Genomic DNA, 72,089 nt, shown 5'->3' with positions numbered 1-72,089 from the left:
TCTTGAGAGATAATATGACCTAAGTATTGAATCTCTTGAAAGAAAAATTTACTTTTCTTTTGGTTGAGAAAAAGCTTATTCTCCCTTAATGCTTGAAATATCACTTGGAGATGTTGCTTATGTTCCTCCAAAGACTTTGAGTAGATGATGATATCATCAAAGAACACTCCAGTGAATTTACAATAAGGTCTAAAAAATTTCTCCATTAGACGATTGAACGTAGCTAGTGCATTAGTCAAGCCAAAAGGCATGACTAGATATTCAAAAAGACCAAACGTTGTGCGAAACACGGTCTTTAGGGTATCTTCATCCACTATCCTTATTTCATGATAGCCACTCTTAAGGTCAATCCTACTAAAGTAGGAAGTGTTGGGATTAAATACAAAGTGGCCTCTTATACGGATATGACCGCCCGCCCGCCTAACTCTCTTATCACTAACTCTTTGTATATACTCACTTATGCTTGTGTGAATAATAAGATTTGGGTGATAACCCTTCAACGAATTCTCTGTGTACTGTGTAAGCTCTCTGTCTGTGTATCTATGTGTGTGAGTCGATCTAAGCTCCGCTCTGACTTCAATTGGTATCAGAGCAAGGTTCAATGCGTTTTCGCGTAATCGCGCGCGCGTGCACTTTTCAGGCAGATTCTGGATCTGGAGCTTGGAAATTTACACTCGGTGTTCTAGGTGTATTTCCATTAGGTGACCTGGAGTTTTACCCCCCTTTCGAAGATGTTTATGCCCTCAAAATTTTGTTCTGAGCACTACATCAAAATATAGGTTTCAGCCGCCGCAAAGAAACCCGTCTTGTGTAGATTGGCAAGCAGAAGGTGGTCGGCATCAATATCGGCATCAACATACATTACTCATTAGTCTTCAAAGCATCATCTACAGCCCAGGTACACATATATATCATCAGATATATATATTGCAGTCTGCATTGCTACTTCTTGTGCTTGCCAGGTTTTAGGGGAGGTGTGGCCATACGACGGCTTGACACCACTGGCATGTAATGCAGATTGATGTACTTTGATTGTGGGTCTGCTAGTTGTGAGTCATGCTAGCAGACAGACCTCTGTAGTGGTCATAGGATAGTGATTGGTCTATTGTAGGATGTATGCTAGTTCTGGGTAGTTTGTTGAGCCGTCTGAGAGGGTCATGTGTGAGGTTTTTTGAAGCCAAGCACTAGGGGCTGGGTTACCCAGTGTGAGGTGGATTAGGTTGTTGGAGTTCCCCTCTACACGCATCCTCTTCAGCGACTTTTATCCCATAGGATGTATGACTTTGTGTAGACATTAGATTACATCTTATGCGTCAGGCCGTTGAGGCATTGTTCAGGGTTCAGTCTTGAGACAGATACAGGTTCTGTGATCGCCTAGACAGAAGACAGTGTATGCTTACAGGATAGCATATTACAGAGATTTTTAGATCTGTCACTGGTCAGCTATTTATGGTTGTTTTTGAGCTATCTTTTGGTTTTCAGAACTCGGTTTACAGGAGAGACTCTGTCAAAAAATTTCAAAATACTGACAGTTCTTAAGGAGAGGTGTTCAGCTTGTTGTTTACAGCTTGTTTATTGTGTACAAAAGCCAGTTTATAGGGGAAACTCTACTGGAATTTTCCCAGGAGTAAACAATTTGGCAGACATGGCATCTTCTCAAAGTGAGACTCTTTACAACATAAAGAAGTTGGATGGCACAAACTTTCCATTTTGGAAGAAGCGGCCATTGAATCTCAAAGGGGAGTGACCAAAAAGTATGGTTGAAGATGAATGGGAAGAGCTTGACGAGTTAGCTTGTTCCACAATCATGTTGACACTGGCAAAAAATGTTTACTTCAACATAACAAAAGAGACTACAGCGTATGGCGTATGGCAAAAGGTATGTGGTATGTACGAGAAACAAAGTGTTGCTTCTCAGATTTATTGGCTCAAAAAATTGGTGGATTTGAAGATGAAGGAAGGGACATCCATGTCAAATCATCTCAATGAATTTCCAGATTCAGTGAAGGCTATGTTTCTCTTAATCACTTTGCCAGATAGTTGGGATACTTTTTGCACGGCATTAAGTTATTCTGTCATGCCAGAGGGTCTTACAAGTGCCAATGTAGAAGGTGGCTTGCTTACAGAGGAAGTGAACATGAAGAACATTGACAATGGCAAAGGCAATAGTGCTTTGCTTGTTCAATGGAGACAGCAGTTCAAAGAGAAGAAGAGTAAGAAGGCACAAAACAGAAGTAAGTCTCGTGACTCTAAGTCAAATGATGACATAGAGTGCTATCATTGTGGCAAGAAGGGTCACATGAGAAAAGACTGTACAAAATGGAAACAAGAAAAAGGCAAAGCTAAGAGTTCTGAGCAAGATGATAAGAAGAAGAGTTCAGTGAAGATTGAAGAAGTGAATGTCACAGAATCTGGTTCAGACAGTGATTTCGGAATTGCAGGTGGTGACATCTTTCTCACAAGTAGCTATGATTCTGCTTTCTTGACTGCAGAGGATGGTTATGCCATGAGTGATTGGATTATCGACTCTGGGGCATCTCTACATGTCTCTCCTTACAAAGATTGGTTTACATCATATGTGGCTACTAAGGATTATGTCAGACTTGGCAATGAGCAGGTTTGCGACATACTTGGAGTGGGAGATGTGCAGTTAAAATTTCAGAATGGTTCTTCTTTATTGCTCAAGAATATCAAACATGTTCCAACAATTCGAAAGAGCTTGATCACTACGGGGAAGTTGGATGATGCGGGTTATGTGACAGTCTTTGGAAACAGCGCTTGGAAGATCTCCAAAGGTTCAATGATTGTAGCACATGGCAGCAAGTTAGGAACTCTGTACACTTTATATGTTTCAGAGGTCAAAAACCATGTAATTAATGTGATTGAGCAGCCAAATGTATCACTCTGGCATCGTAGGCTGGGACATATGTCAAAGAAGGGAATGGACATATTGTCTCGTTCTGGTTATTTGCCTGGTTTCTCATTTCAAAATTTTGAGTTTTGTGAGCATTGTGTTTATGGTAAGAAAATACAGGAACCGCATAGATCAAACGGAAATCGTAAGGATGAACGGTTAGCTCTTGTACACAGTGACTTATGCGGAACAATGCCTAGTTTGTCGCTAGGGGGAGCAGTGTACTTTTGTACCTTTCTAGACGACTATTCTCGCAGAGTATGGGTTTACTTCTTGAAGCACAAGGATGATGTGCTCAAGGTCTTTAAGACATTCTTGCAACTTGTGGAGAATCCGAGTGGTCAGAAGCTGAGATGCTTAAGGACAGACAATGGTGGAGAGTACGTTTCCAAGACTTTAATGAAGCAAAAGGGATAAAGCAAGAACTTACTGCACCATACAATCCTTCACAAAATGGAGTTGCAGAACGTATGAATTTGACCATACAAGAGAAGGTCAGAAGCATGTTGTCAAATGCTGAGTTGCCTGAGGGATTTTGGACAGAAGCAGTGGCTACAGCAGTCCATTTGATCAACAGATCTCCTAGTAGAGTTCTGGAGAGGGAAGCAGTGGCCGAGATGCTATGGACAGGAAAGGCACCTTTGTATAAGCATCTCAGAGTCTTTGGTTGTGAAGCTTATAGCCATATTTCTAAGGATTTGAGGAATAAGTTAGAACCAAAGAGCAGGAAGTGTATATTTCTTGGCTACGGAGAATCGGGTGAGATGGGTTACCGGCTTTGGGATCCCGAGTCTAGAAAAGTTATTCGTAGCAATGATGTGCATTTCAATGAAGCCAAGTTTCATGCTAAGCCAAAGAAGACAGAGGAGATCAGAAGAGTTGTCTTCAGGGAAGATGGACCTAGTGATAGCACATCAAGACAGCATGGTCAGGCTCAAGAACAGCCTATAGTGGCTAGAGAGGTAGAATCAGTTGTGATAAGACGTTTTGAGCGTGTCTTCAAACCACCTGATTGTTATGTGCCACCTCTAAATTATGTCATGCTCACAGATTGCAGAGAACCATCTTGTTATAAGGAGACATTACAAGTGGTTGACTAAAAAAAATGGCAGTTGGCCATGCAATCAGAGATGATGGCTCTACATAAGAATGAAATGTGGAATTTGGTTCAACTGCGAGAGGGCAAGAAAGCTCTACCTTGTAAGTGGGTTTACAGGTATAAGCTTACTCCTCATGATGAATAGCCAGATGTGTGCGTATGTCGCACGTGTCAATGCAAGGAACTTGCCGATACACTGCGTGCGAGCCACAATTGGCTCCAAGCACACAACAAGCCTAAACTAGTAAGCTCAAAGATGGCGTTGGTGTGTCAGTCACCGCTCTACGCTTCCTGTCGTGGAGGATTCCTCGCCGCGAAGAAGAGGGAGATGCCGCTACACCGCGCTCAACCGCCTCACCGCCATCATGCCGCCGCAATGCTCGATCACTCTCTCTCTCTCTCTCTCTCTCTCTCTCTCTCTCTCTCTCTCTCTCTCTCTCTCTCTCGCATACACACACACAAGGAGATGAAGAAGAAGAAGAAGATAGAGATGGAGCAAGAGCACTCTTCAATTGCACAAATGAGAGAATGAGTGAATTTTAGGTTTAGTTGACTTTTATATGAGCTTGCCCCATTCACACTTGGGCACCCATGCTTAGCCAACTAATCCCTTGAATGTTCTAGTTAGAGTGCGCCTCTCATCGGCGATCACTCTTACCCTTTTCCTATTGGACCGACAAGCCCGGTACCTGACTCTACCAAGTAAATAATACAACATCCGTCGTAGGTGATAGGGTGTCCGTGAGCCGTGAGGGTTAACACCGATGACAACATTGAGAAGTGTACTTGCTTTGGTTACCAAACATGATCTGCATTTACATCAGATGGATGTGAAAATGACATTTCTTCATGGAGATTTGCATGAGGAGGTTTACATCCAGCAGCCAGAAGATTATGTTGAGAAAGGCAAAGAGAAATTGGTATGTCGTTTGAGAAAGAGTCTCTATGGCTTGAAACACAAGAGAATGGTACAAGAAGTTTCACCAATTTATGCTTTCTCAAGGATACAAGAGAAGTGAGACAGATCATTGCCTGTATACTTGACAAGCTAAGGATGGTAGCTTGATAATCCTCATCTTGTATAAGGATGACATGTTACTTGCTGTTAGACAAATGGCAGAAATTTCAGCTCTTAAGTCAAAAATGGCAAAGGTTTTTGACATGAAAGACATGGGTGAGGCAAGTCATATACTGGGTATGCGTATCCAGCGAGATAGATCAAAGAAGATGCTTTACTTATCTCAGGAAGAGTATATTGACAAGGTGTTGCAACATTTCCATATGGACAGGGGAAAGGTAGTTGATGACACCATTGCCTTCATATGTGAAACTAAGCAACCAAGATTGCCCACAGTCTGAGGTGGAAAAGGTTGAACTAGATACGATGTCGTATGCGTCTGCATGTGGGAGTTTGATGTATGCAATGATTGCTACACATCCAAATATTGCATTTGCAGTGGGAGTGGTTAGCATATATATGTCAAATCCCGGAAAGAAACATTGGGAGGTAGTGAAAGGTATCATGAGATACTTAAAACATACAAAGAGTATGTGCATATGCTATGGTAGTCAGGATTTGAGTGTCAAAGGATACACTGACTCAGATTATGCAGGAGACTTGGATAAGACGAGATCTACATCAGGCTATGTCTTTACATTGGCTGGAGGTGCCATATCATGGCGATCTCAATTACAAGATTGTATTACGCAGTCTACCAGAAGCTGAGTATGTTGCAACAAATGAGGCATGCAAATAAGCTATTTGGCTTGGTAGATTGGTAGCAGACTTGGGAATCAAAGTAGATATGCTAGAGTTATATTGTGATAGTCAAAGTGCTATACAATTGGCAAAGAATCTAGTGTTCCATTCGAAGACTAGGCATATTGATGTAAAATATCACTTCATTAGGGAGTACTTGAAGACAAGCAGATACAACTGATGAAGATCCACACCAAGGACCATCCTATTGATCTACTCACAAAGGGACTTCCAAGAGAGGGCTTTGTGCATTGTCGTGAGTTATTGGGCATTGGATAGATGGCAGCCATGTAAATCTTTGTACATTTATGTTCATAGATTTACAGTTACTTAAAGTGCCACATTGGATTTTAAGTGGGAGGTTGTTGGGATTAAAGCCCAAGTGGCCTCTTATACGGATATGGCCGCCCGCCCGCCTAACTCACTTATCACTAACTCTTTGTATATACTCACTTATGTTTGTGTGAATAATAAGATTTGGGTGATAACCCTTCAACAAATTCTCTGCGTACTGTGTAAGCTCTGTGTGTGTGTGTGTGTGTGTGTGTGTGTGTGTGTGTGTGGATCTAAGCTCCGCTCCGCGACTTCAGGTAGAGCCTTGTAGCCTATCAAACAGATTTCTACCCGGGGCACGGGAAATCTGTTTTTGATAGTGGTATGGTTTAGTGCTCGATAGTCCACACACATACGGTATGTACCATCTTTCTTTTGCACTAAAAGGACTGGAGAACAAAAGGGAGAGGAACTAGGCCTCACCATCCCTTTGTCTACCAATTCCTATACTTGCCTCATGATCTCCTCTTGTTGAGCTTGTGAGACTCAATAAGGAGGCTTGTTAGGCAATGAGCTTCTTGGAAGGAGCTCAATGCGATGGTCATCATCCCCTCGTGTTGGAGGTAAGTCCATAGGGATACCATCGATGAACACATCTTGGAATCCTTTTAGAAAATTAGACAAGTCTAACTCTTCTTGATTCCTACCATTTACATTTGATGAAACATTAGGATCTTTTATAGACTCTTTGACAAAAATCATGTACGTAGAAACTGAGCTCTTCATTGACTTATCAAAAGCAAGAGGATTTACAAGTGGAATAGTGCGACCATGCTCACTAGCATCTATATACATGTTCTTTCCCATGTAGGTGAAGTAGATTCTCCTTTCAGGGAACTTCATGTTGGCAGCCATGCGATCAAACCACGACGCCCCTAGGATAGCATCCTCATGTTGGAGAGGAGAGATGAAGAAGTCTTCTTTGTCAACATAGCTTTGGACATGAAGCCTCAACTTCCCAATCAAGGGAGTAATGGAGGCTTGCTGTCCCTTGAAATCTGCGTCAGCCATTACCATATCTCCCATCTCAAAATATTGAATGCCCAACTTGGTGGCCAACTCCTTTGATATGAAGTTGTGAGTAGAGCCACGGTCAAACAAGATGAAGGCATCATGCTCTCTTACCTTTCCCCAAGCATAGGAAAGTGATGATCCTTTGCAATGAGCATCCTCTTGTGGAGCTTCAATGGTGGAAGCCCTAGGAGTCTCATTGCGAGTATTCTTCTTGGGGCAAGAACGATAGCCATGTCCTTGCTCCCCACACTTGAAACACTTATGGTCCTTGCAAAAAGCTTCAAGCTCTTCAGGAGAGAGTTTGTTTTTACCTTTGTAAACTCCCTTCTCCTTGGACCGACTGTGGTTGTTGTTGTTGGAAGTGCCTTGGGAAGAATTTTGAACATTGGTTTTCCCCTTTGCATCATTTTTGTCTTTGTTTTCCATGGGCTTCACATTACGTCTAGCCCTTGATGGAAATTGATGAACGAAGCAACCATGGTGTGATGGATTACTTTGCTAATAGTACCAGGCCATTGAGAGTTGATATATTCGGCCATCTCTTCAGGTAATCCCACACAGAATTGCTGCCTTTGCTTGGCAAAGTCTATCTTTTGAAAGACAGTAGCCTTGAGATGTAAATCCCAAAACTTGTCTACATACTTGTGGTGGATACACTCATGAGAGAGAAGCTTCAAGCTGCACCATGCGGTAAGCACTTTGTCCTTTGCATCGCTTGCAAGGAATTGCTTCATGATGGAAACTCGTAGAGTTTTCCATGTCTTTGGGGCTTCACCATTGCCACGAAGGCTAGCCCACCATTGACAAGCTGATTTTTTGAAGTGCATAGCTAGGTGGTGTAGCTTGGTGGACTTTGTGAAGCCCTTATCTCCAAAGGCCGCATCAAATTGCTGGATGAAGGCCAACACTTTGTTGGTAGCACCAAAGGTGCCATCATAGGTGAGAAAAGAGATACTGTTTCCTCCCTCCTTGAACTTCTTTAGCTTTTGCGACCTTCGCCATGCAGGAAATGAGTGCAATGTCCTCCCCTCTTGTATTCTCTAGGAGAATAGCCATAGCTTTCGTCGGAAGAGGAGGAAGGTGAAGAGGAAGAAGAAGAGGGCGATCTCTTCCTAGCCCTTTTCTTCCTTTGTTTCCTCTCTTCCCTTTTGGAGTGACAAGAAGAAGGACTATGTGTTGATCTTTTCCTCTTGGGAGGAGTGGGCGATCGTCTAAACCGTCGTCTTTGTGGAGCCACATCTTTAGAGGAACTTAAAGTTTCATTGCTTTCTTGCTCTTTGGATTCCTCCTCTCGAATGGGAGAGAGTCTTCTTTTGGGGGTCTCTTCGAGAGGCCTCCTAAGCTCTCTCTCCTCTTGGAGAGGAAGGGAAATTCCATAAGCACGAAGTTGTTGAGTAACTTCGGCTTGCAAAGCAGGGTTGCCCATAGCTTGCTGCAACCTAGTGACGAGAGAATTCACAAACATGGGAGCCTCATCATTAGCACCTTCATGTGAAAAATCAAAGCTATCAATGTTCATTCTACTCTCTTGATTATTGTCAGCCATGTTAACAAGATTTATGTATGCATTTAGTGTATACTTTGGCAATTCAAAACCTTAGTTGCCACTCCTCTTTGAAAATCGGCTCTTAAGTATCTACACCCACGGCTCGAAGTGGTTAATTATATAGAGTAGAGGAGTAGGTCTAACATAGCAAAGTTGCCGAGGGCTAGCCTCTTTTGGACTTCTTATGGCTCAATAATGGTAAAGCCGTAGACAAGTTTAAAAAGACTCTATTATTAAGTCCACAGCTCCCGATGTGTGCACCATATCCCACATAGTGGGCTCAACAAAACCGATAATAGATCCAGCTCCACTTACCCTAATGTAATTAACAACATCAACCATTTATAGGCTACTTAAGGACCTCTCTTCTTAAGCAAGAAAAGAGAAACCAAATGCTATGATACCAATGTAATGGAATTGGCCTATTTAATTTGAGAGTAGCAAAAATTAATGAGAGTACTTTTGAGAAATGACTTTGTGAGCATAGCGGGTGAAAATAAATAAAGATATCAACATAATCATAGCAATTAGTTAACTTGGCATGAACAATACTATTGCAAGAGAGAGGATTAAAAGAACATGACAACAATTGAGGACCGGATTTAAGTGGAACCGGTCCCCCCTCCAATAGGCATTTGTATTATGATTTCTCCCATTAAGAGAGACTTGTTACAATACAATCTTTGTGTTTCTTGTGACCTAGGTGATGCAATGAAGATGGAAAACTTCATGCATCACAAGCATAACATAAAGTTGAAGAAACTTTAACTATCCCAAACCTCAGTCCCAAGATCTCAAACACCTTTGAAAGTGGAGAGAGCTAGCAGGGAATGAGGGTTGGGAAGAGGAAGAAGAAACATTTCATAGGAGAAAGAATTATTTCCTCACTTATCATAACTCTTCTTGCTAGCATACATAATAGCATAGTAATGAAGAAGAAGGAGATGACAAGCTTAAGCATTGAAGCATGGCTCTTGGTTGGATTTGCACTGAGGGAGCTCTTGCACTTTGCATAGCACACAATGAGAGTGTTTGTGAGTGTGTGTGGGTGAGTATACCCCCTAAGAAACCCCATAGCTTTCTTGGGTCGACCCCCTCCTTGTAGCTCATGCTTGAAGCTCATTGGACCCCTCCAGGCCTATCCAATCACAAGCAGGAGGCATTACAAGCAGCAAGGGTGGCCTTGGGATAAGTGTCCCCCTTTCCCCTTTGAGAGAGGGGACTTGATAAATGAAAAATCAGTTAATTAAATCTCCTAAATTATCATTGGACCCCTTGGGTGGCCAACCAATAGGCTTCAGGCACACCATGAGGGCAACATGAGGAGGAACTTGACAAGTGTCCCTTTTGCTTTCTTTGTACCATGCATGCCTTGTGCATGAGTGTGTGGGTATTCTCTCTCATCCCCCCTCATGTAGGGCTCGCCCCCTCCTTGTAGGGATTGAATATTTGACTTTTTGACACCTCAAGCCCCTCATGCATAGGCCTAGTTCCAACCACAAGCTTGGCCCTTAAGCACTTTAAGCTTGGGCTGGGTTCTCACCTCAAGTACAACCCTAGCATCTCAAGCATGTCAAGAACCTCAAGCACCTCAAGCATCTCAAGCACCTCAAGCACATTAGTCATCAAGCATGACAAGCAGGACAAGCACCTCAAGCTGGGTCGGGTTCCCGCCTCAAGCTCAGCCCTATCTTACCTAAGGTCAAAGGACTTTTACACACATTATTGGAGGTCTTCAATGAAGCTAACCCTAAGGTCTTATACTCTATTGGTTAGCCTTGCTCTTTGATAGACCATCTCTCATTTGGGCCCCTTTACCACTGGCCCCGTGTTGAGATAGACCTATAAGCATATGTCTATATCTTAACCCTTGTTCCCGTTTATTCTCCCACATTAAGTGATCAGTTTAATATGAGAAAATCATTTAGGTTGGTTATATATTAAATATTAGATTTTATGACATGAGGCTTAGCTACTCTCCCTTTTGTTCTCCAGTCCTTTTAGTGAAAAAGAAGAATGGTACATACCGCATGTGTGTGGACTATCGTGCACTAAACCATAGTCTATCAAAAACAGATTTTCCATACCTCGGGTAGAAGATCTGTTTGATAAGCTATAAGGCTCTACCTACTTCAGTAGGATTGGCCTTAAAAGTGGCTATCATCAAATAAGGATAGTGGAGGAAGATATCCTAAAGACCGCGTTTCGTACAACGTTTGGTCTTTATGAATATCTAGTCATGCCTTTGGCTTGACCAATGCACCTGCCACATTCAATTGTTTGATGGAGAACATATTTATACCCTACCGTAAGTTCATTGGAGTGTTCTTTGATGATATCATCATCTACTCCAAGTCCTTGGAGAAACACAAGCAACATCTCGAAGTGATTTTTCAAGCATTGAGGGAGAACAAGCTTTTTCTCAACCAAAAGAAAAGCGAAGTTTTCCTTCAAGAGATTCAATACTCAAAAGGTCATATTATCTCTCAAGATGGTATCCGTATGGATCCGTCAAAGTTAGAGGTAATAAAAGCATGGCCTAATCCAAGGAATCTACATGAGCCAAGAAGCTTTATTGGTATGTGTGCATACTATAGACGCTTCATAGCAAAATTTTCTCAAATAGCAGGACCTATTACATGACTTAACTAAGAAGGACGTTAAGTATTCATGGACTGCTAAGGAGCAAAAAGCTTTTGACAAGCTCAAAGAGAGGCTTATCTCTCAACTAGTCCTCATGCTTTCGGATCTCTCAAAGCCATTTGAGGTCCAATGTGATGCTTGTGGTGATTGCCTTGGAGCAGTCTTGCTTCAAAGAAGGGCACCGCATGCTTGGGCTCTCGGAGTATGACCAAGATGGCAGAGAAAGCATTAACTTTTTGCATAAATCCTTTTATAGGATATTTTAGCATATTGTTGCATGTCATTATGATGCATGGAATAAAGCCTGTTTGCACAACAAAAAGGGGGACAGAATCACTCATTCGAGGGGAGGATACGAAGTCAAAGACCCTGAAGCAGTTAGAAGTAGCAGCAGAAGTCACGAAGGGAAGAGACCTATTAAAGGATCAGCTCACATGGTAGAAGACAAAAAGGATGAAGACGAGAGCAACATTGTCTTTTATGAAGACCCATTTTGAAGATGCGGCCTCTCTACTTGTAGGGGAGGACTTTTTCCTGTGTGGATTTTATGATCCTGTGTGAATATCACCATCCTTTGTGGATTTTATCATCTTGTGTGGATATCACCATCCTATGTGGATTTTGTTAGCCTATGTGGATATTACCATCCTGTGTGGATAGCAACTTATCATCCTGTGTGGATCACGCATCTTCAATACCTTGTCATAGTCCAAACCTCAAGAGGAGGATTGTAAAGTGTGAGCTTTGTCCTAAAGTGTGAGTCAAGGAGAGGAGAGTGGATTTATCCCACATATTGTGGAGCAAGGCTATAGAGGTACGTAAAGCTCATTTCATGAATGAATAAACACAACTCTATTTTGCACCACATGCTTGTCTATGGTGAGCTTGTGCTAAGTTAAGTCAATACTCAAGATTGTGTTTATGAGTCCAAGCTAATTCTATCTTGGAACCTAATTCACTTGAGTGATAACTTTGCTTACACACACAACTCATACATTGATGCTATGTTTCTCTTTCATCCACCATAGTTAGCTCGATCCCATTCCCAACAAATGGCAATCTGCAAACAAGTATCAAAGTAGGTTAACGAGTAGGGTTTAAGCAGAATGATTAAGGTACAACCCTTTTCCCGATTCAATTAGCCCCTTTAGTAGCCCTCTGTTGTATAGAGGTTGTATAGTGAGCGCTATGGAACACAACTTACTTCTTCCTAATACTCATCAAGTCCGAAGCTGAGCGATTGTTGTTGCCTATCAATTAGTTCTACTCATCCGCTCGTGTTCTACAACAAAAGCTGATACAACAACAATCACAACCAACTAACCAACGACACTTCAAAATCTATCAAAACACGTACGAGAAGGAGCCACACCTTGGTCTCACAACCAACTGACCAACTGCACTTCAAAATCTATCAGAACACGTACGAGAAAGAGCAACACCTTGGTCTCACTACTCAAATAGTTGTAGAGAAAGGCGTGAAATTGGACCATTTTACAGACAACTATAGAGGTAATCAATCATCATCTGATATATGTAATAAATATCTAAAAAATCACCAATGCTCTTTGTACATGTTTATCGCAACGCCCCGTTGCCGTAAAATGTCCGTCAAATAATCAACCCTGCCAACCTCCTATGAATAAGAGAGTATAAAAACGTTACTCCGACACAGTGCTGCAGGTACTATGGCAATGGCTGCTGCTGTTGCGAGCCCACCCGGGACCAACCTCTCATCGCGCCACTACCAAGCTCTGCTGCCTTTACGCGGGCGGTCTGCTTCAGCATTCCCGGTAACCTATTTCCTCTCGCCTAGGGTTCTCACCTATTGTCAGCTGTTTTAACTTTGATCACCGTGTCCGTGTGTGTGTGTGTGTGTGTGTGTGTGTGTGTGTGTGTGTGTGTGTGTGTGCATGCGCTCATCGAGTCATACTTCCGCTTCTGGCGTGAATGGAAAAAGCTGTACGTTATATCCATCCATGTAATTTGAAAGTCTTAAAGCATAGAGCATGTGAGAATAAGGCAGGGTTCAGACTGCTCGCCCAAGGGGCGACTTTGTCCCGTGGAGAAAAATTCCATTGGTCCATCTTGCGGGCTGTACCAACCCCTCGGACGCTCACGCTCCTCTCAATGGTGAGGCGGGAAACTCATCTGTGAATATCATCCTCAGGCCCAATGCTATGCAGCCATGAGATTGGACCACTGCCTGAAACTCATTGGACATTGAAATAGGTGTCAGCTTTCGCAGCTACCAAGCCTTGCGCAGTATGAACTTCGAAAGCAGAGACTCTTCATGCACCATGTCCACCTATTGTGCAGTCTAAACAAGGCTAATTTGTTTATAGCATTAATTTCTTGTGGTTTTAGCTAGTAGAGCAATTTCATAGTCTTAGTTTCTTGTCTTGTAGATAGCTGGTCTCATCACTAATTCATTTGTAGCAGTAGTTTCTTGACTTTTTGGCCAGTGCTGGTTCTCAACCACAAGACAATAAATGCCGCGGGACAAAGGGATTGACAACAGGTGGAAAAACGTGGATTATGAGACGCCAAGAAGCCAAAAAGTCAATTTGTCTAGTCCTTCACTTGCTTGCTCATGTTGTGTCCATAGGGGAGAAGTGAATGCGTTAGGTTGACGCTACTTATTTTTAGAGGTTGTCTGGGTTTACCTGTCAGGTGTAGCGGAAAGTGTTTAAGGATTTAGCTTGGATCTAGTACTCCGCACAAACACAAGGGACACTTTACTTCACTTGATAGAACTAAACTGAACTGAAAAAAGAGAGAGAGAGAGAGAGAGAGAGAGAGAGAGAGAGAGAGAGAGAGACGGTATGTCGGGTCCCAAACCCTCAAGGGCCCCCTTGCTCTGTTGCCAAAGCAAGTACTTTCTTTATTTTTGCACAAATGCTCATACGACAATGCTAACTGCTGAGGTGCTGAAGCTAATGGAAATTGATGCTACTGATGCTGGGTTCTAGGTACTGATGGTAGCGATGCTGGGTACTACTGGGTCTATGTCGATGATGGTAATGCTGACGACGATGGCTCTATGGCTGAATGCAAGATCTGCTATTTGTGTCGATGGTAAGGGGATTGCAACCGTGACGAAGCTAGTGCTGGAATCTGCAATGCTTCAAAGTTGAAACGCTAGCTGTCCAAAATAAAAAACGCTGGTCATGCTCTGCTGAAAACGCTGGCCATGCTCTGCTGAAAACGCTGGCCATGCATTCTTAGAAAACGCTGGGCTGTTGGCTCGCCTTGCAGCACGGTCTGGTGCCCCGCCAAGTTCCCGGGTTCTTTGCCTCTACAAGCGCCAAGGCTGCCTTCCTTTATAGATGCCAGAAGGCTGGCTTGAGTAGGCTCAAGGAAGCCCCACGGTTTTATTAAAATTTTAAAAGTCACTATTTAATTAAGTATCCAAAATAAGAGGTGGTTCACGGGGGAAAATGCATGTATGCTGAATATCATTTTGTGCAAGAGAGGGTATGCAATCTATTGATTGGCCTGGACATGCACGTCCTGCTAGAGGCTCACAAAGGTGCCAGGCTCAGTCCTAAGCTACTGAATCATGCTAGACTGTGGCATAACATCTCCACGTTGTCACGTGACACATCCCAACCCTATGTGTCGGTGGACAAGCTACACCACAACAGGGTTCAGTCAGTCAAGTCAAGTTTAGATTAGCAGTGATCTGGCACTTTTGTGAGTCTATTTGTAGACAGTGCATGCCCAGTCACTTAGCATAGATGCATATCCTCCGGTGCACACATCATGATCATCGGAATTCCCATCAGAATCCATTAGCATCAGTTAGGGGAATTTTCCAGTGCATTTAGCCTATTTTCCTATTTATTGGGATTTTCACTTATTATTTTTAAGTGACTTTCCAACGAAAGTAGGTAGGGCAATTTTGCTAAGTTAATATATAAGCAAACCCAAGTTAGCACTTTTTGGCAGAAGAGGCAGCAGGAGCTTCCCGCTCAATAGGCAACTTCTCAGCAATACCCCCTCAGACCACCCCTGGTGTTTTTGCATCTTCAACCATCCCTTGGCGTTTTTGCATCTACACCCCAGCCTGGCGTTTTCCTTCTCTAGCAGCAGAGCCATCACCTTGGCGCTTCCCCACATCAGCCTATTGTCCTCAAGCATCTCAAATTTGCTAGCGTTTTTGTCTCCACAGCCCAGCGTTTCGGCAAAGGGAAAGGCAGCCCTAACGTTAGTGAATTTCAGCCCAAACTGCATCAGATCTGCAGCACAGCCAGCAAAACCTCAGCCCTTGCAGCGTTTTTCAGCAGGTACAAATTTGCCCTAAATGCAGCCTAGCAGGTACAAGAATTCAGCGTTTTTTACCATCAGCAGGACCCCCGAAAACTCAGTCATTTTCAGCCATTAAAAACAGCAAGAAACAGTCATTTTCAGCCACGAAGACAACCCCGAATTCAGCCCTAGAAGATCACAGATTTCAGCCTTACCCATCGTGTCGTCATCGGCATAGTCCCATTGCATCATTCCATTGCATTCGCATTGTACACCTTTGTGCAATCAAAGTAGACCACTCGCCGATGAGAGTGGGGCCTTCGGAGGAGGGTTTTACAACCTCTCGGGTGTCGTATCTCTTCTCTCTCCTTCTCTCAGTCTCATTCACTTGCACGCACAATATCGACTCACTTGTTCGTGAGCATAGCACTCTCCATAAGACGGAAAGCTGTCTCCTTCCCTAAGAACTAAAAGGAACCTTGAGCAATAAAGATCACTAATCTTGAGAAAATACAACATTCATTCCGCTGCACCTTACATTGGTATTAGAGCTTTGAAAGTGTTCTGCATTACTCAAGGACCACAAGAATTTTTTTTTGCTTGTTGCAATCGCACGAACCCAAGTTTACTTGGGCGTAGCGATTCCTAATCCTGTTTTGTTGAAGAGTGACAAGAATCCCAAGAAAGAAGGGCTTGTCCAGCCTCCCCTTGTGTCTCTTTTCACTCATTGAGAGCGGACCGTGCACTTAGCGGCCGGCCAATTGACGTGAGGTGGGAGAAAGCAACCTTGGTGTGAGCGCAAGGCCGCCAAGGGGTGCGCCCGCAGAAAAGAGTAGAACTCGGGTGAAGAGAAGATTTTTCTCCAACGCGATTTGCAAGCGAAAGAAAACCTCAAGAACCTCAAGATCCTCAAGAACCCAAGAACCCAAGTTTCTCGTGAACTTCAGAACCCAAGACCCTCAAGAACCCAAGTCCCTCGCGGACTTAAGAACACAAGAACCCACAAGAACCCACGATTGCAGAATGGTCATCACTCGAAGCGGAATGGATACTTCGCTTGGAGGTGATGAGCATGAGAGAGGCGAAGAAGAATTTTCCCCACCAGGAGGTTTTTCCAACCCTCTCCCTTTTCCATCTACGACAAGGATTGCGCTAACTCCTAGGGAGGAGTTGGATCAAGAAAGAGAAGCAGAAAGAAAAGCCTACGAAGAAGACATGCCAGCCATCGAGCGTAAGTACCAAGAAAGAATGGCGGCCATAGCGCGTGAGAGCGAGCAAGCACGCTTGGAAGCCAAAGAAAGACAAGCAGAATTTGATCGTGAGAACAAAGCCCTCAAAGAACAGAGCGACCGACGGAACAAAGAGATGTTGCGACTTTTTTCTCAAGTACAGGCGTACTTTGCACAGAATCACGAAAAGGAGACTCTCTCAGTCTCTTTTTCTCCAAAGCATGACCCACAGGATTTGCATGATTGTGTGAAGCATGATGATGATTTGATTGACAATGACTTGCATGATGTTTTGATTGACAATGATAAGCACAATGATTTGGATGACAAAAATAAGCATGATGATTTGAATGATATTGCTAAGCATGATGATTTGGATGCCAATGACAAGCATGATGATTTGCATGAGAAAGATGTGATTTCTCACAAGCATGATGAGTTGCATGAAGATGATGTGATTGTTCACAAGGATGATGTGTTAGTGGATGCTTTTTCTAGCGAAGCTAACCTCGTTGTAGATTCGATCAATCACCAAGAATCGATCTTGGCTTTCGAGTCGAGGTTCACAGATCCCCCACAAGAAGATTCGATAGATCCCGAAGAAGCGATCTTGGCTCTCGAGCCTTGGTCCAAGGAACCATCACAGGAAGTATTGTGTGTTCGCATGATTGATACGCACGCATTGTTCGAGCGTTTCATTCGTGACCGTTTCCTGTATTTTAGTCAGCATCGTTATGTGATCCCTTTCCTAGGCATGACATTGCATGTTGAGCACGTTTCTCTCATGGATGAGCACGAATGTATGCGGATTGTTCATGAACAACTGAAAAGTTTGTATGTCAGGAAGTCACATTCCATGTCTCTTCCTTGGCATGACACAGTTTCCGAAAGAGCACATGATAGTATGAGCACCAAGCATGGGCATTTCCATTGTGATTTGCCACAATTGATTGATTTCGATCAAACAGAAAAGATTCGACCTCATTGTTTGCATGTGTTTGATGAACGGGTTGTCACTCCGTCTCTATGTTCATCTACATTGCATACACAGTCTTTAGAGAAGACAAGATTTATTTCCTTCACTTTACATGGAATGGGTATGTTCATGGTTTTGTGTTGGAGATTGTTTCAGGAATTTTCAGCCATGAGATTCTTGAAGACAAATGAAGCATGACTCTAGACGACATTGAAGCATCAAAGGAGCTACAGAAGAATTTGAGTCGCTTTCGACGCGGCCCAAAGAAGCAAGCGTTGCAGACCTTTATGAAGTGCAAGTACCGCTCGACCTACACATCAGAGTGGGCCGTCGAAGAGTCCCTTCCAAGATTCCGGATACTGTTGGCGATCTCCCTCGATGCTATACAGTTCGGTACCAGTACCTCACTTTGAAAAGGAGGGGATGTCACGTGACACATCCCAACCTTATGTGTCCGTGGACAAAAGCTACACCACAACACGGTTCAGTTAGTTAAGTCAAGTTTAGATTAGCAGTGATCTAGCACGTGACATTACCTTTTGGGTAGGTTTACTTTCTTAATCATGTCAATTGAACATGATATTTGGACTTAAGGACTAGGGATCGTACTTTTTTATGCATAGTTTTTGTAGATGTTAGGGTCAAGCCAAGGGCCGGGACGCACATGCGGTAGAGGGGTCTATATATAGCTAAGGCCAAGGGCCTATATAGTATATATAGGACGGTTGGGTGGAAAAGAGCATGTGGTAGTCTCCAGTCTCTTACATTGGTGTTAGAGCTCAAGCGAGGGGCAGCAAGAGGAGGAAATCGTAGCTTATGCATGGAGATTGCACGATCTCTCTCTCTCTCTCTCTCTCTCTCTCTCTCTCTCTCTCTCTCTCTCCCGGTATGGCAGTTCCAACAGGGGGCAGAAAACGACCCTTGCAAGCAGTATGGCCGTTCAACAAGCCGCAGGAACGACCCTTGAGAGGAAGAAGGGGCTGTGAAGACCTTCACCAAATGAGACGACAGTGCGACCAAAAGGGTGCGTGGTGGCGTCTTGAACAAGGTTCGTCGTTTCTACCTCGTTGGATGAAAGGGCCTATGTGCGGCGCAACATCTACTTCTTCTTCTCTCCGCTTGCTGCCGTCGATGCGATAGCTTTGCTTCAAAGCTTTGTTCTTATCTTGGGCGTCCTTTTATTACCAAGAGTCCTTCCCTTTAAGGACCTTCCCACACGGAGGCAAGAGAAGCTTGGAGGATTTTTCCTTGGCAAGGTTCTTACTTGCCGGATGATGCCATAGCACAATGTGACATAAAAACGTGTTTCGGCTCTCCGAAACCAGAAAGGGCAAAACACCCGAAATGTTTCGGTGAAACGAGTTGATTTTTTTTCTTTTGCTCCCCTTTTGACTAGTTGACCTCAAACCACTCGTTTGGGGATTTTTTAAGCTTAATATTTCAATTTCAGCTCTTACCTTGTTCAACTGTGACTCAAGTCTCACATCTAGATTTTGGTATTTCATGTCTTGACAGGTGAATTTTGTATGTATATTCAATGTATACTTATAGGTACATACATGTAAAACAAAACTTGTGTTTCACTTTCTTTGAGCTCCGAAACGAAAGGTTTCAAAAACTTCAAAACCTCGAAACGCACGAAACCCCGCAACGTTTCATGTCACACTGCTATAGCATATGGCATTGTGGTACGAGTTGGAATTCTGCGTGATGCAGCCACATTGGCCACCGGGAATGGATGACACTTGCAACGGCCAAAGCACAAGAAGGGCCCGACCTTGGCATATGGCCTCTTACGTGTAACCAATTTAAGGCCTTGACTAATACAGATCTTGGGAAAGAGAGCTCTTGACAAGAAGTCGTCTTGGCAAGGTAGCTTCGGTTCCAAGCACGACTCGGCAAGGAAATCTAGCAGACTAGGTAAGGGCATGGCCCTCAGAATGAAATTTTTTGGCCAACATGCATCAAGTGCTCTCCGACATGATAATTTCTGCACGGAGATCTGGAATCAGAGCATACTCAAAACATCCACAAATTCTGCGAATTGAATTCGGCAAGGCCGATTCTGTTCTATAAATTGCTTGGCTCTCATCGGCTTTGGAGCAAGGCCAGTGGCAAAGATGCAAAGCAAGATCGTTTAGACAAGGCTAGGTATTGCCTTGTCTTTGAGCAAGGATTCAAGCATGGCTAGGACCTAGTATAGCCTGGACAATAGTTAAAATCGGCAATGGTAGGGCCATGTTTTTTGTCTTGGAAATAAACGGCCTCGATAAGAGGGCTCTCGGCAAGGTGGTCTCAAGTGAGAATTTCAAGCACGGATAAATAGAAACACGGGCTTGGTAATAAGGCCATATGAAAAGCCACCGCAAGTAGAACTTCAAGCTCATTAAGTCAATCAAGACATGATTGTACATAAGGCATCTTGCATAGGTAAACCCACCACAGGGTGATATGATGTCACGTGACACATCCCAACCCTATGTGTCCGTGGACAAGCTACACCACAGCAGGGTTCAGTCAGTTCAGTCAGTCTAGATTAGCAGTGATCTGGCACTTTTGTGAGTCTATTCATAGACCGTGCATGCCAAGTCACTTAGAATAGATGCATATCCTCCGGTTGCACACAGCATGATCATCGGAATTCCCATCAGAATCCATTAGCATCAGTTAGGGGAATTTTCCAGTGCATTTAGCCTATTTTCCTATTTATTGGTTATTTTCTATTATAATTATTAAGTGACTTTCCAACAAAAGTAGGTAGGGCAATTTTGCTAAGTTAATATATAAGCAAACCCAAGTTAGCACTTTCTGGCAGAAGAGGCAGCAAGAGCTCCCCGCTCAACAGGCAACTTCTCAACAGTACCCCCCAGAACCTCTGGCGTTTTGGCTTTTCCGTCCTCGCCTACACCATCAGAGCCCTAGCGTTTTTGGATTCAGACATCAGCCCGGCGTTTCCTCTTGCAGTTACCGCGGGCAACGCCAGATCCTCAGCATCCCTCACTTGTATCATCGCCATCCACTTCAGCATGGTAGCGTTTTTGCATTCTTCTCATCAGTGCTAGATCCCATGGCGATCCCAGCCTTTGCTCGATCGTCCCCATCCCCCAAGTCACCTAGCGGTTGCAGATCCACTTAGTTTGCAGCAAAAGGACCCCTTGACATCAACGTTTTTGCAACGTTTTCAGCAAGTGCTATCAGCCCTAAAAACGCAGCCTGGCCATCAAAGTAGACCACTCTTGCCGACGAGAGTGGGGCCTTCGGAGGAGGGTTTTACAGCCTCTCTGGTGTCGTATCTCTTTTCTCTCCTTCTCTCAATCTCATTCACTTACACGCACAATATCCACTCACTTTGTTCGTGATCATAGCACTCCCCATAAGACGGAAGGCTCTCTCCTTCCCTAAGAACTAAAAGGAACCTTGAGCAATAAAGATCACTAATCTTGAGAAAATACAACATTCATTCCGCTGCACCTAACATATGAATTCCGATGCGAAGGGTAGTGATTCAAGCAAGTCGGTAAGCAAGTTCAATTACAATTTATAATTTTGAACTTATTAAATCTTGTAGCTTTTTCTACAGAGCCAGCTTGGCAAGCAAAAGTTGCTTCAGTTCAGAAAGGTTTTGCAGTTAGAAGAAGTTTGATAGCTAAGTTTCCTGAGCTATCTCCTTTCTGCGTTGGGCAATCTAAGGTACTTTTATGATTCTCAACACTATCTGTAAATGATTGACGAGGTTGATTTTATTTTGCCATGATATCAGTATATCAATAGCAGCACCTGTTGGTTATGAGCACAAAGGCTCCATCATGTTTTATCCTTCTGATGTACTTATGCGAAGCAAGGGTTCAATTTTAGGCATATTGCATAGAGGCTTCCAAAGTTTGGAATATGCTATTAGCTTGCGAACTTGGGGGGGGGGAAAGAGGGGCTTTGTGTTAGGTGCAACGGTAGTGTTTAAGGGTTTAGCTCGGAACTAGTACTCCGCACAAACACAAGGATACTTTAATTCCCTTGAAAGAATTGAACTGAACTGAATGAGAGAGAGAGACGCAGGGGGAGAGAGAGAGAAAGAGAGACGACACGACATGTCAAGGTCCCGACCACCCTCAAGGGCCCCCTTGCTCTGTTGCCACAACAAGTACTTGTAATGTGTAGCGGAAGTGAATGATGGTGTAAGCTCAGGATGAGTGCCATGCTACTGTGCACGGGGCTGAGTTGGCAGCTTGGGAGCGTTTATGTAAGACCTTGAGGGTTTCTGATGTTTGGCAGCATACATGCTTTGTGCGGCTTCCAGACAGCTTGTCGTTCTCTTGCTCTAACCGCAGAGTAGGAGGAGCGAATCTATCTCGGATAGATCGCTTCTACGCCAGTGACTACTTCTGTGACATGGGTGGCTCTCTCTGCATTTTGGCAAAGACCACTTTCTCTGACCATACGCCAGTGATTCTCACCACGACAGACAGACAGAGGAGTGGGAGCACGATGCTGCGCACCCGTGAGAAGGTCCTGCCGGATCCAAAGCTCAGAGAGCGGGTTGTGGTACTGTGGACAGAGAGTCTGGATGAAACGTGTCACGTGACACATCCAGCCCTATGTGTCCGTGGACAAGCTACAGCATGATCAGGGTTTAGTCAGTCCAGTCAGTCTAGATTAGAAGTGATCTGGCATTTGCGAGTCTATTCGTAGACCGTGCATGCCCAGTCACTTAGTATAGATGCATATCCTTTGGTTGCACACATCATGATCATAAGCATTCCCATCATAATCCATCATAATTCTTCAGGGGAATTTTCCAGTGATTTTAGCCTATTTTTTCTATTTTTGACATTTTTCACTTATTAATTTAAGTGACTTTCCAACAAAAGTAGGTAGGGCAATTTGGGTAAGAAAATATTTAAGCAAACCAAGCTAGCACTATTTGGCAGAAGAGGCAACAGGAGCCAAGCTCAACAGGCACCTTCTCACAAGAACCTTGGTGGACTTTCCCCTCCAAGCCGCAGATTCCCTCACCTAGCGTTTTTGCAAGGACCACAACTGCTAGTGTTTTTGATCATCAGATTCATTGGCGTTTTTGGATTTCAGCAGCAGATAAAGACCGGCAATTTTCACCTAAAGTGTAGCAGATTCAGCCCGGTAAAGACCTCAGTTTTCAGCCCTAAACCTACAGATTTTCAGCGACAAAGACCCACAAAAACAGCCCCCAAAATCAGCGTTTTTGGACCCGCAGCAGATTTCAGCCCATAGCATTTTTGGACAGCAATAGAAAGATTGCAGATTTCAGCCCTTAGGTCGGTCTCGTCATCAGTGTCGTCATCGCCGACATAGTCTAGACTTGCATCAGTCTCATGCATTCCATTTGTACCAGATTGTGCAATCATAAGTAGACCACTCTCGTCGACGAGAGTGGGGCCTTCAGAGGAGGGTTTTACGTCGTCTCTGGTTTCGTATCTCTCTTCTCTCTCTATCTCTCAGTCTCATACACTTGCACGCACATTGTCCATTCACTTGTTGTGATCATAGCACTTCTCATAAAGAACGGAAGGCTCTCCCTTCCATAAGAACAAAAGGAACCTTGAGCACAGTTCGGAGCACTCATCTTGAGCAAAGCGCAAACATTCATTCCACTGTACCTAACAAAACTGGCCCGCAAGGCGGTAGACTTTAGCTTTCACCCGATTCTTTACTTGATAAACTTTACTTGAACTTTACGACACGGAGGAACTTCACGATTAAACCTGTGACTGGAATTAACACTTCAATCAAACCACGGCTTGGCAGCTAGAGTGCTACCAAGCAGACAGTGACACCCTGTAGGCCCCAAAGACCGGCGCCCCTTTTGGTGTTTCTTTATTCTTATAAACCTTGGGAGAAAAGCTTGCAAGTTCCTACGAGCTGTCCCGCTTTTACAAGGCTGAAAATGGCCTACTCTAGCCCGATTTCGGCAGCATAACCGCAGTAGGAGGCTTCACAGACAAAATTCCCATGTAATAGATGACTTCCCCGGCGCGTACGGGCACTTTCCCAAACCTGGCAAGAATCTGCAGCACGCTGAAATCTCTGTTTTCTGCCCCGAAAATACACCCGATCACCTGTACAGTGATCCCATCGCTTCTCGGAAGCTCTTGGGGTATTAGGAATCAGTTAGGGTAAAAACCCTAAACCTGCAAAAATACACAGCAGGCTGTATTTTACTGTTTTGGGCTCCGTTTCGCAAGCCCTCGTACTCGCGCATCTGTAGGGCTACTTGCCCTTTGAATCGGACGAGATTCCTCGCGTAAAATCTCTCCGAATTCACCTGTACCTGCAGGGTACCTGTGGGGGATTAGCAGTTAGCTAATCCAATACCTAGACAAAGAGGCTCTTGCCTCGGTCATACGCACATGAACCCACACAATTGTACATACAGATGGAAAGTCCTTAAGCTAGGCATTCAAAAGGGGAGAGAGGTGCACGAGAGCGGAATCATCGTGCTACATATGACAAGGGAGAAGGCAAGCTTTCCATTAAAGTTGTGATCACTTGCACCCACTATTCACACACACTTGAGTTCACTTTTATGAAGTCAAATCAGCCTCATCTCTCAGTTTGGGCGCCCCCTCTTGAGATGAGACTTGCAATTTGACCCTATTACTACTTGGATTTAATTGTCGATTGGCCCGACCGTCTCGTGGCGACCTGCCCTTTCCGACTGTGGGTGAAACTCTCGGTTGTTGGCCGTTTCACACTAGCCACACAATGTTTGGCCATTTGTGACTTCAAAAAGAGGGTCCCAAAAATTAAAGAAAAATCAAGGCCGCAATGAGGACTTCCCTACTGGTAGAGTGGCCTTTGGCCTCGCTGAGCTTAGTCGTTTGCAGCTCGCTTAGGTGCAGCCAGGGAGCAGGAGAAGCGTCTCCGATTGGGCATTGTTTCCTTATACAGGATGTAGGAGCACCACCCAGACAGTCCTTGGTTGGAGGAGCAGATGCACCAGGCTCAACAAGAGCTGACTAGTATTGAGGAGCGCGACATGAGTTTGCCTTCCATCTGTAGCCATCTTATTGGACCTAGTTGGGTGACACAATTACTGGGGAGTTCTTTGAGACGGTGGGGCCCCGCCATGTGCACTCCAGTGTTAGCCAGTTGGGGAGACCCGATGGGTCAGTTGCTATAGGGCTTGAGGATTTGCGTGCAATCGCTATTGACTTCTACCGTGTTTTGTTGTAAGGTGCAGCGGAAGTGAATGTTGAACTTTGCTCAAGATTAGTGCTCCGAACTGTGCTCAAGGGTTCCTTTTACTTATGGAAGGGAGAGCCTTTCGTTCCTTTAGTGAGAGAGTGCAATGGACACAAACAAAGTGGCGAAGACTGTGAATGAAGGTGTTGAGACTGAGAGATAGAGAGAGAAGAATACGACACCAGAATGTTGTCAAACCCTCCTCCGAAGGCCCCGCTCTCTATGGCGAGAGCGGTCTACTATTGATTGCAGAAATCTCTACAATGCTTCGACTTGCCGACGATGAGGACGACGATGAGACGGGCTGAAATCTGAAAATGCTAAGGGCTGAAATCTGCAAATGTTGTATTTGCTGAATTCTGACTCTATGTCGGTGACGATGTCGATGGCGATGATGCGGCAACGACCCACTGAAAACGCATTTCCGGCTCAATCTGCAAACTTCAATGGATCTGACCGTGCGGCGAGGATTTGCTGCGGGAAGGTGAGATCTGCGAGGTTTGGGACTTGTTCTGCTGTGTCTAAATGCTGAAAACTGAAAACGCTGGTGCCTCCGTTGCGGTGAATCTGCAAAATGTTGGGATGTCAGGCTGATGGAAAACGCTAGGGCTGATTTGGGTTTTGATGCAAAACGCTATGGATCTGCTGCTTCTGCTAATGCCGGGGCTGATCTGCAATGCAAAACGCCAAGGCTGGTTCTGCCATGCAAAAACGCTAGGCTTGGTTCTTGATGAAAACGCTAGGGGAGTCCTGTTGGGGAGTCTTGCTGAGAAGGTGCCTGCTGAACACTCGGTTCGTGTTGCCTCTTCTGCTAGAAAGTGCTAGCGCTAGGTTTCTTATATATTTCATTGGCCAAATTGCCCTACCTAGTTCCCAACAAAAGTCACTTAAAAATAATAAGTGAAAATTGGCTAAAATAGGGAAAATAGGTTTATGCACTGTAAAAATACTATTGATGGGTTCTGATGGTAATCTGATGGTCATGCTATGTGCAACCAGAGGATATGCATCTATTCTAAGTGCCTAGACATGCACGGTCTGCGAACAGACTCACAAAGGTGCTAGAACACTTCCTAGGCTAGATTGAACTGAATTGAATCCATGTCTTGAAGTAGCTTGTCCACGTAGACATAGTGTAAGGTGCAACGGAATGAATGTTTGCGCTTTGCTCAAGATGAGTGCTCCGAACTGTGCTCAAGGTTCCTTTTGTTCTTATGGAAGGGAGAGCCTTCTGTTCTTAATGAGAGAATGCTATAATCACAAACAAAGTGAATGGACACTGTGCGTGCAAGTGGATGAGACTGAGAGATAGAGAGAGGAGCGATACGACACCAGAGACGTAAAACCCTCGTCCGAAGGCGCCACTCTCGTCGGCGAGAGTGTTCTACTTATGATTGCACAATCTGGTACAAATGAAATGCATGAGACTGATGCAAGTCTAGGCTATGTCGGCGATGACGACGGTGACGACAAGACCGACCTAAGGGCTGAAATCTGCAATCTTCCTACTGCTGTTCAAAAACGCTATGGGCTGAAATTTGCGACTGATCCAAAAACGCTGATTTTGGGGCTGTTTTTTGTGGGTCTTTGTCACTGAAAAACTGTAGGTTTAGGGTTGAAAACTGAGGTGTCTTTAGGCTGAAAATCGATGGTATATCCGGGCTGAATCTGCTACTCCTTTTAGGGCTGATCTTGATGGACTTTTAGGGCTGTAAATCACTGTATGTTCCGGATCTGCAAGGCTAAGAATGAAACCAAAAACGCCAGGCTGTTATGTTCCAAAAACGTTAGGTCTGCTGGTTTTCCAAAACGCTAGGGAGCTCTGTCAAAAACGCCAATTCTGATGCTTGCTAGGGCGATGAAGCTGGATGCAAACGCTGGGGATGCTTCTGGATGGCGCTCGCTTCTTGTGGAAAGAAAACGCTGATGATGGGGTTCTTGCTTGGAGGAAGTCCACCAAGGTCCTGTTGAGAAGATGTCTGCTGAGCTTGGCTCCTGTTGCCTTTTCTGCCAAATAGTGCTAGGTCTAGTTTGCTTATATATTTTCTTACCCAAATTGCCCTACCTACTTTTGTTGGAAAGTCACTTAAATTAATAAGTGAAAAATGTAAAAAAATAGGGAAAATAGGCTAAAATCACTGGAAAATTCCCCTAACTGATTTTGATGGATTTTGATGGGAATGCTTATGATCATGCTGTGTACAACCAGAGGATATACATCTACATTAAGTGATTGGGCATGCACGGTCTACGAATAGACTCACAAAAAGTGCCAAATCACTCCTAATCTAGATTGACTGGACTGACTGAACCCTGCTCATGCTGTAGCTTGTCCACGGACACATAGGGTTGGATGTGTCACGTGACATCCCCTCCTTTTCAAAGTGAGGTACTGGTACCGAACCGTATGGCGTCGAGGGAGATCGCCAATAGCATCCGGAATCCTGGAAGGGACTCTTCGCCGGCCCACTTTGATGTGTGTGGGTCGTGCGGTACTTGAACTTCATAAAGGTCTGCAAAGCTTGCTTCTATGGGCCGCGCCGAAAGCGACAAAGTCTTCTGTGGCTCCTTCGATACTTCAACTTTGTTTAGAGTCCTGCTTCTTTCTTCTTCAAGAATCTCCATGGCTGAAAATTCTTGAAACCATTTCCAACATAAAATTATGAACATACCCATCCATGTAAAGTGAGTGGAAAAAATCTTGTCTTCGCTAAAGACTGTGCATACAATGTAAATGAACCAATAGACGGAATGCCAAACCGTTCACCACATACACGCAAATAATGAGATCGAATCTTCCTCTTATGATCTAGAGCAATCAACTTTGGCAATTCACAACGGAAATGCCCATGCTTCGTGCTCATACTTTTATGTGCTCTTTCTACAACCGTGTCACGCCAAGGAAGAGACATGGAATGTGACTTCCTTACATATATACTTTTCAGCTTTTCATGAGAAATCCGCATATATTCGTGCTCATCCATGAGAGAAACGTGCTCAACATGTGTATCAATCATACGAATACATAATACTTCCTGTGAGGGTTCTTTGGACCTAGGCTCAAGAGCCAAGATCGCTTCTTCCTGAATGATCGAATCTACAACGAGGTTAGCTTCGCTAGAAAAAGCATTCACTAACTCATCCTTCTTGTGAACAACCACATCTTCTTCATGCAAATCATCATGCTTGTGAGGAATCACATCTTGATCATGCAAATCATCATGCTTGTCAGAAATCACATCTTGATCATGCAAATCATCATGCTTGTCTTTATCATCCAAATCATCATGCTGATCATTGTCAATCAAATCATCATGCTGCTCACAATCATGCAAATCCTGTGTGTCATGCTTGGGAGAAAAAGAGACTGAGAGAGTCTCCTTCTCATGAATCCGTTCAATCTTGTCCTGCATATTAGCAATGAGAGATGGAGAATGAACAATCCTCTCCATGAATGACAATGGGAGAACCGCTTTTGGCATTGAGAGTGAAAGTGTTAGCCTCCCAATCCTTTGAGAGGGTTAGCATCACGAAACCATCGAATGCCCAAAATCATATCACATCCTGAGAGAGGAGAGACAACAAATCTTCTAGTGAAGGCAGCTTTTTGAATTGCAAACAACACATCAAGGCACTCCTCCGTGATGAGAGCGTCCATACCGGGAACAAAGCCAGAGACCTCGATAGGAGATCTCTGACTAACTTCTAGGCGGGCTCTCTCAACAAGAGAGGGACTGATCACATCATGCATACTACCTGGGTCAAACAATATGACAAAACGTTGCCCCGTCATATGACCATAACAATTAATGAGAGAATCATCAATGGGAGTGTCATGAGAAACTTGGGGCACACTCGTGTTATCATTAATTGCATGGACAAAGGAAGTGGGTTCTGTGGATTCTTTAGATTCATTCGATTCAAGCTTAGGACATGTTCTTTTTATGTGACCCTTAATGTGACAATGAAAACAACGACCTTCCTTAGAATAAGTGCTTTGCTCTTCCGACGTGATATATCCTCCTACAATTCCTTGTGCTACCTTTTCATCTGGAGTAAGCTTAGGTTTAGCAATTGTGTTAGCCTTACCCTTAGATTCATTGGAAGAATTCTTTTCTGAGAGACTGTTGGAAGATTGGTTAGAAGAGTTACCATTCTTACCGTTGTTACCGTTCTGAGGGTTCTGAGAAGTCTGCGAGGTACTTGTGGACGTCTTGTTCTCCTTAGGCTTTCCCTTGTTGTGCTTCATCTCCTGTGCGAGAGCAATCGCTATCGCCTTGTTGAGATCGATTGGATCGAGCACCTCGACATCGTACTTGATATACTCGTCCAATCCATAAAGGAATGCATCCTTGCGTTCATCATCCGACTTGTGTAATTGGGTACCTAGGTGCAAAACACGATTAGAAAAAGACATAACCGGCATACCATTTTGCTTGAGAGCGCGCCAATCGTCCTTCAATCGTGCGAGGTACTGAGGTGGCATAAACCGCGCCTTGAGCTTGTCTTGAAAATCAGCCCAACTGAAGGACAGGGGCGTGAGTTCGTCGGCTTCCTCTAGGTGTGCGGCTAGCTGTGCCTCTTGCCATGCATGGTACCAATTGATGGCATCACCAGCAAGGTACATAGCTGCCGTCAAAACTTTGCTATTTCCTATCTCCTTAATTGTCGCAAAATAAGCATTAAATTGATGCAACCAAGAATGAATAACCGTAGCATCCATCTTACCATTATACTTAGTGAAAGTCAACTTCTCTATGACTGGATGGTTGGAATCCGCATCGTGGCTTGCGCCACACGATCTTTGGTTGGTTCGGATTTCGAGGCAAGTACTTGTCGAATCAACTCTTGAGTGCGTAGTTCTCTTTGAGCCTCTCTCTCGATCTCCAAGGCCGCGCTTCGTGCTGCCGCTTTCTCCTTTCTTTGTTCTTTTCGTTCTTTTCGTGCGTCGCGCTCGCGTTCTAAAGCAATGCGATTTGCTTCTTGTTGTGCGGCAAGTATTTCGTTTCTTTCGTCGCGCTCCGGTCCTTAGCAATGCGATTTGCTTCTTGTTGTGCGGCAATTCTTTCGTTCCTTTTGTCGCGCTCGCGGTCCTTAGCTTCCTATTGTTCTGCTTTGCTTGCTAGTTGTGCCAACGCAACTCGATTCGTTTCTTGTTGTTGTGCCATCATGTCCAACATCGACTTGACCATCGCCTCCATAGAAGTTGGTCCAACTCATGGCATAGATGGCGAAGGGGGAGGGTCGGAAAAATCTCTTGGTGGGGAGAACTCTTCGTCGCCTCTCTCATGCTCATCACCTATATGCGAAGTATCTATTCCGCTTCGGGTGACGACCATGCACTATGATCTTTGGTTCTTAAATTCACGAGGAACTTGGGTTCTTGAGGGTCTTGAGGTTCTTGAGGTCTCGCAAACCGTGTTTGAGAAGGATCTTCTCTTTACCTGAGTTCTACTCCTTTCCGCGGGTGCACCCCTTGGCGGCCTTGCGCTCACACGAAGGTTGCTTTTTCGCACCTCACGTCGATTGGCTGGCCGGTAAGTGCACGGTTCGCTCTCAATGAGTGAAAAGAGACACAAGGGGAGGCTGGACAAGCCCTTCTTTCCTGGGATTCCTGTCACTCTTCAAAAACACGATTAGGAATCGACACGCCCAAGCAAACTTGGGTTCGTGCGACTGCAACAAGCAAAAAAAATTCTTGTGATTCTTGCGGTTCTTTCCTTGATGGTAGAGAACACTGCCAAGGCTCTTATATCAATGTTAGGTGCAGCGGAATGAATGTTTGCGCTTTGCTCAAGATGAGTGCTCCGAACTGTGCTCAAGGTCCTTTTGTTCTTATGGAAGGGAGAGCCTTCCATTCTTAATGAGAGAGTGCTATGATCATAAGAAGTGAATGGACACTGTGCGTGCAAGTGTATGAGACTGAGAGATAGAGAGAGAAGAGAGATACGACACCAGAGACGTTGTAAAACCCTCCTCTAAAGGCCCCACTCTCGTCAGTGAGAGTGGTCTACTTATGATTGCACAATCTGGTACAAATGGAATGCATGAAACTGATGCAAGTCTAGACTATGTCGGCGATGACGACGTTGATGACGAGACCGACCTAAGGGCGCAATCTTTCTACTGTTGTCAAAAATGTTATGCGCTGAAATCTGTTGCGGGTCCAAAAACGCTGCTTTTGGGGGCTGTTTCTGTGGGTCTTTGTAGCAGAAAGTCTGCAGTTTAGGGCTGAAAACTGAGGTGTCTTTAGGCTGAAAATCGATGGTCTATCCGGGCTGAATCTACTACTCCTTTTAGGGCTGATCTTGATGGACTTTTAGGGCTGTTAATCACTGTATTGCCGGATTTGCAAGGTTGAGAATGAAACCAAAAACGCCAGGCTGTTATGTTCCAAAAACGCTAGGTCTACTGGTTTTCCAAAACGCTAGGGAGTTGGAAAATTCCCCCGACTGATTCTAATGGATTCTGATGAGAATGCTTATGATCATGCTATATACAACCAGAGGATATGCATCTACACTAAGTGATTGGGTATGCACGGTCTACGAATAGACTCACAAAAAGTGCCAGATCACTCCTAATCTAAACTGACTGAACCCTGCTCATGCTGTAGCTTGTCCACGGACACATAGGGTTGGATGTGTCACGTGACACATAGGGTCAGATGTGTGCGTGACATCCCCTCCTTTTCAAAGTGAGGTACTGGTACCGAACTGAATGGCGTCGAGGGAGATGGCCAACAATGTCTGGAATCCTAGAAAGATTCTTCGGTGGCCCACTCTGATGCATGGGTCATGCGATACTTGAACTTCATAAAGGTCTGCAACGCTTGCTTCTTTGGGCCGTGGCAAAAGCGACACAGTCATCTGTGGCTCCTTGCTCCTTCAACGCTTCAACTTCGTCTATGGTCATGCGTCTACCTTCATAAAGAATCTCCGAGGATGAAAATTCCTGAAGCCACTTCCAACACAAAAACATGAATATATCCATTCCATGTAAAGTGACTTCTATAAAGACTGTGCATGCAATGTAGATGAACATATAGATGGAGTGCCAAACCGTTCATCAAACACACGCAAACAATGGAATCGAATCTTGACTTCCTGATCTAAATCTGTTTGCTGAAATGCCGATGCTTGATGCTCAATCCTTCTTGTGCTCTTTCAGATACTATGTCATGCCAAGAAAGAGACATGGAATGCGAATTCCTTGAATGCAAACATTTCATTTTTTCATGAGTAATCCGCATATATCCGTGCTTATTTATGAGTGAATCGTGTTCATCTTGCAATATGTCATGCCTGTGAAAAGGGATCACATAAGGACGGTGAGTCGGTGACTAAAATACAGGAAAGCATCACGAATTAAACACTCGGACAATGCGTGCTGACTAATCATTCGAACACATAATACTTCCTATGGGGGTTCTTTGGACCTAGGCTCGAGAGCCAAGATCGGTTCTTCATGATTGATCGAATCTTCTTGTGGGGGTTCTTTGGACCTCGACTCGAGAGCCAAGATCGGTTCTTCGTGATAGATCGAATCTGCAATGAGGTTAGCTTCACTAGAAAAAGCATCAACTAAACCATCATCCTTGTAAACAATCACATCTTTATCCTGCAAATCATCATGCTCGTGAATAATCACATCTTGATCATGCAAATCATCATGCTCATCATTATCATGCTTATCATTATCATGCAAATCATGTAATTCCTGTGTGTCGTGCTTTGGAGAAGACAAGACCGAGAGAGTCTCCTTCTCCAGATTCTGTTCAATCTGCCCCTGCACATTAGAAAGAGTCGCAACAACTCTTCACATTCACGTGCTATGGCTGCCATTCTTTCGTGGTACTTACGATCCATTGCTGCCTTTCTTGCTTCGCGTTCTAACTTCCTTGCTTCGCGTTCTAACTCCCGTCCATCATCATCTTGTCGAAAGCGTCCATAGTAGTTAGTGCAATCCTTGTCATAGATGAAGAAAGGGGAGAGTCGGAAAAACCTCCTGGTGGGGAAAATTCTTCTTCACCTTCTTCATGCTCTTCACCTTCATGCAAAGTATCCATTCCGCTTCGGGTGATGACCATACACTGAGATCTTTGGTTCTTAAGTTCACGAGGAACTTGGGTTCTTGAGGGTCTTGAGTCTTGAGGTTCTTCTTTAGCTTGCAATCTGTGTTAGAGAAGGATCTTCTCTTTACCCGAGCTCTTCTCTTTCCCGCGGGTGCACCCCTTGGCGGCCTTGCTTTCACACCAAGGTTGCTTTTCCCCACCTCACGTCGATTGGCCGGCCGCTAAGTGCACGGTCCGCTCTCAATGAGTGAAAAGAGAGACAAGGGGAGGTTGGACAAGCCCTTCTTTCTTGGGTTTCCTATCACTCTTCAAAAACACGACATTAGGAATTGACACGCCCAAGAGGTCTTGGGTTATGTGCCACCGCAACAAGCAAAAAAAATAAAAATTCTTGTGGTTCTTTCCTTGAGTGATACAAAACACTGTCAAAGCTCTGATACCAATGTAAGGTGTAGTGGAAGTGAATGTTGAACTTTGCTCAAGATGAGTGCTCCGAACTGTGCTCAAGGGTTCCTTTTACTTACGGAAGGGAGAGCCTTCCGTTCCTTTAGTGAGAGAGTGCAATGGACACAAACAAAGTGGCGAACACTGTGAATGAAGGTGCTGAGACTGAGAGATAGAGAGAGAAGAATACGACATTAGAATGTTGTCAAACCCTCCTCCGAAGGCCCCGCTCTCTATGGCCAGAGCGATCTACTATTGATTGCACAAATCTCTACAATGCTTGGACTTGCGGACAATGTCGACGACGATGAGACGGGCTGAAATCTGAAAATGCTAAGGGCTGAAATCTGCAAATGTTGTATCTGCTGAATTCTGACTCTATGTCGGTCATGATGTCGATGGCGACAATGCGACGACGACGCGCTGAAAACGCAGATGCTGAAATCTGCGTTTTTCGGCTCAATCTGCAAACTTCGATGGATCTGACCGTGCGGCGAGGATCTACTGCGGGAAGGTGAGATCTGCGAGGTTTGGGACTTGTTTTGCTGTGTCTAAATGCTGAAAACTGAAAATGCTGGTGCTTCTGGTGGTTCTGTCGCGGTGAATCTGCAAAACGTTGAGATGCCAGGCTGATGCAAAAATGCTAGGGCTGATTTGGGTTCTGATGCAAAACGCTATCGATCTATTGCTTCTGCGAATGCCGGGGCTGATCTGCAATGCAAAACGCCAAGGCTGGTTCTGCCATGCAAAAACGCTAGGCTTGGTTCTTGATGAAAACGCTAGGGGAGTCCTGTTGGCGAGTCTTGCTGAGAAGGTGCCTGCTGAACACTCGGTTCGTGTTGCCTCTTCTGCTAGCAAGTGCTAGCGCTAGGTTTCTTATATATTTCATTGGCCAAATTGCCCTACCTAGTTCCCAACAAAAGTCACTAAAAAATAATAAGTGAAAATTGGCTAAAATAGGGAAAATAGGTCTATGCACTGTAAAAATGCTACTGATGGGTTCTGATGGTAATCTGATGGTCATGCTGTGTGCAACCAAAGGATATGCATCTATTCTAAGTGTCTAGACATGCACGGTCTGCGAACAGACTCACAAAGGTGCCAGAACACTTCCTAGGCTAGACTGACTGAACTGAACCCAACCCATGTCTTGAAGTAGCTTGTCCACGTACACATAGGGTTAGATGTGCACGTGACATTTGCTTTCAGCTGAGCCTCAGTCAGAGGGTCAGGCTGCATGTAGAGAGCAGGTTTGGGCGTAGGCCTAGCCTTGTTACTGAGGAGATGCATCAGAGGCTAACTAAGGACCCCCCTCCAGCTAGAGGAGCTCCATGAGGCCCTCCGAGCACTCTCCTGAGGTAGGATGGTTTGACTCCCAGCATCTTTTTGGAGTACTGGGACTTGCATGGTTCGGATCTTTGCAGCGCCTATTAGTACATATTACACACTAGAGAGATGCCTGACGGCATGAGTGAGGGCTTGATCTATCTTATTTCCAAGGAGGGAGGCTCCTTGGATGAGATTCGGCAGTGGCGACCCATCATCATTTGCAACTCACCCTACAAAATTCTAGCAAAGGCTCCGAGGTTCAACCACTACTTGAGAGCACTATACATAGGACTCAAACTAGTTTTTGTCAAGGAGCGCAATATCCTTGACAACATTTCACCTTTTGGGATTTTGAGAAGGCTTAGGAGAGAGTTGACTGGGACTTTTTGGAGGGCACTCTACGCAGGTTTTTTGATACTTGGATCAGAGGTGTCAACTCTTTACAGGTGTGCGCACAGTCAGGTGCTCGTGGCAGGGAGAAGAGGGGAACGCTTCATGCTCATGCGCTGGGTCAGAGAGGGTTGCCTTCTTGCCCCCTTCCTCTTTCTGTTCTATGCTGAGGCGATGAGCAGGTTTTTGACTTCACAGCAGGTTGGCTTGGGAGGTCTAGAGCTCGCTACTTGATGCTGAGTTTGATGATGACTCAGCCTTGTACTTGGAGGGCCAGGAGGCCAATTTGCATGGGTGTGAGCAGGCTCTTGAGGTGTTTTGTTGTGCATCAAGAGCACTGATCAACTGGAGAAAGACAATGGCTTTCTTGGTTGGCAGTGCTCCTACGCCTGATTGGTCGCGAGGTGAGGGCTGCAGGTGGATTTCCCTAGGGACTCTAGTACGATATCCGGGTTGTCAAGCTGGCTTAGACTTGTCCTCTAAGCAGCAGACTGCTCCCCTTCTCTTGTCCATTAGGAGGAAACTGCTTCATTGGAGCTCGGCATGGCTCTCTTTGGCAGACAGAGTTGCAATGGCCAACCAGGTGCTGTTGGCTACTATGGGGTACATCACGTCTTGCTGGATCTTCTCAATCCTGTATTAGCCAGCTAGAGAGGCTGATTAGGAACTTTCTGTGGTCAGGGCATCACACCCAATTAGCCCGGGCCAAAGTGGCCTGGTAGGTCATCACCTTACCATGTTCTCAGGGGGTGCTGGGGATCATTGACCTAGCATAGCAGAACAGAGCCCTCCTTGGGAAGTTTGTGGTCAGAGGACTGTTTCCAGGGGAGGAGCGTTGGAAGGACTTGTTGCTTCACCGGCTTCGAGCTCGAGTTCCTCATGCAGGAGGCCCTTGGAGCCCATCCATCAGGTGGATTTTTATAGAGATGCGTAGAGTTGGTCTGAGCATGAGGTTGGAGGATCGGTTTGTTGCGAGCTTGCTCAGTGCTTAGGTCTTGGGAGCAATTGAGGAGTGGCCTGGAGCAGCATCAACCCACTTGCACGAAGGAGCGCTTGAGGCAACCCCTTGTTTGGAACCCCATGGTCAGCACTCAGAGAGGCCACCTGGTTGGTAGTAGGCCTCATGTTTCTTGGGGTCCCATGGCAGAGGGTCTAACCCGTACTCTCGACGATTGGCTTTAGTTTTCAGGATTGTCCGAGGAGGTTCAGAGCATCCAGCTATGAGGCATGAGGGGGTGCAGAGCATGTGCCGGGATATTACAGAGGCTTTACCAGCTGATTGGCCACCCCTCTAGAGGCAGCAACTCCCATATGGATGGGGGCCTTCACGCGGATTGGAGGTCCTCATTGCAGTCCGTGCTTGCTTGGAGTCCGTACCCCACATGTTTTTTTAGGTTCAGGGAGAGGGTTGTCTTCACAGAGTCTCAGTAGAGGATCCACAGGTTAAAGAGTGTTGCTTTCAGAGGATACGAGTTGTAAGCATCTGTGGGAGGACTTGTGTCATAGATCCTGACCAAGCAGATCTTGAGACAGGCCACTGGCGGCTTTGGGCTTGGGAGAGTTGCCCTGTGGCACGAGTATAGTGGGACCTTGGAGAGTGGTTTTGGAGAGAACCCTTATCTTAGCCGATCACCCCGGGATCCCCTTTTTCCAGTACATAGTTTGACTGGGGCGCTACATACTGGCAGCACGGAGAGAGGCTCGCCCTGCTGCAGCAATTCATAGTTGGCAGGAGGAGGGCCTCACAGTTGAGTTCTTGTCAGACTTTTGGGAGCGACTGTGGGACTGCAGGCAGCTGAAGAGAGTTACTCTGTTCGAGTGGCTAGTCACACACAGAGCTACAGCAGTTGGGAGTTGGCTAGTACACAGTGGCTTCTTGGAAGCCTATGCAGCTTGTGGTCATCCTTTGGAGAATCAACGTCACTGTCTGTGGGATTGTCCCATGCCACATCAGGTTTGGCTTTGGGTTCTTCGGCTGATGCCAACTCTTTCCAGAGCTCGACAGTACACTTGGGGTGTGGTAGCCTGCTCCACTCTCACAGGCGCGGCGTTCCATTTTGAGTTGCCTTCCACAAGCAAGATGATAGTGAGCCAGGGGGGTCGACCTACACTCGAGCTTGCCACAGTTCTTACCCCCCCCCCCGAGAGTGGTGCAGTGAGAGAGGTGAGCTCGTCTGTGGCCTGCTGACACTCTGGTTCATTTGGCGGGGCCGCTGCTTCCACATCTTCGAGGCTAGACTGTTCGCGACTTCTGGTTGGAGTTGATTCACACTCTCAGGGGTCAGTTCGAGAAACTTCAGGGCAGCTCCGACCGCATGAGGAAGCGCAGATAGGCTTTTCTGTGACTCTGGCGCCCAGGGCCTTTCTTCATCATGGTCCTGGGTGCGCCTAGATGGCACTACCCACCACAAGTGGCTTTTTCCTCCTCCCATTTTGTGATTTAGCCCCCATTGTACATATTTTGTTTACTCACTGGGAGAGTCTCCCCATTTTCTTGATGTAGCCCTCTCTAGTAGCGGTGGTTTGTAGCCCTATGGGCAGTTTGATTAACTAATGGAAGGATCTTTTTTCTCGGAAAAAAAAACGTATATTAATCTGAGCTTATTGAAGTTGTTATGCGCTTCCATTTGTGACAACATATTGCTGACTCACGATCAGACACGCCTTTAGCCATTTCCTCTTTGACATACAACACCAACGAGAGTAGTAACTCCAGGTTGGGGTCACCAGGCCATAGGGCAGTTGACAAACTGCTACTACTTGGTTGATGGATGCAACTGACTTATCTCTTTCAACCGATAAACACTACACGCCTACAGGGTATGGTATCACAAGATTTGATTCTTTGATTAGCAAAGAGATCAGAGCTTGAAAGAAACGATGGGTCCATGGATATAGAGCATCACAATGACAGTAGAGAGGGAGGCATAGAGATCCGGAAAATGGAGGAGGGAGGATGTTAGAGATCCACCAACTCTGAGGGTAGGTTAAGTACTCACCCTGAGATCTATGATGTGTGAGATATTGCACCTACCCATTGTCACTGGACGTAGCTGATTCGGAGCGTGCGGAGTGTGTTATACTTACCTGGGCATATAGACTTGCATTGAACCTTTTTTATGGTCTTTGGCAGACATCTATGAAATGCTTCATTCTCTTTCCCTCTTCCTCACTCTCCCTTACTCATGGTTATGCACATGGTTGCATGCACACATGCTTGAATGCACAATCATTCTGATGTTTATGGATGGGAGTTCATTGAAATTATTTCATATGATTTTTTTTTTCAGAATTGCTGGAAGCTTAGAGGAGCTAAAATTGAAAGAACCGATCGCTGGCTATGCCAAGCTTATAGTAATGACGGTGAGTGAACTATTTCTATTTATTCAGGATATGCATCATGTGAACAAGGTTACAATTAGAAATGTGGGTATAGGGCCAGTTGTAGACGAGTTTGCAGAGGCATTTACAGAAAGGGCGATATATTCTATGGGGGATTTGTAATTGGGGTATGATCAATTCCAATTAGAAATGTGGGTACATGACCAGTTGTAGGTGAGTTTGCAATGGAAAGCAGGGACTTGACTACCATGAGGATGCTTTTGGGATTGGTAAGGATGTGCACCTTAGCTAAGGGAGCAACTAATTCAATTGCGCATATGATGAATGATATGAACAAAGTCTTGCGTGATTTCATCCCTCAAACTACGATGCCCTTCCTTTTTTTTTCCCCCGAGAAAGAGATCCTTCTATTAGTTAATGAAACTGCCCATATGGCTACAACCACCTCTACTAGAGAGGGCTACAACAATCATAAGGGAGACTCTCCCAATGAAAAAACAACATATGTACAATGAGGCTAAATCAAGAGATGAGAGGAGGGAAAAGCCACACAGGTGGACGGTAGTGCCATCTGAGCACACCCTGGACCATGGTGAAGAGAGGCCGAGGGCGCCAGAGTCGAATGAATGCCTCTCTACGCTCCCGCATGCGGTTGGAGCTACCTTGGAGTCTCTCGAACTGTCCCCTAAGAGTATGGATCAGCTCTAGACAAAAATCTCGAACAGTCTCCGCTCGTGGCACAAGGCGAGCCTGAAAGATGCAGAAGCAACGGGCCCGCCAGATGAACCAGAGTGTCAGGCCACAAACGAGCTCCCAACACACCTCTCTCTCACTGAACCACTCTTGTGGAGTAAGCTCTGTAGAAGGCTGGAGTGTAGGTCGACCCCCCTATATCACGATCATCCTGCTGTTGGAGGATAGCTCAAACTGCAATGCAGGGCCCGTGAGAGTGGACCAAGCAGCCGCCCCCCAAGTGTACTGTCGTGTTGTAGAAAGAGCTGGCATCAGCCCAAGGACCCGAAGCCAAACCTGCTGTGCCATAGGGAAGTCCCAAACACAGTGACACTGACCCTCCAAAGGATGGTCACAAGCTGCACATGTTGCCGAGAGGCCACTATGTACAAGGCCACTATGTACAAGCCGAGAGGCCACTATGTACAAGCCAGGTCCCCACTGCTGTAGCTCTATGTGCAGTCAGCCATTGGAACAACGTGACTCGCCGCGGCTGTATGGCGTCCCACAACCTTGCCCAAAAAGCTGACAAGAACTTAGTTGTGAGACCCTCCTCGTGCCAATGAGGTGTTGCAGCAGGACAAGCCTCTCTCCGTGCTGCCAGTATGTGACGTCCCAATGGAACAATGTACTGAAAGAAAGGGACACTTGGATGGTCGGCTGAGGAGAAAGGGTCCCTCCAAAACCACTCTCCAAGATCCCACTACACTCGTGCCAGTGGGCAGCTCTCCCAAGCCCACAGCCTCCAGTGGCCTGTCTCAAGAGCTGCTAGGTCAGGATCTATGACAAGTCCTCCCACAGATGCCCACAACTCGGATCCTCTGAAAATAGCGCTCTGCAACCTGTGGGGCCTCTACTGAGGCTCTGTGCAGACGACCCTCGCCTTGTATCTCGGAAAACATGGAGGGTACAGTCTCTGAGCAAGCCCGAACTGCGATGAGGACCTCCAGTCGCGTGAAGGGCCCCATCCATGTGGACGCTGCTGATTCGAGAGGTGTAAGCCACAACTGGTACTGCCTGTGTGATGTCCTGACACATGCTCTGCACCCCTCTCATGGCTGGATGCTCTGAAGCTCCTCTGACAAACCTGAGAACTGTAGCCAGTCACCTAAAGTGCGTACTGGACCCTTTGCCATGGAACCCCAAGAAACATGAGGCCTACTATTAACCAAGTGGCCTCTCTGAGTGCTGACCATGGAGTTCCAAACAAGGGGTTGTCTCAGACATTCCTCTGTGCAAGTAGGTTAGTGTTGCTCCAGGCCTCTCGGCAGCTGCTCCCAAGAGCAAAGCAAGCTCACAGCAAAACGGTCCTTTAGTCTCTTGATGAAGCCAACTCTGCGCATCTCTGTGAAAATTCATCTGGTGAAAGGTCTCCAAGGGCCTCCAGCCTGAGGCACTCTAGCCACATAGTAGTAGCCAACAGCACATGGTCCGCCACTACAACTCTGCCAGCCAAAGAGAGTCTTGCCGAGCTCCAATGTATCAGCTTCCTCCTGATGGACAGGAGGACGGGAGCAATTTGCTGCTTAGGAGACAAGTCCAAGCCAACCTGACAACCCAAGTATCGAACTGCAGTCCCTGGGGGGATCCATCTGAAACCCTCACCTGGCAGCTAATCAGGCGTAGGAGCACTGCCAACCGAGAAAGCCACTGTCTTCCTCCAGTTGATCAGTGTGCCTGATGCACAACAAAAGGTCTCAAGAGCCTGCTCACACCTGTGTAGGTTGGCCTCCTGGCCCTCTAAGTACAAAGCTGAGTCATCTGCAAACTCAACATCCAGCAGGGCTAAGCCACGTAAACCAACCTGCTGTTAAACCAAAAATCTGCTCATCGCCTCAGCATAGAATAGAAAGAGGAAGGGGGCAAGAGGGCAGCCCTGTCTGACCGAACGTGTGAGCATGAAACGATCTCCTCTACCTCCTACCAAAAGCACCAGATTGTGTGGACGTCTCTAAAGAGCTAACACACCTCCAATCCAGGCGTCTAGGAAGCCTATCCTGCAAAGAGTGCCCTCCAAAAAGTCCGAGTCAACTCTATCGTGAGCCTTCTCAAAATCAAGAAGAAGTATCACCAGATCCTCACCACGGAGGCGCGTGAGGACAGATGCCTCCCAAAAAGTAAACATGTTGTCAAGGATACTGTGCTCCTTGACAAAACCTCTCTTGGTCCCATGTATAATGCTCTCTAGAAGTGGCTGAATCCTCAAACTCACAGCCTTGGCAAGAATTTTGTAGGCTGAGTTAAGGATGGTGATGGGCCGCCACTGCCGAATCTCATCCAAGGAGCCATCCTCCTTAGGAATGAGGTAAATCAAGTCCTCACTCATGCTGTCAGGCATCTATCCTGTGTGTAAGATGTACTGAAAAGCGCTGCATAGGTGTGAGCCAAGCAAGTCCCAATACTCTAAGAAAAAGTTGGGAGTCAAACCATCCTCACTTGGACAGCTACCACGGGGGAGTGCTCTGAGGGCCACATGGAGCTCCTCTAGCTGAAGAGGTAGCTCAAGCCTCTGGTGCATCTCCTCAGTCACAAGACAAGGCATCTGTGCCCAAACCTGCTCTCTGCATGCATCGTGACGCTCTGATTGAGGCTCTGCTGACAATGGGTCACCGTAAAAGTCAGTAGCAATTGCACGCATGTCCTTTGGCTTTGAGGCAACTGACCCGTTAGGCCTCCTCAACTGGCTAACACGGGTTTGCGCATGCCGGGGTCCCACTGTCTCAAAGAACGCCCCTGTCACTCTGTCATCCACCTGGGTCCACTGAGATGGTGTCGATGGAAGGCAAACTCATGACGCCTCTCCTCTGTGCTGGCAAGCTCTTGGCGAGCCTGTTGCAACTGCTCCTCCAACCAGGGACTGTCTGGGTGCTGCTTTTGAATCCTCTACAAGGAAGCAACGCCCCGTCGAAGACACTGCTGCTCCTCTCTCGCTGCAGCCAGGCGGACCGTATACTACTGAAGAAAGAACCGACTTATTTGTCAGCAAGAGAGTCCTGCGTGTCCAAGCCCTCTGTCCAAAGAGCCACCACTTGCTCCCTGAGCTCAGAGTCTAGTAAGATCCTCTCAGGGATGCGTAGCGTTGTGCTCCCCCTCCTCTGTCTATCTGTCACTGTGAGGATCATTGGTGCATGGTCCGAAAAGGATGTTCCAGCCAAGATGCAAATTGACCCACCCAAGTCACAAATGCGGTCATTAGCGTAAAAGCGATCTATCCTAGATAGATTCACTCCTCCAACTCAGTAATCAGAACGAGAGAAAACCAAGCTGTCAGGGGGTCCAAACATCAGAAATCCTCATAGTCATACATAGCGGCTCCCAAGCTGCCAGTTCAGCCCCGTGCACCGTGACATGGCTACCTGCAATCCGATCAGAGTGGTCCTCCAACATGTTGAAGTCCCCCCAAATACACCATTGCTCTGCATGTGGCAAATACTCCACAACCTGAGACCAGAACTCTGCCCGTGCACTAGCCACATTGGGCGCATAGATGTTCACGAAACCCATGAGGCAACCCTGAACGTGCATAGTAATCCACTGAGCAGAGCTTGGTACAATAATACCTCTGCCTACAATGGCCTGCTGCAAAGAATCCACAAGTCATACATACCCCTCCCTGGATGCCTCTAGGGCCAAGTGCCGCTGACCAAAACGTCTCATAGCGACCACACAAAATCTGACCACACCGTCTAATGCGGCTCTCACAGAAGTGATGCTCCTGTAACATAAGAATATCAATCTCACCCCCGACGAGGCATCGTTGAAGCTCCTGACGCAGTCGACCCCTCTGACACTGAAACTGGGGCCCTCCTAATCCCTGCACATTCCATGAGATGATCCTCATGGAGTTAGTGAGAGAAAACAGATGCTGCAACAACAGCCAACCTCGCTATCTTCGAGGCCGATTTGGATAGGGAGTAATCCGCATCCGAACGGCCTCTAGACAAGCGCATATGGAGTGATTGTCCCACCCAAGCCCAAGCCGAGCATGCAGACCGAAGGGCTATATCCTTTGTCCAAGAATCCTCATGTACAAATACATAACAAGGAGGGCTGTGAGTGTAAGCAAACAGATGCACCACAATGTGCCTGCAACCCGCTGCATCCGGTGGCGTCACGCTGAACTTGGCAAGAGGCCAAAGTGTCTGTACCATATCTGTTAAAGTTTAGGCATCTCGAGTGAACTACCCAATGTGATGCCATTATCTAGTTTGGCTTTTAGGTATTTATTTTACTTATTTGTCAAAGTCTTGGGTAGGGCAATTTACTAGGATTGCTATATAAGCAACCCCTTGCCTCCATTGTATACACATTCAGTTATTTATTTGCCAAGGTTGATTGGTTCAGGAGACTCTCTCTCTCTCTCTCTCTCTCTCTCTCTCTCTCTCTCTCTCTCTCTCTCTCTCTCTCTCTCGTGCTCACTCCCCTTGGTCTCTACTCTTCCGCATCGTTGACTTTGACATGGTATCAGAGAGTACGGCTTGAAGCCCTTGGCGTGGAGGAGGAACCAGGAAGAAGAGGAGAACCCGGAGACCCTTGCGTTATAAACGTAGCCCAGAAGGTGGTCCTCTACACTTCCCCCTCTGCAGTCGCAGGCTGTGCGTTTCAAACACTGACAGCGTTGCCCGCTTCCACCTCCCCTACCAACATCGTTTTAAAATGCCGCGCCCGGCAGTACCTCCCCTCCTCTGCGCGTTTTGAAACGCTGGCCCACCTGCGATAGCCTGTCTCGCTCCCCCTGTCCCCAGCATATTGAAACGTTGCTGTAAGTAGTGTCCAACCCCCCCTCCCGATTTGCATTTTGAAACGCCGACTGGCGGCCCATCCTTCCCTCCCTTCACTCGTTGTACACCCCCTTCTCCTTAGTGAGGCAGCGTTTCAAAACGCCGTCCCCTAGGAGTCTCTCAGGGCTTTTGAGTAGCAGGGACAATTCAAACGATTGCTCTCTTGGACGACTGAAGCGAGGAGATTGGAGCCTAGAGAGGGGTCAAACCGAGCCTTCGGAGGAGCTTGGTGGAGAGATTTATCACATGACTTGGAGGAGTGCAGAGTGCTAGGCTTTGAGTGGCCAATTGGTGGGAGTTTCGAGGGGATTCAAGTTCCAGAGAGGGATAGCAGAGGGTGTGGAGCGGTTTGGCATAAGGCCTTGGAGCAGATTGGCATCGGCTTGGATGGAGTTCTTAGCCATTGCTATGCACAGTTTATCGTGGAGCTTTGGATTTGTTCGAGGCCTACTGCAGGGCAAACGTGCGGAGCGGATATCGGCGAGAGAGTTTCAGATTTCAGAGAGGGATAACAAATTATGCGGAGCCCATGGCGTGTGGAGTTCCCTTTGCGGTGGAGTTGAAGCGCTTGGATCTTTTTCGGCTTGGTTTGTACGGCCATTTTTTGGAGTGCAAGAAGCTACCTGATTACTTGATCTTGCAACTTCAAAATGGCCTCCCCTTGCTCGAGCACGCCTAACAACAACGACCAAAAGCAACCAAAAGCTATGGATAACGGATCGTCAACCATCTATTTAGCTGCCTGTACACCGGCACAACTCTCAAGGAACCCGACAATTTGTTTGGCTCGAGTTTGTGAAGTCAAAAGCAAATGGAGGAGTTCGCTAGAGGACAACAACAAAGGTCAGTTGGACAAGGATGGCAGTACCAGTACTTAGTTGCCTCCGGATCCAAGAGGTACGACCACAGTCATGAATGTGATTCAACGCTTTGTTTGGCTCGAGAGTTTGAAGTCAAAGGCAAAAGCAAGAACTCACAGATAGACAAGGACAAAGGCAAGTTGACAGAGATTACGGTAATAAAGATTTGATAGAGGAGATCAGCATGGCACTTGTGGCGGTGGCCACAGTGGCCTCAACGTCGGATCTCTAGTCAAATGAGAGGTGTCACCACTAGCTTCAACCAGAGAGAGGCTTGTGAGTGGTAGAGAGGGGCAAGCAATGACTGCTCCCTATAATTAATTTGGACCCTTGTGTTGGAGTTCAAGTAAGATCTGTCACCCCTAAGTCCCCTGTGTGGTGTGAGAACTCAGTGGCCTGAATCTGGAGCCAGTCAAGAACTGTGTGCAGGGTCCATTCTGTAGGATCCCTACCTCACAGCGGGAAGGAGAAATCCACCGCTGTGTCCAAAGCCTCAATGCATCGAGCTGCAAGAAAGAGGACGTGGACTCGAAAGCGAGCCTTCTCCAGGTCTGGAGAAGAGTCACCCAGGAACCGTGTGAAGCTGTAGTGTCCCAGCATCTGCGAATGTCAAAGCTAGTCAAACCTCTAGGGACTGCTGCAAAAGGAGAAGTCTGCACCAGAAAAGGTGGCCTCAGATGGGACTGTCTCTCTCGAGCCAGACGACTCGTAGAGAAAGCACTACCAAGAGATCGCCTCGCAGCAGACGCGTGTCCAGTTGCCTGCGTCTGAGGAGGAGTGGAGGAGGGGCCGGGAGAAGAGGTTGTGGGTCCCACTGGGGAGAGAGGAGGGACGGGAGGAGGGGGAGGAGGCAGGGGAGGCGGAGTGGCAGCGTTTGAGGAAGGAGGTGGAGGCGGAGGAGCTGAAGTGGACGAGGCTTCCTCAGGCGGCGGGTCCTGTTGGAGGAGGTCAAAACGGTTCTCTGTCTGAACCTAGTGTTGTTGAGCTGCAGGAAGTCGGCCACCAGGGGTAGCAGTGGGGCCAGCCCGCCCCCGTCGGCGGCGGCCAGGCACTTGATGCCAACCGTTAGCTGTCTGATCGTTGGTCTCTGTCGAGGTACCAGCGTGTGCGTCTTGTGTATTTGGCTCCCGGGCATGCTCAGCCTTGGGAGGCTGCGCATGCGCTGTGGGTCAAGATCTCCTGCGAGGACAGGCATTTGCTAAATGGCCCATTTGTTTGCAAATGAAACACTGATTCGAAAGACCCGAATACTCCACATGTCTGATCCAACCCCCACCTCACCCGAGGCAGTAGTACCACCTTCGGGAGGGAATGTGTCTCAAACAAGAACCCGCACAGTAGGTAAACCTGCGGCCTTGGCCACAACTGAAGCTCCAGTGCGAGACTCCAGAACTGTCCCGAACATGGAACCAATCCTGGGGAGAAGAGGGAGGTACTCTCGTCTCAGGCTTGGGAAGCAGACCGAAATTGGCAAGTCGGCCTCCTTCTCAAGCACATCTATAGTAGGGTCAAGACGATGAAGACGATGATGCCATCGTCTGAGGTAAGCTCGAGCTGCTCGGATGATGAGCGGGCTCATCGGAATCACCTTGGCTGTCAACTATGGGGACTCAAACTCTATTTGGTAGTACCCTCTCCCGAGGATCTGGACATCGGTGATCTTGCCCACATCGGAGAGATCCTGAACTTAGCCCCGGCTAGGCAAAGTGCCAATGATCTTGCAGATAACCGAAGTGGGTTGCAAGCGTTCCACTTCGGCCATCAAGCTCGCTTGCTCTTTTGGCGAGAGAGCAAGTCGAAGGGTCAGCTCCGCGGTGTCGGGCGAGGGGGCTTCTGAAGAGTCCCTCTAAGGTGGAGTAGAAGCCGCCGTTTTGTGTCTGCTGTTGAATCGAGGAGGGCGTCGGCGTCAAGGAGGCTGAAATAACAGCCTATTTGCAAGTTGAGAGGCGAGACACGAAAGGGGAGGGATGGCACGGGGGAAGAGGAACGCGCAATGCCGACTCACAGACGGGCCGACAAGGCACAACGGGCGGGAGGGCTGGGGCGCAGGAGGCGGCAAAGGGGGCTGCGCGCTGAGTCGGGCAGTAATAACGTGCGCATGTGAAGGGGGGCGTGAGGGCGAGAAGGGGGGGGGGGGGGGGGGGGGGGGGGGGCGTACGGCAGTGCGAGGGGGGGGGGGGGGGGGGCAGCGTACAGCAGTGCGAGGAGGGGAGGGGGGGATGGCGGGCAAGTGTAGGCAGCGATGGCGAGCGGAGGGCAGCAGCAGCGAGCTCGAGCCTCTATTTCCGGCTTCAGGTCGATTTTGGTTCGCTGTTCTTGCTTGTTAGGCCATGCACTCAATCTAAATCGATGCCCTTTCTTGATGACGTGCCAATCAAAGGATGTGATGTAAGTGATATAGATGTAGCTCTGGATTTGAGGGGGTGCTGCAAGTATGTGGAAAATCATATCAAAGATTGTGATAAGATCTTGTCAAGGTTGGAAGAAGTGAACCTTACCTTGTCTGGGCAAAAGTCAGTGTTTGGTGAATGAAGTTCTTATTGTGGGACACATATGTGCGGGCCATATGAGAGAAGGCCTTGTCCAACAAAGATTGATGTAACTCAAATAATGAAAGAGACATGTGTAATTGTGACCAAGGTTCGATGGTTCTTGGGTGCATGTGTGTTTTATGTTATCTGGATTCCACATTATGGGCATGTGGCAGAACCTTTGTACCAACTCTTGAGAAAGAACCAGAAATTCCATTGGGAAGAAATGCACACACATGTCCCACAGGAATTGGATGGGCGATTGGGCAAGATGATGACGATGGCAAGCGATATGTGGTGAGATTTGGAACAAAGGTCCGAAGTGTCAAAGGTGGCAGCGGAAGATGCAATGAAGACAAGAACTGGCTCATGATCCGATGGGTACCTCGACTTCAATCTAGAACACCTGCAATGCCAAACACATGAACAAGGCACACCTGTAGAGAAGAGAGATAACTGAGGTAAAAAGAGGCAGGACATCTGAGAATGAGAGAGAGAAATGAAATGAAATGAAATGTTATATTAACGTTTTCAAAAGGCCAAAGTGACCTATGAGACCAGAAAGTTACAATGCGGTGTATCTGATACAAAGTCAGATTAACAAAATAAATTAAACTAGGATAACAAAATATAAATACTGCGGAATCCTAAACTAAGCTGATAGGTGGGAAAGGTGAAAGGCGTGAAATGTGTGAACTAAGCAATACAATGTGTAGACTATGGGAGGGAAATAGAGATCCATCTTCATCTGCACTCTGGATGACGAAAAAGTATGGCTCGAATCCTTTGCTGTAGCCTCCTTCGAAACTGTGTAGCTCCTCTTCTCCATCGGGGTCGTCTAGATCTCCCTAGCTCCAATGCTCGGTCTATGAGAATGCCAGTAGTGCGGGTAGACCTCTCCACTGTTGGCTGCTCCTCTGTTTGTTCTTCTGGGTGTAGTGTAAAGAAATCTGTGATCTGTCTTTGGGGTTGTCTCTCTTCAACTCTCCTCAGTAAAGTTTCTCTATGCCTGTGTAACTCAAGTAGATATAGCCCAAGACATCTCTGATCCTCATAACTCATGACCCTAGATAGAGGTCCAAAACCTTCTCCGAATAGACAATGAAAACGGCCTCGTATCTCATAGTACACTATGCAATGACATATGTAATGTACCTCTGTCTCTGGCTCTAGATGGCATAAGCGCCACAGCTATGTGCTGGTGTCCCTTTGAATCTGCGAGTCTCAATCTCGAGCAAATGTGAGGACGTGCGTATTTGGCCAATGGCACAATGCAAACCATGAGAAAGATGCGTGTCCATATAGCTAGGTCGAATCACAAACCCATCCTCCGTGAGGTGGAGAAGATGCTCTCTATAGAAAGCCATCTTTGTGCCCAACTCCTGTATCGGCTCTATCCATGCCCTCCTCGTGTCCAGCTGGATCAGATCCTGACGAATTAGTCTATTAATCTCTACCCGCGTCAGAGACCTCAAGGGTGCCTGTAGAGAGTATTGAAAAGGAGGCAACCTGTCCATGGTGAAACCATGTGTCTGAAACCATGATGCCATCTGTGCATACCAGCATGATGTATCCCCATTAAGAGCTAATTGTCTGGAGGACTCTAGAGACACCCTGGCATATCTGTCTTTGGTAGTATCCCACAGACTTTGTACAAAGGAGACTGATCTGGTAAGCGACTCAATCTCCATAGGGGGGGCAACTAATTCCGCTCGAATGATATCATGCGGTACGGAAGCCTTGGCTCTAATCAGTCGAGAAATCATAGATACCAGGGGCTTCTCCATACGCCTCCAACCATCCTGGCCTACAGAAGGTCCCCAAACCTGCACCCCATATAACATAGTAGAGGATAACTTTGTCCTAGGTTCCTGGAACTGAACCTGCGAACACATCCTCTCCATTCCTCCCAGAAAACGCTGGTAATTTGTAGCCCTCTGATGGTGATGAAAACGCTAGATGCAAAGGAGGCAATGCGGTCCAGATCTTGCTGAAAACGCCAAGGCAAAAAGGGTTGCTGGCGATGAGAAAAACGCTAGGGCTAATGGGTGATGGGGTCGCCAAGGGGATCTTGGAGAGTCTGCTGAGAGAGGGGGGAACCTATCGCCAATGGCGTGCTGTTCTCCTTGCTCATCTGCTGTTTAGGGCTAACCTTGGTTTGCTTATATATTTTCTTACCCAAATTGCCCTACCTACTTTTGTTGGAAAGTCACTTAAATTAATAAGTGAAAAATGTCAAAAATAGGAAAAATAGGCTAAATGCACTAGAAAAATCCCCTAACTGATTCTAATGGACTCTAATGGAAATACTGATGATCATGCTGTGTACAACTAGAGGATATGCATCTATACTAAGTGATTGGGTATGCACGGTCTACGAATAGACTCACAAAAGTGCCAGATCACTTCTAATCTAGACTGACTGGACTTGACGGAAACCCTGTTATGGTGTAGCTTGTCTACGGACACATAGGGTTGGATGTGTCACGTGACATTCCCTCCTTTTTAAAGTGAGGTACTAGTACGGAGCTGCATGGCTTCCTTGTAGTATGCCAACAACTCTGGATAATCCTTGAAGAACTCTTCGTCTACCCACACCGCTTCGTGGGTTCCTCGATCCTTGAACTTCAAAAAGTATTGTCCCACTTGTTTTTTCGAACCATGGCGAAATCGATGGAACAACACTTGCACCGGCTCCATGACTTCAGCTTCGTCGATGATCTCTGATTCTTCTTCTTCTGAAATGTCCTTTGGAGGTATTTCCTGAAACACTTTCAACCAAGAAACATAGAAAACGTTGTGCATTGACCATGAGTTAGGTAACTGCAATTTCATTGAAACCTCATTTATCTTTTTAATGACTGGAAATGGACCATAGATACGAAAAGACAACTTGGGACACTTCTTTCCAACTTGTTTAAGATATTGCTTCATGATTCGTAAATACACCCAATCTCCTTCCTTGATCAAAACATCTCGACGATGCTTATTAGCCTGCCGTGAATAAGATTTCTGAGCCTTGCTTAGCCGAAGCTTCACTCTCAGGAATCTCATCCAATGCTGACTTTCAGCATTGGCATCAGGCATTTGACTAACCGAGTGAGTCAAAAGTGACTGGAACGGACGGCCAAAAGCTGCCTCATACGGAGTTCGACCAATAAGCAGAAGAAAAAGAGTCATTCAAAATAGCCTGTACCAATGGAAGATAGAGCTCCCATTGAGACTGCTGATCATACACATATGACTTTAAAACATCAAAAGCCAACTGATTGTAAATTTCTGTTTGACCATCCGACTGTGGATGAAAAGCCGATGAAAAATTCAACTTCGTGTCAAAATTTTTAAAGAGTGGCGCCAAAAATTGGACGTGAACTTAACATCCCTATCTGAAACAATTGACTTTGGCAAACCACAGAGGGGGTACCAATGCTTAATGAACAACCGTGCTACATCTTGTGCAGTAACTGTGGCTTTACAAGGAATCAACATGCAAAATTTGCTGAAACGATCAACAATTGTTAAACATTGAGTGTTCCTTGAATGCAAACTTGGTGGTAGGTTAGTCACAAAATCCATAGACATATCCTGAAAAGGTCCATCGGGAATATGCAGCGGAAGCAAGAGGCCTTGTTGCTTACCTCGAGGAGCTTTTTTACTTTTTGACATATAGTGCACTGTGTGACATAACGAAACACATCCTTTCGCATTTTAGGCCAATAAAAAAATCTTTCAATTTTCTCCAATGTGGTGTTCATTCCCCTGTGCCCACCTGTGAGAGAATCATGTGCATCATGCAATATGGTTGGCCTGAGAGATGGCAACACACATAAACGTTGACGAAAAAACGACAATCCATCACGAATGAGATAGTTGCTTGGCCCTTGGGAAGCAAGAGCCTGCAACCAATGCTTACCAAACTCGGAATCCGCATACTGATTCTTCATGCTGTCAAAAGACTCACCCTGAATAGAAAATGTGGTTCTTGGCTCAAGAGCCAAAATCTGTTCTTTGTGACTCAAAGCATCTGCAACATGGTTAGCTTTTCCAGGCACATACTCAATCAAATCTCCAAATTGCTCAAAAAATTGTGACCACCGTGCTTGGCGATCACTTCAATGTGCACTAGGCATAGACTGGAGCCACTTGAGGGCTTGATGATCTGTGCGCACTATAAACTCTCTACCATACAGAAAATGCTTCCAATGCTTAAGAGAGTGAATGACAGACAAAAGTTCTTTATCATAAACTGAATAATTCTTTTCCGGACTATTGAGCTTCCGGCTAAGGAAAGCTACAGGACGACCATGCTGTTGAAGCACAGCGCCTATGGCAACATTGCTCGCATCTGTCCATACCTCAAAGGGATCATTCCAAGAGGCAAGGATAGGACACGGTGCTTCTGTCACTGCAACCTTGAGAGCTGCGAAAGCCTCAATGGCTGCCTCGGGCAAGTCTACGCGTTGACGGCGAGTCTTTACCCCTTTCAAAACATCAGTCATAGGTGCAACAATGCGTGCAAAATTCTCTATGTGTGAACTATATGCTTAATATAAACCAAGAAAAGAACGCATATCATATGCAGTTTTGGGCAAATCCCAATTACGAACTTGTTCTACCTTCGCGGGATCTAGCTTGACGTCTTCTGTAGAAATGATATAACCCAAATAAGTGACTTCAGTAAGAAAAAACTTAGACTTCTTAGCTGCAATGTACAACTGACACTCATCCAAACGAATTAGTACCCTTTCGACATCTCTTTCATGTTGTTCCCACGATGCAGAAAAAATGAGAATATCATCTAAAAAGATGAACACACATACACCGACCATATCGCCAAAACCACCTACCATGATACGATTGAATGTACCCACGACACCAGTCAATCCAAAAAGCATAACAATATACTCCCATTGCCCTCGCTCGGTGCGAAAGGCGGTCTTGAAAATGTCGCCTTTGAATACCCGTACCTGATGGTATCCACTCTTGAGATCGACCTTGCTGAAGACCTTTGCCCCATTGAGGCTATTGAGGATATACTCAATGCGAGGCATCGGAAACTTGTTCTTGACGGTCATCTTGTTTAATGCCGTGTAATCAACACACAAACGAGACGAACCATCCTTCTTGCGAACAAACAAAATAGGAGCAGCAAAAGGACCTACACTAGGGCGTATGAATTCTCTAGCCACCAACTACGTGAGTTGTCGCTCTAACTCTTCCTCCTGTGTCTTGTTCAATCGATAGGGAGCCTTACTGTCAGGCTGTGCCCCCTCCATAAGCTCGATGCGATGGTCCTCCAGCCGCTTAGGTGGGAGACGAGGTGGAAGATCATCCTGCAAAAAGAGATGTTTAAACTTCGTAAACAACTCTGAATACTTAGCTAGAGCCTGAATGCTCTGGGAAACTGGAGCAACATAGATGAATGCTGCTTGTGCTCCTCGTCGTAATTCACGCTTTACGTGCACATGCGAGATGATAGGCAAAGAATGCAAGCCCTCCTCAGCACGAATGATGAGGGGGGAATCAGTTTTGGCATGTAAAGTGAGAGTGTTAGCCTCCCAATCAATGAGAGGGTTGAGTTCACGAAACCATCTTATGCCCAAAATCATATCACATCCTGAGAGAGGAGACATAAGAAATTTCCTACTGAAAGAAGCTTGTTGAACGGTAAACATCACATCAAGGCACTCCTTCGTGATGAGAGAGTCCATACCAGGAGCGAAGCCAGAAACCTCGAGAGGGGATTTTTGACTAACCTCTAGGCGGGCTCTCTCAACAAGAGGGGGACTAATTACATCATGTATACTGCCTGGATCAAACAATATGATAAAACGCTGACCCTTTACATGACCATAACACTTCATGAGGGACTCATCAATGTGTGTGTCAGAGTCATGAGAAGATGCAGGTTGGTGTGTGATAGTGCTTGTGGTTGCTGTGGGTGCCTTTTGTTCTTTAGGTGGGACTGTCTTAGGATAGGCCTTCTTAATGTGACCCTTGACGTGACATTGAAAACATCTACCTTCTTTAGCATAAATCACTTGTTCTTCAACCGTGATGTATCCTCCTACAATTCCTTGTGCAGCTTTTTCATATGGGGTTAGCTTAGGTTTTGTAGGTGCTTTAGCTTTACCCTTAGATTCATTGTTAAAGTTATTTTGCAAGGAATTAGAGGAAGAAGGGCTAGAAGAATTACCGTTCTTACCATTCTGCGTGTTCTGAGAATTCTGTGGGGTTCCTTGAGAAGTCTTGTTTTCCTTAGGCTTTCCCTTTTTGTGCTTCATCTCGTGTACGAGAGCAATCGCTACCGCCTTGTTGAGATCGAGTGGACAACAAGAACAAAGTGAGTGGACATTGTGCGTGCAAGTGTATGAGACTGAGAGATAGAAATGAAATGATTTATTAACGTCTTCCAAAGGCCAAAATGACCTATGAGACCATCAGATACAAAGTAGTGAATCTAATACAATGTCTGAAATACAAGTACAAAAAGTATTGAATGTAAAAATGAAAACTGAAAATGAAGTGTGAAATGTGAAATGTGAAATGTGAAAATGTAGAATAGGCTCTCAATGACACTCTGGGTGTCGTACTAGAATGCCTCTGATCCTCTGCTGGAGTCTCCGTCGATGGAGTGTGCTCCTGTGTCTCGGTCGTGGTCGTCTCGATCTCCCGAGCTCAGTCGCCCTGTCAATGAGGGTGCTTCTGGTATGAATGTGGGTACCACCCTGTGCTGGGGGTTGGTCTCTTGGCTCCCTTGATCCAAAGAATTCTGTGATGTGTCTCTGTGACTGTCGTACTCCATGTCTCCTCAGCAGACTATCTCTATGTCGGTGTAGCTCAAGTAGATATAAGCCAAGGCATCTCTGATCCTGATACCTCATGACTCTATCTAGGGGTCCAAAACCCTCCCTGAATAAGCAATAGAGAGAAGAGAGATACGACACCAGAGATGTTGTAAAACCCTCCTCCGAAGGCCCCTCTCGTTGGCGAGAGTGGTCTACGATTGATTGCACAAACGGGTACAATGATGATGCATAAAACTGATGCAGATCTAGGCTATGTCGACGATGACAACCGGGATGGCGAGGATGACAATCGGGCTGGAATGGGGATGGATCTAACTGCTGTCCAAAAACGCTATCTGCTGAAAATCTGCTGTGGGTGATTGCTGAATTTCTGGGCTGTTTTGGACTGCTGAAAAACGCAGGTTTGGCTGCGTTTTTGGAGGCTGATTTTTCTTGACAAAAACACTGATGACTGCAGTGTGTTAGGGCAGAAAACGCAGGTTTACCTGCTGCTGAAAATGCTGGTTTACCTGCTGTCGTTAGGGATGAAAACGCTGCTTGTCTTGCTGCAAATGAAAGCTGAAAACGCTGGTAATTTGCAGCCCTCTGATGGTGATGAAAACGCTAGATGCAAAGGACGCAATGCGGTCCAGATCTTGCTGAAAATGCCAAGGCAAAAAGGGTTGCTGGCGATGAGCAAAATGCTAGGGCTGATGGGTGATGGGGTCGCCAAGGGGATCTTGGAGAGCGTTGAGAGGGGGGAACTTGTCGCCAATGGCCTGCTGTTCTCCTTGCTCATTTGCTGTTTAGGGCTAACCTTGGTTTGCTTATATATTTTCTTACCCAAATTGCCCTACCTACTTTTGTTGGAAAGTCACTTAAATTAATAAGTGAAAAATGTCAAAAATAGGAAAAATAGGCTAAGTGCACTGGAAAAATCCCCTAACTGATTCTAATGGATTCTGATGGAAATACTGATGATCATGCTGTGTGCAACCAGAGGATATGCATCCATACTAAGTGACTGGGCATGCATGGTCTACGAATAGACTCACAAAAGTGCCAGATCACTTCTAATCTAGACTGATTGGACTTGACAGAAACCCTGTTATGGTGTAGCTTGTCCACGGACACATAGGGTTGGATGTGTCACGTGACAAAACCTCTTCTAGATTCAGTACCTGAACCCAAGCCAGAGTGTCATGTCGAGTAACCTATTCCCACCTTGGTACCCGTAGCAGAGTTTCCTCTTTCTGTGTCATGAGCACATGGTTCTGTGTGCCACGTGGACATGCTTCATCGACTTCCAGAGCCAATTCTATACATATTTCTAGGTAGGAGTGTCTAGAATGAGGCCTAGTACCAACAATCTTGTGAGCTTGCTTGGAAGACTTGCTTGTCCGGGTGAGTCCGTTAGATTACGTTTTCCAATTTTGGAGCCCTCTTGCATAAATCGTACACGTGTTTTGACAGATGCTACACTGCCGTGGGCATTTGACATGATGTGCATGTAGGTCTACATTAGAGGAGCGTGTTGGTCCAATTCTTTCGTCAAAAATGGTTCACAGATCAATGAGTTATCTTCTGAAAACTCCCACGTGTGCACATTTGCACATTTTCCCGACCTGGCACTAAGATTTCGAACCATCAGCCCTAGCGTTTTTTCATCAAATCAGCCAGTGCCAGCAGCTCAGCCAGTGTTTTTGCATCTACTACCCTTGACGTTTTGGCTCTTCATTGCGACTTTGAATCAGCCGAGCAGCCCCAGCATTTTCAGTTTTCAGCCCTTCCCTCGCTGGAAATGTGTCGGATCCGCTAACGCTAATCTCCCTACTGCAGCCCGAACCTTTGACAGCCCATTGAGCCTCTTCTCGGCCATTCCCTCGCCGTCTCAAGTGCTCCCATCACTGTTCATCGTTTGCTCCATCATCATTTGCATTTTCAGCCCTGCTTAATGTGTTAGATTGGATGTGTTTTTTGTAGCCAGCCGTTAGCCCTTCATTCCTCTCACATCGAGAGCGCAAACCAGCCCCAGATCTACCCCTTGATGGCCATCAACAATCCCTGATCAAAACGGATGCAAAGGTCTTTAGATCAGCTCGGAAGGTGCTTCATCTTGAAGAGTTACTGTAGTGACATTCCCCATTCAAGTCAGAAGAGTTTGCATTGAGGTATTGCATTTGTCTACATTCCATTTACACTATCAAAAGCAAATACCACATCGGCAACACTGTGGGGGGGCCTTGAGGGGGTTGGTTGGGACCCCATCTCTCTCTCTCTCTCTCTCTCTCTCTCTCTCTCTCTCTCTCTAGCCTCAGCCCTTGCATTCCATCTTTAGGAGTCTCCCCCAGGGCAAGGGACGGCCCTACGGGGGGGGCGTTCAGCCCCAGCTAGCTCTGTCTCATCTTTAGGCACGATTGAAAGCGCCGTTTCGGTACTGCATAGGCGGTGCCCTTTCGACCTTGGACATCAGATCGACCTCAATAGCGTTGCCGTTTGTACTGCACAGGCGGTGCCCTCGACCTCGGATAGCAGATCGAAACAGCACTGTTTGTCTCGGTATTGCGCTCGTGGTGAGCAGGGCCATGCCCATGGTCAGCAAAGGCGCCCCTCTCGTCCAGTTTGCAGAACCATCCCTCTCGACGTCAGTGAGCAGCTCGACTTGAGTTAGCATTAATGTTACTTTGAAAGGCCACAAGAGTAGGTCTCAGAGCAAGTTTTCAACAAAGCAAAGCTTAGCTATAGACCCAAAGGTTTTTGCACAATAGATTGAAGATTCTTTAGCCATGACTTCCTTCAACACACCAATTTCCGGCACACGCAGGAGTTTTCTTGCAGTGGCAGCTGTGCCCAGGAAGGATCTCGCCGCTCGCCAAGACGCAAGGATCACGGCCCTAGAGACTTAGATCCAAGAACTTGTTTTGGAGAATACTAAACTGAAAAAACGCTTGAGTAAGCTCGAGGATACAAAGGCTAAGGAGAGTGAAATCCTCCACTTGACCGCCCTTAGGTTTTTTTTTTTTCCGAGAAAAAGATCCTTCTATTAGTTAATGAAAACTGCCCATAGGGCTACAACCACCTCTGCAAGAGAGGGCTACAACAAACATGATGGGGAGACTCTCCCAATGAAAAAACAGCATATATACAATGAGGCTAAATCAAGAGATGGGAGGAGGGAAGAGCCACACAGGTGGATGGTAGTGCCATCTGAGCACACCCTGGACTATGGTGTAGAAAGGCCCAAGGCGTCAGAGTCGAAGGAAAGCCTTGCGGCGCTCCCGCATGCGGTTGGAGCTGCCCTGTAGTCCCTCAAGCTGTCCTCTGAGAGTATGGATCAGCTCTAGCCGAAAGTCACGAACTGTCTCTGCTGGTGGCACCGGGCGAGCCTCAAAGATGCGGAAAGAGCGGGCCCGCCAGATGAACCAAAGTGTTAGGCCACTGATGAGCTCCCAACACTCCTCTCTCTCACTGCACCACTCCTGTGGAGTAAGCTCTGTAAGCAGGCTGGAGTGTAGGTCGCCCCTCCTGCATCACTATCATCCTGCTGGTGGAAGATAGCTCAAACTGAAGTGCCGAGCCCGTGAGGGTGGATCAAGCCGCTGCCCCCCAAGTGTACTGTCGAGCTGTGGAGAGAGCAGGCATCAGCCGAAGAACTCGTAGCCATACCTGCTGGGCCGAGGGACAGTCCCATAGATAGTGACGCTGACTCTCCACCAAATTGTCACAAGCTGCACATGCGGCCGAGAGACCACTATGCACAAGCCAGCTCCCTACTGCTGTAGCTCTGTGTGCGACCAGCCACACTGAAACAAGGTGACTCGCCTCGGCTGTCTGGAGTCCCACAACCTCTCCCAAAAGGCTGCCAAGAACTCGACTGTGAGACCCTCCTCCTGCCAATGACGTGCTGCAGCGGGGCGGGCCTCTCTCTGTGTTGCTAGTATATGACGTCCCAGTCGAACAGTGTACTGAAAGAACTAGACTCTTGGGTGGTCTGCAGAAGAGAAGGGGTCCCTCCATAGCCACTCACCAGGATCCCACTGTACTCGTGCCAGTGGACAACACTCCCAAGCCCAAAGCCTCCAGTGTCCAGTCTCAAGAGCTGCTGGGTTAGGGTCTATGACGCAAGTCCTCCCACAGATGCCCACTACTCGGACCCTCTGACACCTCTGCTACCTGCGGGGCATCTACTGCAACTCGCTGTAGTCGTCCGCCACTCTGAAGCTCGAAGAACAGGGCTGGGACAGTCTCTGAGCAGGCCCTGATTGAGATGAGAACCTCCAGTCGTGTGAAGGCTCCCATCCACCGGGGTGCTACTGGCTTGAGAGGCGTGAGCCACTCAGCTGGAACTGACTCTGAGATGTCCTGACACATGCTCTGCACCCTTCTCATGCCTGTAGTTGGAGCCCCTGCACCTCCTGACAAACCTCTGAACTCTAGCCAGTCACCTAGAGAGCGCGCTGGACCTGCTGCCATGGGACCCCAGGAAACATGAGGCCGACTACCAACCAAGTTGCCTCTCTGAGTGCTAACCATGGGGTTCCAGACGAGGGGTTGCCGTAGGCGCTCCTCCGTGCACGTCGGTTGTCTCTGCTCCAGGCCACGCCGTAAGAGCTCCCAAGATCGAAGCAAACTCACAGAGAAGCGGTCCTCCAGTCTCCTGCTCAAACCAACTCTGCGCATCTCTCTAAAGATCCATTTGGTCGAAGGTTGCCAAGGGCCTCCTGATTGAGGCACCCTGGCACGAAGCCGCTGTAGCAAGAACTCCTTCCGGGGCTCCTCACTTGGAAGAAGTCCTTTGACGATGACCTTCCCAAGAAGGGCTCTGCTCTGCTGTGTTGGATCAATGATCCCAAGCCCTCCCTGAGAACAAGGAAGCGTGATGACCTACCAAGCCACCTTGGCTTGGGCTATCTGAGTGTCACGTCCTGACCAAAGGAAGTTCCTGATCAGCCTCTCTACTTGGCTGATACAAGAACTCGAGAAGATCCAGCAGGAAGTGATGTACCACATAGTCGCCAACAACACCTGGTTGGCAACTCCTGCTCTGCCAACTAGAGAAAGTCGTGCTGAGCTCCAATGTAACAACTTTCTTCTGATAGACAGGAGAAGGGGAGCAATCTGCTGCTCGGGAGACAAGTCCAAACCAACCTGACAACCCAAGTACCGAACTGCAGTCCCTGGGGGAATCCACCTGAAACCCTCTCCTGGCATCCAATCTGGCACAGGAGCACTACCAACCGAGAAAGCCACTGTCTTTCTCTAGTTGATCAGTGCACCCGATGCACAACAGAAGGTCTCCAAAGCCTGCTCACATCTGTGAAGGTTGGCCTCCTGGCCATCTAAGTACAAGGCTGAGTCGTCAGCAAACACAGCGTCCAGTAGCTCATCTCCCCGAATAGGGAGTGCTAAGCCCCGTAGACCAACCTGCCGTGACACCAAAAACCTGCTCATCGCCTCCGCATAGAACAGAAAGAGGAAGGGGGCAAGAGGACAGCCCTGTCTGACCGAGCGTGTAAGCATGAAGCGATCACCTCTACCTCTTGCCAAAAGTACCTGACTGTGAGCCTGTCTGTACAAGGCTGACATGACACCCTTCTGATCCAAGCATTTGAGAAGCCCATCCTGTGTAGAGTGCCCTCTAGAAAGTCCTAGTCAACTCTGTCGTATGCCTTCTCAAAATTGAGAAGAAGAATCATGAGGTCCTCACCACGGAGCCGTGCCAGGGCAGAAGGCTAGAAGCCTCCCAAAAAGTAAAGATGTTGTCAAGGATACTGCGTTCCTTGACAAAACCTGTCTGGGTCCCATGTATAAGGCTCTCTAAAAGTGGTTGAATCCTCAAACTCAGAGCCTTGGCAAGAATTTTGTAGGTTGAGTTGAGGATGGTGATGGGGCGCCACTGTCGAATCTCATCCAAGGAGCCATCCTCCTTGGGAATGAGGTATATCAGGCCCTCACTCATGCTGTCAGGCATCACTCCTGTGTGCAAAATGTACTGAAAAGCACTACAGAGATCTGGGCCAAGCAGGTCCCAGTACTCCAAGAGAAAGCTGGGAGTCAACCCATCCTCACCTGGAGAGCTACCACGGGGGAGGGCCCTAAGAGCCGTGTGCAGCTCCTCAAGCTGAAGTGGCATCTCTAGCCTCTGACGCATCTCCTCAGTCACAAGACAAGGCATCTGTGCCCAAACCTGCTCCCTGCATGCATCCTGCCGCTCTGACTGGGGCTCTGCAGACAATAACTCACAGTAGAAGTCAGTAGCAACTGCACGTATATCCTCGAGCTCACAAGCAACTGACTCGTCGGGCCTCCTCAACTAACTGACCTTGGCATGCGAGTGCTGAGGTCCCACTGTCTCAAAGAAAGCACCAATCACTCTGTCGCCCGCCTGAGTCCACTGAGATGCCTGTCAGTGGAAAGCAAAGTCATGTCGCCTCTCCTCTGTGCTAGCAAGCTCCTGTCGAGCCTGCTGTATCTGCTCCTCCAACCAAGGACTGTCTGTGGGGGAGCAGGAGAGAGAGCCGACTTGCTACTCTATGCAATGAGAGTGAAGGAGAAGAGGAGAGAGGCGGAGAAGAAGTTCACGCAGAGAAAGGCATGAGAGAGAGAGAGCTCGTTGGATTTTGGGAAAAGCCACGCTAGTGTATTTTTGGGCTTCACATTTGAGTATATGAGTAAGTGACTAGGGGGCCATTCACACTTGGGCCCCCTCACTTATAAGTCTTTTTAACTTATAAGTTATAAGTACAAGGCACTTAGGCCTTTATTCCCTAACACTGTCTGGATGCTGCTCCTGCATCCTCTGTAATGAAGCAATGCCCCGTCTGAGACGCTCCGCCTCTCTCGCTGCAGCCCGGCGAGCCAGAGACTCTTGAAGAAAAAAATGGCTAATTTGAGCTAGGCTTGAGGCCACTCTGTCAGCAGGAGAATCTTGCTTGTCCATGCCCTGTGTCTAGAGAGCCTCTACCCTCTCTCTGAGTGCTAAGTCCAACAAGACCCTCTCTGGGATGCGAAGCATCGTGCTCCCACTCCTCTGCCTGTCTGCCATTGTGAGGATCACTGGTGCATGGTCCGAGAAGGAGGTCCATGCCAGGATGCCCACTGACCCTCCCAAGTCACTGAAGTGGTCACTAGTGTAGAAGCGATCTATCCGCGATAGATTCACGCCTCCCACTCTGCGGTCCGATCGAGAGAAGGCAAGACTGTCTTGGGGCCTCACAAAACCAGAGTGCTGCCATGTATACGAGACCCTCAGAGTCATACAAAACCTCTCGCAAGCTGCCAACTCGACTCCATGCACAGTAGCATGGCTGCCACCAATCCTGTCAGAAGGGTCCTCCAACATGTTGAAGTCCCCTCCTATGCACCAACGATCTGCCTGCGGCAGAGACTCAACAATCTGTGACCAAAACTCTGCACGAGCACTCGCCACATTGGGCGCATAGATGTTCAGGACCCCCCTTAGGTTTTGTTTTTGTTCTTATCCTTTCCTACCACATCTGTGCGTATCTGCTCAGTCTGGGTCAAAGGAGAAGTCATTTGTCCTAGATGTATTGCTTCATGATTTTTTAGTCCTTTCACCAGCTCACATAATCGCAATGGTTTGCAATTACGTGAGCTAGTGAAAGTTTTTCAGCGGCGTTTGGGAAAATCAAACGTTCAGAAAAGTATCAGATGTTGCAGTCTTTTTGCAATCCCCACTCTAATTTTCCACCCCCTTTAGTACCTTTTTTAATTATTTTTTAGCCTCTCTTTCTTTTCTTACTCATCGCATTTTTTAAAATTATATTTTCCTACTATTTTTAATTTTTTTAAGTAGGGGAGTGGGAGCAGCTACCCCAGAGACTCCAGAGGCTTTGGTTGGTACGTGATTGTAGCTAGTTTGGTGTCATTCTCACTAAGCTATAATATATGTTAAAAGACTAAGTTTTCAGTATAATTTGTTTTGATGAAATAGGTATAGATGCACTCGATGTGCTCGATGAATTGTTTGATTCCACAAGTTAGTCTTTTATGGACATTTGAGCGATTTTACATTGTGTGTGATACCACATCTCTGCGTATCTCTTCACTCTGGGTCAAAGGAGAAGTCATTTGTCCTAGATGTATTGCTTCACGATTTTTTAGTCCTTTAAAAAAACTAAGAAGTTTTCTGTGTTTATTTGTGGCAGTCTCAGTCTCTGTACCAACCAATACTGAATGGAGTCAAAAAGTAATTACTCTTGAACCATATAGAAGGTGAGCTAGATATGTTCATAAGTGTAAAAATGTTTGCTTCTTTTGGTTAAGCTGGAAATTAGAACGTGTGGCAACAAAGTGTATCTATGTGACAGAGGCTGTCACATCATAACACAGAAGATTTATCATGCAGTCCCTGAGGTCAAGTCTTTTCAGGTTGGCCTGGCAAATTTATTTGGTAAGCTTTTTCTGCATGTTTAGTGTGCTTGTGTGAATGTTTGTTTGAATTAAGTTTACTCCACAAGTTAAGTTCTGATTTGCATTCCTTTTCACGGGCACATGTGATTGCAACATGCTGTTTTAATTGATGTATAACATTTTATGGTGTAGGGAAGGGACAGGTAGTGTCCTTTCCCTGTAATCAGGGTGACCGGACAGCTAGTGTCCTTTCCCTACAAGCTGGGAGCCATGGGGCAGCTCTGATTACAGGGAAAGGACACTAGCTGTCCTTAACTGGTAGTCACAGTTGGGGAAGGGGGGAGCCATACAGTGTGCAATACAGTGACGGCAGTGAGTTCTGACTGCTGAGGAGTCAAGTCCTGATTGGGCCAGAATCATAAGAGCTCGCTGCTTCTGCTGCCCCTCCCGCTGCTTCCCATCGTCTAGGCACCCTTTTCTCGCTGCCCCTCCCGGCGTGCATCCCAGCCCCCCCGCCCTCACTTGCAGCCAAAATAAAATAAATAAATAAAAAAATCTCTCTCCCTGCTCGGAAGTCCTGATTGGGCCAGAATCATAAGAGCTCGCTGCTTCTGCTGCCCCTCCCGCTGCTTCCCATCGTCTAGGCACCCTTTTCTCGCTGCCCCTCCCGGCGTGCATCCCAGCCCCCCCGCCCTCACTTGCAGCCAAAATAACATAAATAAATTAAAAAATCTCTCCCCCTGCTTGGAAGTTTTAACCCATCCACCCTCCTTCGTCGATCTATGTCGCCTTCGGCACTTTACCTCGTGCTGGCCGCCTGTTTATCCCCTTCGTCTCGCATCCCCCCTTCTCCTTGCTTGCTCGGGCCCTTCCCCCACGGTGGGCTCACATCAAGATGAATCCTGCCGTCCTCCTCGTAGTAGCAGACACAGATGGACACCTTTACTTCTCCTTAGAGGAACTTAGATGGAGCCTCCTCACCCGACACCGCTGAGCTTACCATCTGACTTGCCCTCTCGCTGACGGAGCAAGCGAGCCTTGTAGCAGAGGTGGAGCGCCTTCAGGCACCTCTGTCATCTGCAAGATTATTGGCACCCTACCTAGCAGAGGCGAGGTGGGCGATCTCCTCCAGTTGTGCGCTCTTTCGGTGGTGGGAAAGATCATCGAAGTGCAGTTCCTCCGGCGTGGCTACTACTAGATCGAGTTTGAGACCCCCAAGTTGGCGACTAAGGTCATTTTCTCTCGCCATCCGTGCAATTAGGGCCCATTTTCGACATTGGTGCCATGGTTTCGACCCAGCTTCAAATGTTCTTGTCGAGGAAGCAGATTTTCCCATTTCGGTTTGCTCTCTTGGCTCGAGGAGAGAGTACCTCTTGATTTTGTCCAAGATTGGTTCCATGATTTGAACATTCGCCGACGATGAATTTTTTGACTACGACTTTATATACTTTCTTGGTGACCCATCTCCTGACTTTGATGTAGCTTGCTTCAGAGTGCATGTTCTTTTTTTGGCAGCCAGAGATGCAAATGCCTTAGACACAGTGGTTGGTTTCTCGTTCCCAGTGTGTGGCAAACGTGGACTATGCATACAATATTGGATTGCTAACATGTCCAGGCTCTTGAGTTTGCTCATCACACGGGGGATTTGGGAGTGTTAGACTTGATACAAACCATAGTAACAGGGAATGGCCATTTTCAGGTCCCCGTTCCTCGTTCCCATCCCAATTTCTTGTTCCGAATCTGCGTTCCGTGTTTCAAACGTGAGTATTCGAAATAGGGAATGGCATTTCATGCATGTTGCCGTTCCCTGTTCCCCGTTCCGGTTTCTTGTTCCGGGTAACTATGATACAAACCCTAGGGCCGCTAGCCAAGTTCTCTGTGATGACACCTGATGTAGTAGGTCGTAGACAAATTGTGGTATACTTTTTTGCAGACTCCCAGAGTGCGCCTTGCTATGTATATGTGCATGAGGATACAAAGGATGTAGCTCTACGAACTGCACGCTCATCTTGGGCATGGGTTGGTTAGACACTTCAGTCACACCTATCTAGGGGTCACTTTGATGTGAACTACTCCCCATCCAAGCTGGCTTCGAAGATTGCGAGGTTGGTTGCTGCGACAACATCGGTTTTCTCTCACATGAGGGTTTGTCTCATGGAATGTGCAGGGGCTTGGTGGACCTTAGTTTATATGCCAGAGGGGTCGTCTCTTATACGGCCTCTGTGAGACATTTTGGTGTGCTTAGAGGCATTCGGGGAGGTGTATGTATAACTATTGCGGACTCATGGCAGCACGCCATTGTGGGTAGAGGTATCATTGTGCCACAGAGGGCTCAGTGGGTCATCGTGTAGGTTCAAGGTAGCCTTTTGGGCTTCTTGAACATTTATTTGCCCAAAAGGCTTAGTGGGTCACCGTGTAGGTTCAAGGTAGCCTTTTGGGCTTCTTGAACATTTATTTGCCTGTGGCAAAGTTCCTCGGTGAAGTTGTACCCTGGTACTTGGGTGCTCTGCATAGGTGGATGGGGAGATAATGCTCCCCTTCCTATGCTGTTATTCTGAATCCGATCCTTTACGAGGGAAATGATGTAATTCTCCCCAAGCGAAGACAGATGAGCTACAAGAGCGCCCAAGTGCCATTCCCCCCCCCAGGGGGGGTCAACTTCACCTAAAAGGGGTTGGGAGGTGCAAAAGGGAGACACCACCAACCTCAGTGGACGCCATCTGTGAGCCGACGCCCTTCCAAGCGAGTATGGCATTTCCTAGGGGAAAACCGTCGGGTTTCAAAGGCAGTTTAGTGAGGTGAGCGATAAGTTACCTGGAGGAGGCAACTCCAAAGGGAAGATCGAAGCAAGCCCCGCAGTACTTGGGCCTCTGAATAGAGGTACTTGGTTGCTGCCACGCCCAAATCAAGTTGGTGAAATGGGTCTCTCAAGGGATTAGTCATGGCCCTAAAAGTGTAGATAATTCTGGCCTCTCGTAGTCCAGAGGAAACTAGTGACAAAAGCGTCTGCCTTCGGTTTCTGGGTGCATAGTCCTGGTCGTTCTTCTTGTATACTTTTCTTGGTGTATGAGGGGAGCAGCCGGGCGTGCCCTACCCGACTCCGAAAACAAAACAAAAAATATTTGCCCAACCGTGAGAGTGCACGGGCTGAGTTGTGGTCATGCATTGTGCAGTCTTTGCCTCATGCAAAGCACTGGTGCATTGGGGGGGACTTCAACATGCTTGAGGACCCTTAGGATACGATTGGAGGCAGCCATTCTATAGGACATGGGGCTGAGTTGGCTGTTTGGGAGCGCCTTTGTATGACTTTGAGGATTTTGAATGTATGGTAGCATGTAGGCTTTGTGCGGCCCTTAGACAACCTCTCTTTCTCTCAGTCCGACCAGAGTAGGAGGGGTGAATCTATCTAGGAAAGATCGTTTTTATGCTAGTGACCGCATCTCTGACATGGGTGGCTCATTATGCATATGAATAAGATTGCTTTTTCAGACCATGCTCCAGGGATTCTTACTGTCAAATAGGCAGCGAAGTGGCAGTCTCATGCTATGCATTCTAGAGAGGATTTTGTTGGATACATCGCTCAGAGAGCAGGTTGTGGCGATTTAGACAACAAATCTGGACACACCAGGTGACCCTTGGGCGTGTTGCTAAAGCAGCCTTTTTGTCTTCCTCCACAAGTCGGCAGCCCACTTGGCTACGGTCCGAGAGGAGGAAAAGCGACTCCGATGGGGCATTGCTTCCTTACAACGGATCCAGGAGCGTCACCCACGTAGCCATTGGATGCAGTAATATTGGTAGGAGCTGATCAGAAGTGCATACCAGCACATTCTTCACGCTAGGGAGATGCAAGATAGCATGAGCGAGGGTTTGATCGATCTTATCCCCAAGGAAGGGGGCTCTTTTGATGAGATTTGACAATGGCTGCCCATCACCATTCTCAACTCAACTTACAAAATTCTAGCAAAGGTTCTGAGTTTCAGAATTTAGAGAGCATCAGACACGAATGGGTTTTCTCAAGGAGCGTAGCATCCTTGATAACATTTTCATCTTCTAGGAGGCGACTACTCTGACTCATCTCCGAGGAGAGGATCTTGTGGTGCTCCTTCTCGACTTTGAGAAGGCTTATGAGAGAGTTGACTGGGGCTTCCTTGAGGGCACTGCGCATCGGATGAGCTTTTCAGATGCATGGATCAGAGTGGTATCAGCTCTCTATAGGTGTGCGCACAGGCATGTGCTACTGTCTGGGGGAAGAGGGGAACGTTTCATGCTCACACAGTCAGTACGACAGGGCTGCCCTCTTGCCCCCTTCTTGTTACTTTTCTATGTTGAGGCGATGAGTAGATTTTTGACTTCATAGGAGCTTGATCTGCCTGGACTTGAGCTTCCTATTCGGGGTGATGAGCTTTTGGACACCGAGTTTGTTGATGACTCGGGCTTGGTTGGGAGGCCAATTTGCACAGGTGTGATCAGTCTCCTGAGGTGTTCTGTTGTGTGTCAAGAGCACTAATTAACTAGAGGAAGACAATGGCTTTCTGGGTTGGTCATGCTCCCACACCCAATTGGTCACCTGGAGAGGGCTTTAGGTGGATCCCCTCAAGGACATGAGTCCGTTCCTCTCCTCTTGTCCATCAGGAGGAAACTGCTCCATTGGAGTTTGGCACAGCTTTCTCTTGAGGCAAGGTCATAGTGGCCAACCAGGTTCTTTTGGCTACTCTTTGGTATATTATGTCTTTGCTGGATTTTCTCAAGTTCTTGCATTAGCCAGTTGGAGAGGCTGATAAGGAGGTTTTTGTGGTCAAGGCGAGACACACAGTTCGCTTGTGCCAAAGTTTCCTGACCATTACTTTACCATGCTCTCAAGGAGGGTTGGGGATCATGGACCCAGCTCGGCAGAGTAGAGCCCTCCTTGGGAAGCTCATTGTTAGAGGTCTCCTTCCAGGGGAGAATCCCTAGGAGGAGTTGCTGCTTCATCGGATTTGCTCCCGGGTCCCTCAGACGGGCGGCCCATGGAGCCCTTCCACTCTCTGGCTTTTCTCAGAGATGCGCGGAGTGGGCCTGAGCAGCAGATGGAAGGATCGTTTTACTTTGAGCTTGCTTCAGTCTTGGGAGCAATTGCGAAGTGGCCTTGAGCAAGGAACCAATCCCACCGGCAAAGACTACGTGATATCTGGCTGGAGCTAATCCATACACTCAGGGGACAATTTGAGAGACTTCAGGGCAGCCACATGCAGGAGCACCGTGAGGCCTTCCTGCGACTCTGGCGACCAAGGCCCTTCTTCACCATGGGGCGCCTAGGTGGCAGTACTGCCCACCAGTGTGGCTGTTTCCTCCTCCTGTATGGTGATTTAGCCGTCATTGTACATATCTTACCTTTTCATAGGGAGAGTCTCCCCACCTTTTGATGTAGCCCTCTCTAGTGGGGGCAGGTTGTAGCCCATTGGGCAGTTTCTTACCTAATGGAAGGATATTTTTCTTGCAAAAAACAAAACAAAAGCCCTGATTGGAACATCTGCAGGCAGTTCTGATTGCTGACGTAGGGGAAATGTGTGGCTGCAAGGCACTATTGAATTCCTGACAAGCGCTGACATGGCATGCAATGATTGGCACGCCCTGCAGAGTTTTTCCATGAGCTGAGGCTGCATGCTGAAATTCTGAGGGAGAAGCCCACCTCAATTGACGGGCTTCGATTAGCTACCCCCCACTCCTGACTGTGACGGGTTCTGAATCATGCATGTACGATTTTTGTAATGAGGTTAAAACAGATAAAAGGTGAATCACGGAGTCTTCTCTCACTGATGGAAACAGATTAAGTGCTTTACCAAACTAATTGATGCCAGAGAGCACAGCGGAAGGGGAGAGCAAAATCTTGTTTTGCTTGAAGAAATGAACAGAATTACTATACTATATCAGCTAGTGTGGAGTGCTCTATAGAAGGGGGATAGCTAAAGAAAAAAGAAAAGTCATATACCATTAACATCTAAAAGAATTACTTGAAGAAATGAAAAGAATTACTATACTATATCAGCTAGTGTGGAGTGCTCTATAGAAGGGGATAGCTAAAGAAGAAAAAGTCATATACTTTTAACATCTAAAAGTGTCAAATTAGACTGCTGGTCAAACCAATGTGGAAAAAGGGAAGGAAGTGTATAGAGTTTCCATCCTGTGAGGATACATGGTAGTGTGGGAAATGCCTGAGCTATAGCGTGTGATGACGTACGGAAACTAGGAAGGTGCCCATATATCTGTGGGTTGACTATCGAATACATGGGTGGAAAGGGAATGATCTCTCAGAGTAGAGTTGTATGGCTGATTTCCTGTTCTCTCTTGTGCTATCTGGCTCATATTTCCTTGATCTGCTGTTGGATCTGTTGTCTAGGTCTCGGCCTTTCATATGCAACAAGCACAGTCGCTTTGGTGCCATCTGGACATGCTACCCAAGAGCTACCCATTGACTAGGAAAGCCTAAGGAGCGCGGGACTCGCATAAAAGGATTGATTAGGACCCCTTCATAAACCTCATCTCGTAAAATGTGCAAGGTGGACTTCAATGTTTGTATGGTTTTGTGGCAATATGGAAGTCTGATGGTCAGCCAAGGTTTTGGGTTGAAAACAACCTTTGAAGCATAGGTAGATCAACTTCCCATGAGGATCTCAAAGGTGTCATGTTTACATCGCCTGGCATGTATCTGAGTGGTGAGGGTTTCCAAGGGGTGCATTTGTTGCATATTTGTATGAGGTATCTTTGGTTGATCCTTCAGTACAGAAGCAAAAAATACACCCCTTGATAGAGTAGGGAGACCTTGAGATGGTTGGTAGGGACCTTATCATGATATCAGTGTTTTGGAGCAAAGAAATGGTTATGAGTGACGTGATAATTGTCATGGATCGCAGTAATATTCAATACTCGCAATGTTGTTAGACAATGAATGCCAGTGCATGTTCCCTACAGTCTAGCTTAAGTGTCGTTCAAGTTTTCAGTTTAAGAAAATTATCGATGAAAGAAGATGCCTATAAGCTGTCCAAATCAGGAATTGTCCTTGAATTTTGAACGTAGTTATGCACACATCTGCAAGTTTGACGATCAATGAGAATGCGAGTCCAGATGTTCCTTTGGACATGGAAGATTCATTGAACAAGATAGTACCAGAGGTATGCTCATTGAGACAAATATAGAATATTGTAGCCTTGCCTTGTGAGAGGGTTTGATCTCATATTTTTAGTTGCTTATGTGTCAAGGGACATCATTACCGCCATCTTGACGAAGGTTCCGATGATATGCCAGGTCTGTCACCACAGTAGCCCTGCCTTTTAAATTCCATAATCAATTTAGAGAGATGCATAACGTTGTTTTATTTTCCAGCTCATGTGAAGTCATCAATGATGGGATGCGCCCTGACTATTCCGATCAAAGATGGACGGTTTTGTCTTGGTATTTGGCAGGTAGATTTCAAACTTATATGGCTGTAATCATCTTCGGTTTGAAACAGCTTTAAAAAACTGTGGTGAAAACTTGGGGCTATAGATTAACAGATTAATCGTTTGATAGTTCGAGGGAAAACAAGCTTTAAAGGTTTCTGCATTGTCATTGTTGTCTTCTAGAACCCTCCATATGATTTTGTTTGCTATGTGGGTTGAAAGGCATGAAACACCTGCTTTTAGAACTAGGCCATAGGCTGGCACAAATTGTGTTTTCTGGCTGTACATGTCAGGTCTTGTTTCTGTTTCCGGTGATATGCTTATTGTGGTGATTAGTCACATGCTGATTAGTGGCTGAATAGTAAAGCTCCAGGCTGTCATCCCATCTCAGCACTGCTAATGGAGAGAGGAAACCAAACATAGTAAATTATATGCTAGAAAATTTCTTTTTATTTGCGTGTTTCTTACGTGGGTCTAAATTCTCGAAAAATATCATCAATTTGTATGCTGCTTTGATGTATTTTTTTATGAGAAATTACAAAATATGGGAGACTGGGTAGACATTAAAGTATGTTAAGCATTACAATTGTACGGAAGTGGACAGCTTGAAGGGGACTTTCATAAAGCAATTGTGTAATAAACCGTTTTTGTACGTATCTGTGTATATACTCATACACACCCACAAGGGGCCATATTGTGGGAACTTCCCCAATGGGGAAGGGGTATAGCACACATCGAACGCACCTGTGAGCCTTGAACCCTCAACCTTGGGTTTATGTCGGAAAGGCTCGACCAACTGAGCTACTACCTTCCCCATGCTGATGTGTAAAAACAGTGTGTTTAAGCAGACGTCTCAACTCTTTGCAAACTCTTGCAGGGAATTTGGCTGAATGAGCATCGGAATTATGGTGGACCAAGGAACATTTGCATTACTCTTCAAGGAGTAAAACGGCCCGATGGAAGGTAATTGTAGTTAGCGTTTGAAGGATGTGTATCACATGAAAATTATCCAATTTTACCATTATCATGACAGGGTGTACAAGTGAGTGATCAGGATGTGCACAGAAAGAGCATGCTCAGCTTCGACGACCATTGAGTTTCTATCCTTAAACATATAGCTGTAAGAAAGGCACATCCAAGAAAGGGGAGGATATGTATATAATTTAGATCCAAGCACAGACTCTTTGGGCTTGTAATATATGGTATAAATTTTTTTGTACTAATTACACTAGAAAAATCTAATTGGATTTATCAATGTTTTAGATGCAAAATTGTTACACTTTCTTTATATTATTGATCTATCGTGTTTTTTTGCATGCGTAATAGTCTCAATTGGGTGGCCTTCTCCTGACCAGTGTTCGGGAAAAAGATGTCTCAGCTTACAATTGCGCCATTTAAAATTCAAACAGGCCTGTTGAGAGCAAAGGGTGAAGGAAAACTTCAGCCTAGATTTCAAGAAAAATATTGCAAAAATAGCTAAGGTTTTTACATTTTCATTTCAGAAAAAATTATAAATAGGTATTGTGTATGGTTGAAAAGTGATTTTTCCCAAAAGCTGCTTCTTCAATGCCTTTCATGATATCACTGCATTATTGTCAGACAGACTAGACGATGACCATTGAATGGTCCTTTTTGACCACACGAGGATTTGTGTGTGGGATTGGTCTAAGAAGCCCTTTGAGTATATCTTACAATCACTTACAGTCCATGAGCCAAAATGTTGCAACAGTAGAGCCATGTCTAGGACACTTCAAGCCTCACATAGAGCACCACCATTGGAATACTGTCACACCATTTATAGGGTTAGGACCAAGGAGCATGGATAGGTGCATAGGGCACATCGTGGATGCACTGTTTAGGGGTGGAGTCTACATGGAATTCGAGGAGGCCTAGACGGCCAAGGTTGGTCATGCTCGGCCAGTATTTGGCCAAGTGTGAACAGTTGGGTCTTTGTGCACACAATAACGTCTACACAAAGGGACTCCTATGGTTGGGGGGATAGTTCTAGGTAGTGCTCCTATGCTAGAGAGCTCTTGGGGAGAGCTCTTCTT

At 46.6% G+C, this 72,089-nt stretch overlaps 1 protein-coding gene across 1 annotated transcript; it reads left to right on the top strand.

Moving 5' to 3' along the window:
• The first annotated feature begins 12,920 nt into the window (after positions 1–12,920).
• LOC147448453 (uncharacterized) lies at positions 12,921–71,356 on the top strand. Its single transcript, XM_086521066.1, has 9 exons — positions 12,921–13,101; positions 38,507–38,579; positions 62,419–62,485; positions 62,581–62,663; positions 69,677–69,771; positions 69,859–69,904; positions 69,983–70,062; positions 70,916–71,001; positions 71,072–71,356. The coding sequence occupies exons 1-9, from the start codon at positions 12,997–12,999 to the stop codon at positions 71,082–71,084; spliced, it is 648 nt and encodes a 215-aa protein (XP_086377192.1). The 5' UTR covers positions 12,921–12,996; the 3' UTR covers positions 71,085–71,356.
• Positions 71,357–72,089: the final 733 nt, after the last annotated feature.

This window comes from Adiantum capillus-veneris, chromosome 10 (genome assembly GCF_014529385.1).
Source record: "Adiantum capillus-veneris isolate H3 chromosome 10, ASM1452938v2, whole genome shotgun sequence".
NCBI classification, from domain to species: domain Eukaryota; kingdom Viridiplantae; phylum Streptophyta; class Polypodiopsida; order Polypodiales; family Pteridaceae; genus Adiantum; species Adiantum capillus-veneris.
Note: the sequence above shows the minus strand (reverse complement) of the source record. Positions and strands in the feature narration are given on the sequence as shown.

Coding starts and splice junctions, on each gene's coding strand:
- LOC147448453 (XM_086521066.1), top strand. CDS start 12,997: ATGGCAATGGCTGCTGCTGTTGCGAGCCCACCCGGGACCAACCTCTCA. Junction 13,102..38,506: donor GGTCTGCTTCAGCATTCCCG/GTAACCTATTTC, acceptor TTTTTTTTTCAG/AATTGCTGGAAGCTTAGAGG. Junction 70,063..70,915: donor TTTGTCTTGGTATTTGGCAG/GTAGATTTCAAA, acceptor AAACTCTTGCAG/GGAATTTGGCTGAATGAGCA.